Source organism: Podarcis pityusensis (assembly GCF_964106645.2).
Source record: "Podarcis pityusensis genome assembly, chromosome: 17".
Lineage (NCBI taxonomy): Eukaryota > Metazoa > Chordata > Lepidosauria > Squamata > Lacertidae > Podarcis > Podarcis pityusensis.
In genome coordinates, this window is record NC_138042.1 from 22,488,072 (window position 1) to 22,560,160 (window position 72,089).

Consider the following 72,089-nt stretch of genomic DNA (forward strand, 5'->3'; position numbering starts at 1 on the left):
TCTGCTCTCCCTCTCCCTCTATGGTTTGAGGCAGTAATGTTCCTAAATACCACTTACTGGAAACAACAGGAGGGGAGGTTGTTCGTATGCTTGGCTCATGCTCAAGAGCTTCCCACAGAAATCCACACTCAACTCCGAGTATATTTCAGTAAGTCTCTGGGGAGGAAGAAAACATGGCAAGCTTGCTCAATAAACAGTGATGCTATGTGGTTGCTCTGTGAAAAGTGACGAGCAGAGAAAAGGACTAGTGTGAAAGTTCTCCCTCTCTGACATTTTGTCATTTTGCCACCATATGATGCAGCTCAAATTCTCTCGCCACCCACACTATAAATGCTTTTTATGTTGTGAATGTGTAACAAGCCTTGTTTCAGAATATATTAAGGCTATGCCATAGTTCTAAGAAACCCTTGATAGATTCTAACGGATTTAATATCCTAGTAGCTTAGCATGTATGAGCATATACTGCTTACATACTTTCCGGAGAGGGAAATGATGAAGGTGTATTTGGCGAAAGCTGTTGCTGCTCTTCTCTTCATTCTAGGAGATTTTTATATCTGCTTCTCTGGCAAGACTCCATTTTGAAGGTTTATTTTTCATTAAATCTCCGATTCTTGACAGAATAGCTTACTAGTAGAAAAAAACAAAACAAAAATATGTCCACAGAAGAGGCAACCTTGAAATGCCCTCTGCTTATAACAATATTGTCAGCAGTATTTTAAGTGGCTTCAGATTTCCTTGCAGGTGCCGAATAATTTTATATAAAAATCATACACTTTTAAACCATGTGTATATTGAATAATGTGAAACTTCTAGTGAGATCATTATTTCTATCCTGCTCTCTGAAAATGGCATAGCTGTCAAGAAAACTCGGAGGGGGGGGTGACATAGTAAAATAAATGTAGACATCATTTTGTTCGCATAATGCAAGGCATTTTTATAAGGATAAAAAGTTAGATTAAAGGTTAAACATGATTTTTTATTTTTTTTTGCCTCAACCACATATCTATGCAACTAGGTGTTGATAAAGACAGACGGCATGGAGACTTAAAGCTGCTAAAGTAAAACATGCAATATGAAGTGTAGGAGTTGAAAAGAATGTGTCTGGGCCAGATCAAAATGCCAAGATCAAAATGTATGGATCATGAAGTTGGAAGAAAAATTGCTATTTTTTGTGTGTCTCATTCTAGCAACACATACACAGCCTTTTTAACGGAAGTGTCCCCCTCCCCCCTCACCAGAATCTTAAAATCACTTATCAAAGTGGAGATGTTCATCTATGCTAAGGGAGTATTTTGACATGTTGCCCATTTAAAGTGAAATAAAAATTAAGACATGTGAGAACACACAATCGTTTCAATACATTATCAGTTAGTTTCCACCTCTGGGTTTGGGCTGAAAGTGGAAATGCAATCTGGTTTTTATTGAGGGAACTGCATGTGACAGTGAAATAACTTCGCTATAGATTTTTTAAAGTCTTCAGTATCAAGAGACGACTTGCTTAATCTACAAGCAAGACGTGAAACGGTTCATTGTTTGCCTAAGGTATGATTACAGTGGCATAGACCGCATGTTCTTCTCTGGTTATAGTGAAAGGAATGAGCTGAAATGGTCAAGGCAATTATTTTTGATGGGACAAGACTGTCTCACTCTCTTCTCAGTTTAGTCCCTAATATGCTATTGTTCATACCATCTTAGAACAAGGAAGCATGACAACATAATGGCACCCGGGACCATTTCGAAACACCATGTCTGCATTCCTTCTCGGAGGGGAATGACACAATTTAGCCTAATTCATTAATTGGATCAAATGGTGATACGAACTCTCCTAGCAGGTATCTCTCTCCTATGCAAAGCTATCATTACAAGTCCTCAAGTATTGTCAATTCTGCAATAGCCTGCTATTCACTTACAAATGGCCTAGTGGGGTGTTCGCAACATGATGCAGTGATAAATCGCAGAAGTGCCAATTAAAATGAAACACTTATTGTGTCAATCAGGTAGCAGCGGTGGAGTACCATCTTTTACACTGCTTTTAAATGTGAAAGAAAGTACAATAAATGCTTTATACTCGGATCTTTCTTTTCTCATTTCTGTCTCCTGGTATCGTAGGTGTGACTGTGAGTGGGAATACAATAGAGGTTTGGCTGTCGGTATTTTCATTTCATGCTTTCAAATCCCATTGACTTCAATAGCAGGTTAAGGCACCAGCGCTTCTTGTATGATTCCCAGGATATTTTTTTATATTTTTTTTAACAGACGACTTAAATAATAAAAAGAAAGTTCACTGAAACTTATGTATGGCACATATAAATAGAAACTTGTGAGCAATGAGTTCAAAAAAAGAACTGCCCCTACCTTTCACCTTTTCCTGGGGGGCTGAGGGCACACGTGCAATTTTAAGATCTAAAGCATATATTGAGAGATGTGGCTTGCATTTAGGATGGAAAGTAAAGAAGGAGGTGCACTAAGAGATGTGCCATGTGCTAGCATTGGCCTCTACGCACCAACATGCCCAGTCTGCCTTCCTGCAAACAGCAGAGAAATGATTTCTGCAGCCTTCCCTGGGCCCTTTCACCTCCCTTGCTCACAATACAACCAGGGCAGGAAAGAGGGTCTGGAGAGACAGGGGAATGCATTATACTTACCTCTGCTACAACACTGTTTTTGGAGCATGGCAGAAGCCAGTAAGAGGCTTTCTCTGGGTTAAACGGCCCACTGGCAAGCCTGGCAATCATAAAGTACAGGAGTGCAGGCTTGACCCTGCAAATTTGTGGGTGCTCAGGCACCCAGGGCCCCAGAAAGTTGGCACCTATGATAAGGTAGGAGACCAGGTAGTGCGTATCGCAAAGGGAAGAAGTTAGGATGCACATGCTAATTCTGGAAAGAGTGTCTAATGATGAACTGATCTCCCAATCTCCATTTATTAGGTAGAAGGGACTCTCCAAACCTACACAGTATGAGGTAGGCTACTAAGTATAGGGCAATTTCTGACATTCCATAATGGATGGGTGAATCAGTTTATTTCTGGACCGTGTCTTATTCATAATTGTTCACCCATAAATTTATTCCATCCCATTTCTGCATTATGCCATTTTTTAAAGAGCTGGAGTAAATTTGGATTTAAATACAGTGGTACCTCTAGATGCGAACGGGATCCGTTCTGGAGCCCGTTCGCATCTAGAAGCAAATGTAACCCGTGTCCACACGTCTGCGTGTGTGGGGGTCATGTTTTGGTGCTTCTGCGCATGCGCGTGATGTCATTTTGAGCGTCTGCACATGCGCAAACGGCGAAACCTGGAAGTAACGTGCTCCAGTTGCCGTAGAGTGCAACTGGAACACACTCATCCCGAAGCACATTCAGCCCGAGGAATGACTGTATATTTCTTCAAAAAATACACATTTCTAAGCAGATTTCCCCTCAAAATGTAAAATTCTAAACATATTTTGAATATATAAGAGCTGAGAACTGTGTCAGAAGTGTAAAAGCGATAGGTTCACTAGGTTTCAGGCCCACAGATTTATCCAGGAAGCGTGGATCCTAACAGTTCATAGTGGAATTTGAAGGGAGGGGGGGAACAAACAACTGAAGCATCTCTATTCCGTAATGCATGGTTTGGGAATTTGATCCAGCCATGAAACTTGCTACTGTTCTCATTTATTATGAATCGTGTTTTGCATAGCCTTATTTTCTTGCAAATACTAAATGAGTATTTCTTGTGTGTTTGTGAAGGGTGCTATAGAAATATATCAATTAATGAATATAACAGAAAATGGCAACCCTCTTTTCAGGTGGAACCTGCAATCAAATGAATGAGTTGTGCACCATCAGAATGAAAGGGAGCAGCTGTTTTGGATGATTTCCAGAAGTGGGAATGCCCAGCAGCTTTCATTTAAAAGCCAAAACAACAGTGAAATAATTCAAAGATTACTTTTTCCAAGACAGTCTTTATTGTGCAGCACTAAATTCTTTGTTCAAGAGGTACTGCTCACAGGTTTTTTATCTGATAATTTAGGCATTTCTCAGATACATGGTGCTTCTAATACTTCTCATCTCATGCCCTCCACTTTCTTTTGTTTCTCTACATACTCTCTCTTTTTGATTTCCTCCCAATTTTTATGTCTTAACCAATTAAAGTCCCTTTGTGCTTGCATGGGTAAAAAACCATTGGGGAAGAATGAAAGCAAGGCTAGCTGACTTTAGGTCTCCTGTGCTTTGAGAGAGACTCTAGGGACATCTAAGCGCAATGTGGAAATCCTCATTAACAGCCAAGGTTCTCAGCAGACCTTCCTCACCCTTACTCTTGAGAAGGCTTTTCATTTGCCCCCCTAAGAAACACCATAAAAATAACCTTTTGTGAATTGTTTCCAAACCCACTGGCTCTCAATCTAGGTCAGAGGTTCCTGCATTCACAGACAGCAAGGAAAAATATAACCACTAAATGCAGAGCTTCTTCACACTTCGTAAAATTATTATATCTTTATTTCCCCCCCCCCAACCTTATCTCACACAAATACAACTCCCTGGGGCACTGGATGCTTGAGCACCCACAAACTTCCCCATGAACAGGTTGGGTACCCACAAATTTTGGTGGCCCTAGGCCCCAGGCACCAACAGTTGTGGCATCAAGCTGGCATTCCTGGTTCACACACTCCTGTGACTCATGCTAAGGCTTTTGCACAACTCTTGTTCATTTCACACAGACTTCCTCAGGAGACGTCTCAAAGGATTGTGCTCTTGATCATTCTTATCTTATTAGAGGATTTGCCCTGGCCTTGATAAGGCTGCCTCTGGCCTGAACATAATTACAACCACCACTATCCTTGGTTCATTCAGAGATTGCTTTATTTCTCTGTCAACTTGGATATCACAGTATTGCTGTTGGTTAAACAATAGGGTGCCTGTTGTCTTTGTCCATGGAGTTTTCTTGGCAGGGATACTGGAGGGGCTTGCTCCAGGTGGATCACGTTTGGTCAAAACTCTCCACTATGGCCTGTCCATCTTGGGTGCCCTGCTCGGCATAGTTCATAGCTTCTCTGATTTATACAAGCCCCTTCACCACAGCAAGGCAGTGATTCCCAGTAGTGATGTATGGAAGTGAGAGCTGGACCATAAAGAAGGCTGATTGCCGAAGAATTGATGCTTTTGAATTATGATGCTGGAGGAGACACTTGAGAGTCCCATGGACTGCAAGAAGATCAAACCTATACATTCTGAAGGTAATCAGCCCTGAGTGCTCACTGGAAGGACAGATCCTGAAGCTGAGGCTCCAATACTTTGGCCACCTCATGAGAAGAGAAGACTTCCTGGAAAAGACCCTGATGTTGGGAAAGATGGAGGGCACAAGGAGAAGGGGGACGACAGAGGACGAGATGGTTGGATAGTGTTCTCGAAGCTACCAGTATGAGTTTGACCAAACTGCAGGAGGCAGTGGAAGACAGGAGTGCCTGGTGTGCTCTGGTCCATGGGGTCACGAAGAGTTGGACACGACTAAACAACAACAAAACAATAGGATCAAAGAAATGAAGGCATTGGGTTGTACCATCATCTTGTTGACTATTTTTCAACTGTCCTTAATCTTACCTTTGAATATATAGTAATACCAGAGTTTAAAGTGAGCCTAGGGTGCATTTTCTTAGGTAACTGGCTGTGAAAATAGAGTCACCCTTTCAGCTCTTGAAAGAAGTGAGTTACCGTGGACTCAAGAGATCATGCAAACCCATCAACAATTCAACATGAGAAGAAATGAGAAAAAGCAAAACCAAGGGTGATGCTACGATCCACTCACACTCCACTGTGCTTTGCACTGGACGTGATAAGTCAGCCTTTCCCAGCCAAGTGCCCTTTGGATTTTCTTGAACTACAATAGCCTTGGTTACACTGGCAGGAGCTGTGAAAGGCTATGATAGGTAGACTAAGATAGGTAGACTCAGAGACAAAGGGCTCTTCCAGACTTCCTTTTGTGCCATGTTTCTAGGCACAGGTCTGAGCTTTAAAGCTCCATGTCTGAGCAGATTGGGGTTTATTTTGCCCTGGGACTTTCCCTGGGATAAGCCATGTTTTAATGCTGAATAGGAGCAAATGGCAATCAAATTTCCCATGAATTTCCATTTGCTCTAATTCAGTGGTAAAATGCGGGTTTTTCCAGGAAAAGCTCTGGGACAAAATAAAACAAAATAAAACGCTTGGAGCACAGAGCTTTAAAACACATACCTAGAATCATAGAATCGTAGACTTGGATGATACACCAAGGGTCATCTAGTCCAACCCTCTGTAATGCAGGAATCTCAGCTAAGGCACCCATGACAGATGACCACCCAACCTCCGCTTAAACCTGTGCTTGCAAAGGGCAAAAACCGAAGGAAGTCTAGATGAGCCCTAACTGGGTCACGCTGAACATTTAGTTAAGAACATGTAGTTAAGAACCGAAGGACTCTTCACGTGCCCCCTTGGTTTTTACGCATTGATCACACATATTAGCAGAAGTAACTGGGCAGAACAAAGTGATGCCTGAACTGTGAATTTGTTTGCTTTTACACCTCACTGTTAATATTACAAGGAATCAAGCAGCTAAATCCCAGCGCACCACATTGAAAATACCCCTTAATGTTATTTTAATGAAGATCCTTGTATGAGTAAATTATTTCAGAGTCGCTGAGCAGTTATTATCTTCTTCAGTTTTTAGTGATCCCCCACAGGGTAAATGTTCTCTTATATTATGTTTCAGCCCAGCGTTTTTGCAATGCTGTTGTGGGGCTTTTATAGTTATAAATGATTTTCATTGACTTGAACAATAAGAGACTAGCTGAGTAAAGCAGCAGGACTTGGGCTTGGCAGCTCACTGCAGCCACCCATGGGGGGACTTTTAATTTATTAAATGTCTGAGATGCTTGTTATGCAATGGTGATAGTGCGGAGGCTTTGGCTTTTGTTTTAACTAGCAACTAGCAATGCCTCCTTGAGCTTTATCTCACTTTGCCTGTTTGCCTTTGAATAGTGCCAAAAAAAAAAAAAAAAGTGCACTGGGCAAAAATATTTCAACAGCAAACGGATGCTCCTTCTATTGTTTTTAGGGTGCTTCCAGACTGATACTATTTTCAGGTCAGATCCAGTCACATAATGGCAAGTTCAGGTTGCACAATTAAAGTGGACTTGCAGCTCCTGTGCAAGTCCTACTTCCCTCCAAAATTTTATTTTAAATTTTGTGATAAGGAAAGCGATGGGACAATGCATTGGGAAGTGTGGGGTAACATTTGCTTGACACAGTGGCATTTAATGTCCCCACAAACAAATCAGAATGAATGCCCCCAAAACTGGTTATCTGAAAGTGAGCTTAGTATGCAAAGGATCTGACGATTTCCTGCTGATCACCCTTGCCACAAACTGAGATATAAATCACTGATGGTGTCAGATATAGTTAAATGGAGCAGTAGCTGTGATCTGTTTTCAACCAGTATTGCCATGAATGGGTTGAAATTTGAAGCCAGGCTTCCTTGGTCCAAATCTGTTGTTCTGTTCCAGGGTTTCCCAGTCTGATTTTGCACTACAGTTCCCATCACCCCTGGTCACTGGTCCTGCTAGCTAGGGATGGTGGGAGTTGTAGTCCATAAACAGCTAGAGACCCAAGTTTGGGAAACCCTGTTCCCTACTGGGAAAACCATAGCTTTAACTATACAGACCTTTGTCGGCAAGGTGATGTCTCTGCTTTTTAAGATGCTGTCTAGGTTTGTCATCACTTTTCTCCCAAGAAGCAGGCGTCTTTTAATTTCATGACTGCTATCACCATCTACATACATACATACATACATAGTAGATTTATTTACAGAATCAAGTGATAACAAAGAGTTCCCATTTATAGAATCATAGAATCATAGAATCATAGAGTTGGAAGAGACCACAAGGGCCATCGAGTCCAACCCCCTGCCAAGCAGGAAACACCATAAGAGCACTCCTGACATATGGTTGTCAAGCCTCTGCTTAAAGACCTCCAAAGAAGGAGACTCCACCACACTCCTTGGCAGCAAATTCCACTGTCGAACAGCTCTTACTGTCAGGAAGTTCTTCCTAATGTTTAGGTGGAATCTTCTTTCTTGTAGTTTGGATCCATTGCTCTGTGCCCGCTTCTCTGGAGCAGCAGAAAACAACCTTTCTCCCTCCTCCATGTGACATCCTTTTATATATTTGAACATGGCTATCATATCACCCCTTAACCTCCTCTTCTGCAGGCTAAACATGCCCAGCTCCCTTAGCCATTCCTCATAAGGCATCGTTTCTCATAAGGCATCGTTTCCAGGCCTTTGACCATTTTGGTTGCCCTCCTCTGGACACGTTCCAGTTTGTCAGTGTCCTTCTTGAACTGTGGTGCCCAGAACTGGACACAGTACTCCAGGTGAGGTCTGACCAGAGCAGAATACAGTGGCACTATTACTTCCCTTGATCTAGATGCTATACTCCTATTGATGCAGCCCAGAATTGCATTGGCTTTTTTAGCTGCCGCGTCACACTGTTGGCTCATGTCAAGTTTGTGGTCAACCAAGACTCCTAGATCCTTTTCACATGTACTGCTCTCAAGCCAGGTGTCACCCATCTTGTATTTGTGCCTCTCATTTTTTTTGCCCAAGTGCAATACTTTACATTTCTCCCTGTTAAAATTCATCTTGTTTGTTTTGGCCCAGTTATCTAATCTGTCAAAGTCGTTTTGAAGTGTGATCCTGTCCTCTGGGGTGTTAGCCACCCCTCCCAGTTTGGTGTCATCTGCAAATTTGATCAGAATGCCCTTGAGTCCATCATCCAAGTTGTTGATAAAGATGTTGAATAAGACCGGGCCCAAGACAGAACCCTGTGGCACCCCACTAGTCACTCTTCTCCAGGATGAAGAGGAACCATTGATGAGACCCTTTGGGTTCGGTCAGTCAGCCAGTTACAAATCCACTGAGTGGTAGCATAGTCAAGACCGCATTTTACCAGCTTCTTTACAAGAATATCATGGGGCACCTTGTCAAATGCCTTGCTGAAATCAAGGTAGGCTACATCCACTGCATTCCCTTCATCTACCAGGCTTGTAATTCTGTCAAAAAATGAGATCAGGTTAGTCTGACATGACTTATTTTTCAGAAATACATGCTGACTATTGGTGATCACAGCATTCCTTTCTAGGTGCTCACAGACTGTTTGCTTAATGATCTGCTCCAGAATCTTCCCTGGTATTGATGTCAGACTGACTGGGCGGTAATTATTTGGGTCCTCTCTTTTCCCCTTTTTGAAAATAGGGACAACATTTGCCCTCCTCCAGTCTGCCGGGACTTCGCCTGTTCTCCAGGAATTCTCAAAGATGACTGCCAGTGGTTCTGAGATCACATCTGCCAGTTCTTTTAATACTCTTGGATGCAGTTCATCTGGCCCTTGAGACTTGAATACATCTAAACTAGCCAAGTATTCTTGTACTATCTCCTTAGTTATTCTGGGCTGTGTTTCCTTTGCTGAATCATTTGCTTCAAATTCTTCAGGTCGGGCATTGTTTTCTTTATCGGAGAAGACTGAGGCAAAGAAGGCATTGAGGAGTTCAGCCCTTTCTGTGTCCCCTGTTTGCATTTCACCATCTTCTCCTCTGAGTGACCCCACTGTTTCTTTGTTCTTCCTTTTGCTACGAACATACCCATAAAAGCCTTTTTTGTTGCTTTTAACCTCTCTAGCAAGCCTGAGTTCATTCTGTGCTTTAGCACAGAAATTTTGTTGCACATTAGTAAATGAAAGCAACTGCCTACAGCATCCAGCTTTTATCTTTGGGGTAAGTATTTTACTTTTGAGTACATAAAAAAGAGGGGAAGAGGCATCGGTGTGTGAATACATGAAGACTGATTAACTTTTATCGACACTGGTGATCTCACCAATTTGCTCCTTGCTACTTGCTAATGAGGAGTTCATGTGATGTGTCACAGCCTATGATTATGGTAATAAGTACTAATCTAATTATATGCCCCCAATTGACTTTGTATCATACTACCTCAAAGGCAGCCATCTAAAGATACTGAGGGATACTTCCATCAATCTCAAGAGACTAAACCTCAACTACTAATACATTCAGCATGAAGCAGAGTTAAGTACATAGATTTACTCTACCATGAGACAAGCTAAGTTCAATATTTCTTTTTTAAAAAAAGTGTTTTATCAATTAGGCATATATTTCCAAAAGGCATTCTAATTATAAAAATCCATGTTTCAGTTATTCCAGCCAACCGTGCCTAAATGAACCTACTTTAAGTCTGATTTCACTAGCTGGATTAATTTCAGACACTCTGTCTCCTTTCTTTGGTTTCCTTTATTGATTTCTGGAAGGAAAAAAAGGGAGAGAGAGAATGATATTTGATTAGAATGAAAGCGTATACCCCAGCCAATTTTGATATTTTCATTTGCGAGTAGTTTCATGTAATGCCCTGCTCCTTTGATCTAATAATGAAAATGTGTCACTATATTCTCATTACAAAAGCAAAGTAAGGCAATCCAAGACTCTTGGGGACAGTTGGACTGCAATGCGTGAATTTAAAATCATTAAGCTATACTCTTGGTGGTTGGTAAGAAGTGTGCTGTACACCTTCCCTAGCCCTTGAGCTATACAAGGACAGAGGATTTAAAGACAATAGAAACAAAAGACATTCAATTCATTGCATAACCAAATATTAAAAGTTAGATTTTTCTGTAATTGTGCTTTCTCTCTTGCTCTGTCACCCACACCCTTTACTGCACGTGATACTGCACTAGCTTCCCATCAGGGTTGCACATTTTCTTATGTTGATCACTTCTCCTACCTGGGCAGTTATCTTTCCACAGGGGCTGATATGGATGCCAAAATCCAGCATCACCTAAGTTCTGCGAGTGCGACTTTCTCCCGATTGAAGTGCAGAGTGTTTGAGGATCAGGACATTTGCAGGGAAACCAAAATGCTTGTTTACTGTATGCTTGTGAAAAATGGACCACTCCTTGAAAGATTCCATCAACGGTGTCTCAAAAAAAAATTACATATCAGTTGAGAAGATGGGCAAATGTATTGGAAGAAGCAAAAGATAACCAGTGTTGAAGTGATGATTCTTTAACATCAACTTTGTTGGATTGGTCATGTTGTTCGGATGTTTGATTATCGTCCTTCAAAGCAACTACTTTACTCCCAACTTAATAATGGAAAGTGCAATGTTGGTGGACAACAAAAGAGGTTTACAGACACTCTCAAGGCAATTTTTTAAAAATGTAGTATAAACATTGAAACTGGGAAACACTGGCCTGCGAGTACTCCACTTGGAGAACAGCCTTTACCAAAGGTGTCATGGACTTTGAAGATGCTCAAACTCAGAATGAAAGGGAGAAATGTGCTAAGTGGAAGGCATGCTTGGCAAACCCTGACCGTGATCAACTCCCACCTATGTCCCCACTGTGGAAGGATGTGTGGATCCAGAATTGGCCTCCACTGCCACTTACGGACTCACAGTTAAAACCGTGTTTATGGAAGACAATTATACTCAGCTATGAGTGATCGCCAAAGAAGACATTTTCTTAAATGAGTATATGGCCCAAAGAGCAGAGGTGAAACACACATTCCATTTGGTCGTTACATATATCTCATACTTGTTTTTAAACATATGTGTTGGAAGGTTGCACAGGAAATCCTTATAGTGTTAGGAAGTCTGACCATTGGCTCACAAAGGCCACAATTATTTACACTGACTGACAACAGCTGTCCAGGGTTTTAGAGAGGAATGTAGTCACAGCTCAGGACATTAAGGATTGCCTCTCCCCGTATGAAGCAACCCGAACCCTGAGGCCCTTCTCTATGTTCCCCATCCCAGAAAGGTTTGGAGGGTGGCAACAAGAGAATGGGTCTTTTCTGTGGTGGCTCACTGATTATGGAATGCTCTCCCCAGAGAGACTCGCCTGGTGCCATCATTACATGTCTTTAGGCATCAGGCAAAAAACATTCCTCTTTACCCAGGCCTAAGGCTATTCAATAATCTGTGAAGGTGTGGGGGAGTGGACTGCTATTATGATGATTATTTTACTATTAGGGCTGTCTGTCAGTGCAATTTTCATGTTTTGATTATTGATATTATTTAAAGTGTTTTTAATGTTGTACACCGCCTTGGGATTTTCTGATAAAGGACAGTATATAAAATTAATTTAAAATTAATTGAAACGACAAGAACAATAGAATCATAGAACTATAGAATTAGAGCTACAGGAATATGCAGCTGTCCTATACGGGGATGGAACCTGCAACCTGGGTGTTCTCAGCACCATATTCTAATCAAATGAGCTATCTAGGCCAGCCCTTCCCTAGTCTTACCTCACAATGCCAGGGATAGCACAATTGACTTTTCCATGCATGCAAAGCCCCTGTTCTATCAGTGAGCAACAAGCTTCTCCCAATGAGATCAGAGCTTGCCTCTCTTAGATTTGATATTATACTCATTTCTATGGGATGTATAGTAATATTGATATTTGGAGGTTTGCAAACTGCAAAGAAGGAAACTATAGGTGCTGTACTGCCAAAGCTCTATTAAAATGACCCATATGCCTTTTTTATTTTCATCTGGGCACAGTCATCTCTATATCTAAGCAGTCAGATCAGATGAGAAATGCAAAGTTACAAGTTTTGTTTTTCTGTTTTATTTTTTTGTTCTTATAAACATGCAGACAACACAGACCCGAATTATAACATTGTTGGCATTTCTGAAAGCAGAATTGAGAGCCAAGACCTTTGGAAGTTTTTCCTCTGTATTGGAATATAGCTTTATTCCATCAGTTGGATGACAGCTCTGTGTCATTTGTAAGTTTCAAAGGACCAAAAACTTCCAGTGACCCCCATCTAGAATGTTTTCACCTTGTGCTTTCAGTACTTATAATTGAAGGGGGTTGGGTATACATTTGGGAGAGGCAGGAAATCTTTTGGCAAATTACTGTAAATAATTTGTTATATTTTTATAAGGGGCAGTAACTAACCAGCATATTAAGTTCAGACCCCAATTTGGTACTTTGGAAAACTTCCCACCTCAGCCGTGAGCATTTCAGAGGCTGCCTGATTTGGAGGTCTGTTCCAGTCACTACTGGAAAATAAAAAAATGGCTATAACCTTTTCCTTTTGGCAGAAGTGGATGGAATATGCAGGCATTAGTGCCCCTCTGTAGTGTACAAACCTTGTCAACTACAGACAAATAGGCCTAGGTTCTTTGTGGTGGAAATCTTTCATTTATTAGAACAGGGACCACCTCTAGGTTTTTTTTAATTTTCGCAGAATTGGATGCAATTTGCAGGCATCATCGCCTAATTGGGGGGATTGAATCCTGCCAAATTTCAGATTTTCAACAGGGGTTTTCATGGAATGACATTTATTACTTTTGGAGTGGTAAAGAAGGGAATCTTTTAATCTCCACTTATTTTCTGTGAGTATTTGCTCTGAAAAATGCAGACATGTTACAGGAATCTACTTTGACCCGAAAGACAGCTGAAGAAGCAAAGGAAATAGTAGTTGCTGTAGAAGAGAAGATACCACCGATACACAGGCAACTTGAAGACCACAGGTCGATATTGTCTATGATTGAATTGAAGGAGAAACAAACGAATTTGAGGATCGGGCCATACCCAAACTTGAGAAAGACAATCTGACTGACTTTCTTATAATAATAATAATAATAATAATAATAATAATAATTTATTATTTATACCCCGCCCATCTGGCTGGGTTTCCCCAGCCACTCTGGGCGGCTTCCAAAAGAATATTAAAATACTATGATACATCAAACATTAAAAGCTTCCCTAAACAGGGCTGCCTTCAGATGTCTTCTAAAAGTCTGGTAGTTGTTGTTCTCTTTGACATCTGGTGGGAGGGCGTTCCACAGGGAGGGCGCCACTACCGAGAAGGCCCTCTGCCTGGTTCCCTGTAACTTGGCTTCTCGCAGTGAGGGAACCGCCAGAAGGCCCTCGGTGCTGGACCTCAGTGTCCGGGTAGAACGATGGAGGTGGAGACGCTCCTTCAGGTATACTGGACCGAGGCCGTTTAGGGCTTTAAAGGTCAGCACCAACACTTTGAATTGTGCTCGGAAACGTACTGGGAGCCAATGTAGGTCTTTCAAGACCGGTGTTATATGGTCTCGGCGGCTGTTCCCAGTCACCAGTCTGGCTGCTGCATTCTGGATTAGTTGTAGTTTCCGGGTCACCTTCAAAGGTAGCCCCACGTAGAGCGCATTGCAGTAGTCCAAGCGGGAGATAACCAGAGCATGCACCACTCTGGCAAGGCAGTCCGCGGGCAGATAGGGTCTCAACCTACGTACCAGATGGAGCTGGTACACAGCTGCCCTGGACACGGATTTAACCTGTGCCTCCATGGACAGCTGTGAGTCCAAAATGACTCCCAGGCTGCGCACCTGGTCCTTCAGGGGCACGGTTACCCCATTCAGGACCAGGGAATCCCCCACACCTGCCCGCCTCCTGTCCCCCAGAAACAGTACTTCTGTCTTGTCAGGATTCAACCTCAATCTGTTTGCCGCCATCCATCCTCCAACCGCCTCCAGACACTCACACAGGACCTTCACCACCTTCACTGGTTCTGATTTAAAGGAGAGGTAGAGCTGGGTGTCATCTGCATACTGATGAACACCCAGTCCAAACCCCCTGATGATCTCTCCCAGCGGCTTCATATAGATATTAAAAAGCATGGGGGAGAGGACAGAACCCTGAGGCACCCCACAAGTGAGAGCCCAAGGGTCTGAACACTCATCCCCCACCACCACTTTCTGAACACGGCCCAGGAGGAAGGAGCGGAACCACTGTATGACAGTGCCCCCAGCTCCCAGCCCCTCAAGACGGTCCAGAAGGATGTTATGGTCGATGGTATCAAACGCCGCTGAGAGATCCAGCAGAACTAGGAAACAGCTCTCACCTTTGTCCCTAGCCCGCCGGAGATCATCAACCAGTGCGACCAAGGCAGTTTCAGTCCCGTGATGAGGCCTGAATCCCGATTGGAAGGGATCCAAATGGTCCGCTTCTTCCAGGCGTGCCTGGAGTTGTTCAGCAACCACTCGCTCAATCACCTTGCCCAAGAATGGAAGATTTGAGACTGGGCGATAGTTGGCCATCGTGGCCGCATCTAAAGATGGTTTTTTAAGAAGCGGTTTAATAACCGCCTCTTTCAGCGGGTCTGGGAAGGCTCCCTCACGGAGGGAAGCATTCACCACCCCACGAAGCCCATCGCCCAGCCCTTCCCGGCTAGCTTTTATAAGCCAGGATGGGCAAGGATCAAGGAGACAGGTGGTTGGTTTCACTCGTCCAAGCAGCCTGTCCACATCCTCGGAGGTAACAGATTGGAATTGATCCCACACAATTTGACTAGACAGGACTCTAGCACTCCCCCGCCCCGGCCCTGCTCCCACGGTGGCGTCTACCTCTTCCCGAATCTGAGCGACTTTATCTGCAAAAAACTTTGCAAAATCATTGCAGGAGATCATGTGGCCCGTATTGGGCCCCGATGTAGCAGGTGGTTCCGCTAAATTGCGGACCACCTGAAAAAGTCTCCTGCTGCTGTTTTCTGCAGATGCAATAGAGGCGGCGAAGAAAGCCTTCTTCGCCGTCGCTACCGCCACTTGGTAGGCTCGACACTGAGCTCTAACCTGTGTCCGGTCAGCTTCAGAATGGGTCATCCGCCACCGGCGCTCTAGCCGTCTCAACGATTGTTTCATTGCCCTCAGATTCGTGGAAAACCACGGGGCCATCCGGGCTCCATGCAATCGGAGAGGGCGCTTCGGAGCCAAACAGTCAATAGCCCTGGTTAACTCCACATTCCAGCGGGCCACCAGGGAATCAGCTGAAAGGCCATCAACATGGGATAAAGCATCCCCTACCGCTCTCTGGAAACCATTTGGATCCATTAAGTGGCGGGGGCGGACCATCCGAATCGGTCCCACCTCCCTGCAGAGGGGAAGGGTCGCGGAGAAGTCAAGTTGCACCAGGAAGTGGTCTGACCATGGCACTTCTTTTGTTTCGCTTTTACTTAGTGTCAGAACACCAACATCCATGGAGGTAAACACCAGGTCCAAGGCATGTCCGTGGCTATGGGTTGGGCCAAACTTATTCAGGGACAGCCCCATGGAGGCCATGCTTTCCACGAAGTCCCGAGCGGCCCCTTGTAAGGTCGTGTCGGCATGGATGTTAAAATCCCCTAGGACAACCAAACTAGGTGTCTCCAGGAGAACATCCGCCACGACCTGAAGCAGCTCGGGCAGGGAATCCTTGGTGCAGCGGGGAGGTCGGTACACCAAAAGGAATCCTGTACTGCCCCTATTGCCCAACTTCCAGAACATGCACTCAGAGAACTGGGTCTTCCCAATAGGATGCCTGGTGCAAACTAATGACTTCCTAAAAATCACTGCAACCCCCCCTCCCCGCCCACAGGGCCTGGGTTGCTGTGCGTAAGAGAAACCTGGTGGACAAGCAGCGGCAAGAACAGGCCCACCTGCTTCATCCAACCAAGTCTCTGTTACACAAGCCAGGTCAAATCCTCCATCCATGATCACGTCATGGATGGCAGTGGTCTTATGAATCATTGACCTGGCATTGCACAGCAGCACCTTCAGGCTATGTGGGTATCCCTTGCTGATTCTAGTATCCGTCCGGACAGGACCAGACCCGGAGGCAGGGATAGTCCTCAGACAACGACTAAACCTGCCTCCTCTGTAATGACATGGTCTGGTCTTAGCGTAACTCCTCCTCCTACCCGTGATCACTGAGATCGGTTGTCCCAGCGCATCCCCCTCCGTGGAACATACCCCAGCCATTTTGTTGGCTGGGACCCACTCCCCGGCAGCCCTGACCCTTCCCCTTAAGAACAAAATAAGACCTTAAAACAATAAAAAACCCCAGAAAACAAAAAACAATACAAATGAAAAACTATAAAAATTACAAATCCATTAAAATCAAACAAATTCCCAACTAAACATCCATCCCACCCCCATCCCCGTCCCCGCATATACAAAAAAATGAAAGGAAAAGGAACATTTTAAAACAAACTCTGCGCCCCTCCGGATCCCCCTGGGTCGCAGCAGCAGTGACAACAACCGTCCCTGTGAGGCCTGTCAGGCCCCGCCCTGGGCCAGGTGGTGAGTGGCAGGAAGGAGCAGGGCCCTCAGACACCCACACAGGAGAGTCCTCCTGGGCAGCAGAATGCAGCAGTCCTTATGAGGCCTCAGGCCCCGCCCTGGGCCAGATGGTGAGTGGCAGGAAGGAGCAGGGCCCTCAGACACCCACACAGGAGAGTCCTCCTGGGCAGCAGAGCGCAGCAGTCCCTGTGAGTCCTTCAGGCCCCGTCCCGGGCCAGATGGTGAGTGGCAGGAAGGAGCAGGGCCCTCAGACACTCACACAGGAGAGTCCTCCTGGGCAGCAGAGCGCAGCAGTCCTTGTGAGGCCTCAGGCCCCGCCCCAGGCCAGATGGTGAGTGGCAGGAAGGAGCAGGGCCCTCAGACACTCACACAGGAGAGTCCTCCTGGGCAGCAGAACGCAGCAGTCCTTGTGAGGCCTCAGGCCCCGCCCCGGGCCAGATGGTGAGTGGCAGGAAGGAGCAGGGCCCTCAGACACTCACACAGGAGAGTCCTCCTGGGCAGCAGAACGCAGCAGTCCTTGTGAGGCCTCAGGCCCCGCCCCGGGCCAGATGGTGAGTGGCAGGAAGGAGCAGGGCCCTCAGACACTCACACAGGAGAGTCCTCCTGGGCAGCAGAGCGCAGCAGTCCCTGTGAGTCCTTCAGGCCCCGCCCCAGGCCAGATGGTGAGTGGCAGGAAGGAGCAGGGCCCTCAGACACCCACACAGGAGAGTCCTCCTGGGCAGCAGAGCGCAGCAGTCCCTGTGAGTCCTTCAGGCCCCGCCCCGGGCCAGATGGTGAGTGGCAGGAAGGAGCAGGGCCCTCAGACACTCACACAGGAGAGTCCTCCTGGGCAGCAGAACGCAGCAGTCCTTATGAGGCCTCAGGCCCCGCCCCAGGCCAGATGGTGAGTGGCAGGAAGGAGCAGGGCCCTCAGACACTCACACAGGAGAGTCCTCCTGGGCAGCAGAACGCAGCAGTCCTTGTGAGGCCTCAGGCCCCGCCCCGGGCCAGATGGTGAGTGGCAGGAAGGAGCAGGGCCCTCAGACACTCACACAGGAGAGTCCTCCTGGGCAGCAGAACGCAGCAGTCCTTATGAGGCCTCAGGCCCCGCCCCAGGCCAGATGGTGAGTGGCAGGAAGGAGCAGGGCCCTCAGACACTCACACAGGAGAGTCCTCCTGGGCAGCAGAGCGCAGCAGTCCTTGTGAGGCCTCAGGCCCCGTCCCGGGCCAGATGGTGAGTGGCAGGAAGGAGCAGGGCCCTCAGACACTCACAGAGGAGAGTCCTCCTGGGCAGCAGAGCGCAGCAGTCCCTGTGAGTCCTTCAGGCCCCGCCCTGGGCCAGATGGTGAGTGGCAGGAAGGAGCAGGGCCCTCAGACACTCACACAGGAGAGTCCTCCTGGGCAGCAGAGCGCAGCAGTCCTTGTGAGGCCTCAGGCCCCGCCCCGGGCCAGATGGTGAGTGGCAGGAAGGAGCAGGGCCCTCAGACACTCACACAGGAGAGTCCTTATGCAGAATTTGTAGACTTTTGGAACCTAGACTTGGAGAAGGAAGATTTTAAGATAGTGAGTGCTTTCAGGCTTGGAAGAGGAGGGCAGAAGAACAGGGTGAGAGACTGTTTGATCACCCTCTGAACAAAAGAGGAGAGAGACAAAATCTTGAGTCTGCACTTCCAGAAGACTTTGGAAATACATCAGTCAAAAGTGGAGATATTTAAAGACATTCCGAAATATCTTTTGGACCTTCGGTCCAATTATAGAGATTTGGTTGCCCTGTTGAGAAGCAACAGAATCATCTTTAGGTGGGAATTCCCCCAAGGCCTATCTTTCAGCTTTAAAGGAAGAAAGATAAAAATAAGATCAGTAGATGACAAAGAAAGATTTTTGAAAGACCACGAAGAAGACCTGCAGAAAGAATCTGGAGAAGAGTTAAGAGTACTAGAAAGAGGAATTTTGGATATAGCAAAACTACCTTCTGGATTAAAAGACTGCCTAGAGAAGGTGATACCACCGACAGAGCAGGAACAGGCACTTGGTGCAGTTGGAGGAGAAGTAAAGTAACTACATCATGGCTCTGCAACTATTAAGCTGGAATTGTAATGGTCTCAATTCCCCTCAGAAAAGGAAAACAGTGTTTCATTTATTAAAAAAGGAACAATTGGACTTGATTTGTTTACAGGAAACACATGTGACAAGGCTACATAGAAAAGTATTCATCAATAAAACACTGGGCCAGGAGTTTATTTCATTGGATAAAGTTAAAAAAAGAGGAGTTGTGATTTATGCAAAGGAGAGACTACTACCGAAATTTATCTTTAAAGATGACCAAGGAAGATTTGTGGCAATTGAAATTCAAATACAAGGAGAGAAATTCTTAATAGTAGGAGTTTACGCACCAAATGAGGGGAAATCTGAATTCTTTAAAAAGTTGCATGAGACCTTGATGGACTATTTGGACTATAATGTGATTTTGATGGGAGATATGAATGGAGTGGTATCTACACATATGGATAAAGCACTAAGACAGGTAGTCACTAAGGATGGCCGACTACCGAAAACCTTTTTTGAGATGACAGACAACTTGGACTTAGTTGATATTTGGAGAACAAAGAATCCCTTGGCTAGAGAGGGAACCTTCTTCTCTGAAGCCAAATTGACATGGACAAGAATTGACCAAATATGGGTAACTAGAGGAATGGCACCAAAGACAAGAAAAGTGGAAATTTGCACAAAAACCTGCTCCGACCACAATGCTGTGAAGATGGAGATGAAACTAACACCAACTGGTTCCTTCAGATGGAGGATGAATGACACCTTATTTAGAGATGAAGAAGTGATTAAGAAGGCCCAAAAAACCTTGAGAGACTATTTCGAGACAAATATGAACACCAATGTTGAAAAAAGAGTAATTTGGGACGCAAGCAAAGCTGTTATGAGAGGGTTCTTGATACAACAGAATGCAATAAAGAAGAGACTCCAAAATGAGAAGAAGGATAAAATATTGGAGAAAATAAAGGAAAGTGAAAAGAAATTGAGAGCAAAACCAAAGTCACAAGAGATTTTGAGAGAAATAAAGTTATATCAAGTACAATACATGAAGATGATGAATCAGGAGATAGAATGGAAAATTAAATAAATGAGACAAAAGACATTCGAGTCGGCAAATAAATGTGGGAAATTGTTGGCTTGGCAAACGAAAAAAAGACAAAAACTAAATACTGTTATAAATTTAGAAGTGGAAGGAAAGAACATACAGAACCCAGTTGAGATTAGAAACTGTTTCCAGAGGTATTTTAAACAACTATATAAACAAGGGCCACAGAAAGAAATTGATGTAGACCGATTTTTGAAAATAAATGGATTACAAAAAATCTCTCAAGAAAATAAATTAATGCTGAACTATAAAATAACTGAACAGGAGGTAGAAGGTGCCATTTAGAATATGCAATTAGGTAAATCTCCAGGACCGGATGGACTGACTTCTAGATACTACAGATCTTTAAAAGAATGGTTAGTACAACCTTTAAAGGAAGTCTGTAACGAAATAATGGATGGGAAAAGGGCACCAGAGTCGTGGAAAGAAGCGTACATTACACTTGTACTGAAAACAGAGACTGAAAAGACGCAGCTTAAGAACTATCGCCCCATATCACTGCTCAATGTGGATTATAAAATCTTTGCAGACATTTTGGCTAAAAGACTAAAAAAAGTGCTAGTGGAAGAGATCCATAAAGATCAAGCAGGCTTTCTCCCGGGTAGACACTTGTCTGATAATATGAGAAACATAATCAATATTTTAGAAAAATTACAAGTGAATATAAATACCAAGTCAGTTTTGATATTTGTGGACGCGGAGAAAGCTTTTGACAACATTTCTTGGAGTTTCATGAAGAAGAACTTACAAGGGATGGGGGTAGGCCAAGGCTTTGGAAACGGTATAAGTGCAATTTATTCAGAACAAAAGGCCAAATTAATTGTAAATAATGTGGTGACGGAGAAATTTAAGATAGAAAAAGGGACACAACAAGGTTGCCCAATCTCCCCATTGCTTTTTATATCGGTCCTGGAGGTCCTCCTGAATATGAATAGAAGGGACCAATTGGTTAAAGGTATACAAGTCGGAGCTAAACAGTACAAATTGAGAGCATTTGCAGATGACTTAGTATTGACATTACAGGAGCCAGAATCTAGTACCAAAAGGGTTTTGGAACTGATTCAAGAATTTGGTCAGGTTGCAGGATTTAAACTGAATAAGTTAAAAACAAAGGTTTTAGAGAAAAAATTAACAGTGATTGAGAGAGAGAGGTTTCAGAATGAGACAGGTTTAACAGTGGTTAAGAAAGTGAAATACCTGGGGATTAACATGACAGCTAAAAATGGGAATCTATTTAAAGACAATTATGAAAAATGCTGGACCGAAGTGAAAAAAGATTTAGAAATTTGGTCAAACTTGAAGCTTTCACTGCTAGGCCGTATTGCTGCGATAAAAATGAATGTATTGCCTAGAATGTTGTTTTTGTTTCAAACATTGCAAATTTTGGATAAAATGGATTGTTTCAAGAAGTGGCAGAGAGAAATTTCTAGATTTGTCTGGCAGGGCAAGAAGCCTAGAATAAAATTCAAAATACTAACGGACGCAAAGGAAAGAGGTGGATTTGCCCTGCCAGACTTTAAACTTTATTATAAATCAGCAGCTTTTTGCTGGCTGAAAGAATGGCTGCTTCTTGAAAACACAGACATTTTGGACTTAGAAGGTTTTAATAATGTATTTGGATGGCATGTATACTTGTGGTATGATAAGGTCAAAGCACATAAAGCATTTAAAAATCATATTGTCAGGAAAGCATTGTTTAATGTCTGGATAAGATATAAGGACCTACTTGAAAATAAAACCCCAAGGTGGCTGTCACCGATGGAAGCGAAGGCTCAGAAAAAGCTCAATATGGAGGCCAAACGGCCGAAATATTGGGAAATTCTGGAACAAGAGGGAGATAGATTGAAACTGCAGAGTTTTGAAAAAGTAAAAAATAAAGTGCAATATTGGCTTCATTACTATCAGATAATGGAGGCATACAATTTGGACAAGAAAATTGGCTTCCAGGTGGAAAAATCAAAATTAGAAACAGAACTGTTAGAACCCAAAGCCAAGATTTTATCAAAGATGTATAACTTGCTGTTGAAATGGAATACTCAGGATGAAACAGTGAAATCTGCTATGATTAAATGGGCACAAGATGTTGGACATAACATAATGATGGCTGACTGGGAACAGTTATGGACCACAGGTATGAAGTTTACGGCATGTAATGCCTTAAGAGAGAATATTATGAAAATGATCTACAGGTGGTACATGACACCAGTCAAGCTTGCAAAAATCTATCATTTGCCCGATAATAAATGTTGGAAATGTAAAGAGACTGAAGGTACATTCTTTCACCTTTGGTGGACATGCCCAAGGATTAAGGCTTTCTGGGAGATGATCTATAACGAAATGAAAAAGGTATATAAATATACGTTCCTGAAGAAACCAGAGGCCTTTCTCCTGGGCATGGTCGGCCAATGGGTGCCAAAGAAGGACAGAACTTTCTTTATGTATGCCACAACAGCAGCAAGAATACTTATTGCAAAGTACTGGAAGACACAAGAACTACCCACTCTGGAAGAATGGCAGATGAAGGTGATGGACTACATGGAACTGGCGGAAATGACTGGCAGAATCCGAGACCAGGGAGAAGAGTCGGTGGAAGAAGATTGGAAGAAATTTAAAGACTATTTACAGAAATATTGCAAAATTAATGAATGTTAGAATGATGTCAGAATGAAGTTAAGTGGTTTTAGCAGCAATGTTATAAAGGTGTATGTAAAAATGGATTGTTAACAGGTGAGAATCCAAAGTTATAATATATTAAGTTAAAGGATTGAGATAAAAACAAAGAGGGAAAGAAATTGCTGAATTAACTAACTGAATTGGAATACAAAAAAGGGAGGTGTGAGGTCAGGGAAACAAGGAAATGAAATGTAAGGTATGGAAAGATTGATTTGTTTTTAAGTGTCTCTTATTTTTTTTGGTATTTTGTAATTTTTTATTTTTTCCCCTCTAATTTTTTTTCTTTCTTTTTTTCTTGTCTATGTAACCTTTTTTTGAAACTTTAATAAATATCATTTTTTAAAAAAGAAAAAAGAAAAATGCAGACATGAAAGATTTACATATAATTAAAAACACCTGTCAAACTATGGACAAAGAAGCTAACGGTTATTGTGCTAGGGACTTTAGAATTTGATTTTGGGAGGGATTTGTTGTTGTTTAGTCGTTTAGTCGTGTCCGACTCTTCGTGACCCCATGGACCAGAGCAAGCCAGGTACTTCTGTTTTCCACTGCCTCCCGCAGTTTGGTCAAACTCATGCTGGTAGCTCCAACCATCTCGTCCTCTGTCGTCCCCTTCTCCTTGTGCCCTCCATCTTTCCCAACATCAGGGTCTTTTCCAGGGAGTCTTCTCTTTTCATGAGGTGGCCAAAGTATTGGAGCCTCAGCTTCACGATCTGTCCTTCCAGTGAGCACTCAGGGCTGATTTCCTTCAGAATGTATAGGTTTGATCTTCTTGCAGTCCATGGGACTCTCAAGAGTCTCCTCCAGCACCATAATTCAAAAGCATCAATTCTTCAGCGATCAGCCTTCTTTATGGTCCAGCTCTCACTTCCATACATCACTACTGGGAAAACCATAGCTTTTACTATACGGACCTTTGTTGGCAAGGTGATGTCTCTACTTTGGGAGGGATAACTATTTGCTATTGTGGACAACCATTTTATTTTGTTATGAAAATACTACATATCATAGAGGTAACCATAAGAAAAATAACCTGATGGATGCAGAGTCTGGGTAGTTATGATGAAGGCAAACTGTTATTACAGGCTTGTGTTCTGCTCAATTGGCACCAAAAGTCACAGAAACTCAATGCAAAGTCGATGTGACAGGAGTAAATATGTGAGGCTGTGGCATGGAGGCAGAAAGGCGTGGAAGTCTGCCATTTTCTAAGCAAGTGCCACTAGCAGATCTAGCAAAGAGCACAAAACAGACCTCCCAGGCATCCTTTCTATTGTGCATTCCTGATTCATGAAAGTATTGCATACCCTCCAAGTGTCCCTGTTTTCCAGAAGAGTTTGGATTTATCACTACCCGAAGGATTCTCAAAGCTGCTTACATTCTCCTTTCCCTTCCTCCCCCACAACAAACACTCTGTGAGGTGAATGGGGCTGAGAGACTTCAGAGAAGTGTGACTGGCCCAAGGTCACCCAGCAGCTGCATGTGGAGGAGCGGGCAAGCGAACCCGGTTCCCCAGATGACGAGTCTACCGCTCTTAACCACTACACCACACAGGCACAGTTCCAGAATTATGAAAGCCATCCTGGCGTCTGATTTGATCTCGGAATGTCCAAATTTCCCCCTCCAATGCCACTACAGTGGTACCTTGGTTCTCAAATTTAATCTGTGCTGGAAGTCCATTCCAAAACCAAAGCGTTCCAAAACCAAAGCGCACTTTCCCATAGAAAGTAATGCAAAACGGATTTATCCATTCCAGACTTTTAAAAACAACCCCTAAAACAGCAATTTAACATGAATTTTACTATCTAATGAGACCATTGATCCACAAAATGAAAGCAATAATCAATGTACTGTACTATAAAAAAATAAGACAGTATTGTAGATGATAAAAAATTAAATTATTTTTTCCCTTACCTGCACTGATGATAGTCATTGTTTGGATGGGGGGCTTTTATCCATTTCCACAGTCACACAATCAATCAATCAATCAATCAATCAGACAGTCAGTAGCTGAACTGGGTTCCACACAATCACAAAAACAAATTAACTGAAAAAGCCTTAAAAAACAAAAACGCAAAATAAATAGCAAAAAACAAAAGCGCCAAACTGAATCCATTCCAGAAGTCCATTTGACTTCTGAAATGTTCAAAAACCAAGGCACAGCTTCTGACTGGTGCAAGTGCCCTGGAAATAATAGCCAATAGCCACATCGGACGTTCAGCTTCCGAAAAACATTCAAAAATCGGAACACTTACTTCTGGCTTTTCAGAGTCTGAGAACCAATGCGTTTGAGAACCAAGGTACCACTGTATTGCTGACCTTGGGGAGGAAGATGAGCTAGCATTTGTCCTTTCCTGATGGTCCTCTGTGCTTCAGGAGAGGCTGTTCAGGAGGCACCCGGGGCTCTGGTACAGAGGAGAGAAAATATCTATTGGCAGGAATGATCTTCCGTCTGCATAATTCTATGTACAGTACATGAAAGTGAAGACTCTTGCATGCCTTTTCCTTCTTCCATTCCCCCCACTCCACCCCTCGTGCTTCCTGGTTATTCTTTGAAAAGACAAAGGAAATGATATGGTCCTTTGTATACTATTTGTAAAGCAAGCTTCAATTAGTGTTTATTTTAAATCAAATGTATTAGTCTGTGAGCTCTAGGAGGCCAAACTAATGCTGTGTTCTTTTTATTTTATTTTATTTGTTCACTTAAATAGCTAAGCAATTTTCTAACGTGGCTCACTTCGTAGATAGTTTTATTCAGCATGGCTGACCTTCTCTTTGTTAACTTGGCTTTTTCTTACATAAGTGTTTTGCATCAGACATTTTTCATGCAAAACAAAACAAGTGATTGTGGCACATCCATCCACTTCAAATATATTATGTTTGCCATTCCACAACAGAGAAAATGGAACAACAATCACATATGTTGTTGTTGTTGTTTAGTCGTTTAGTCGTGTCCAACTCTTCGTGACCCCATGGACCAGAGCACGCCAGGCCCTTCTGTCTTCCACTGTCTTCACCTATACTCATAGAAAACTCTGTTTTTTTGGCCCCAGTTCATGTGTAGCTCAAAAGTACCATCCACATGCATGATGGATGCATTGGCAGGTTTGGAGGAACACCAAGTGAAAAAAAGGAAACCCAAATTAAGCCAGTGAGGACTGAGCATGCTCAGATGGCACAGGACACTTGCTGCGTCTTGGAGGATGGGCAAGGACAGAAAACTGAAAGCAGGGTTTACTAGAAGAGGACATGGATGGGTGGCTGAAACTCTGAGCAATATGAAGACATAGGTTGACCCTAACTATGCACAAAAGGAGAACCCCAAGACAAAAGGTGCTCTACCTTCTAAAGTTTTAAATTTGGTGCAAAAATGGCAAAAAACAACACCATCCCACAGTCCTCAGAGACACATCAAAAATACATAACATTTTAGAAGGGGTTACAGTAAGTCAGCGGGACGCAGGTGGCGCTGTGGGTTAAACCACAGAGCCTAGGACCTGCTGTTCAGAAGGTTGGCGGTTCGAATCCCTGCAACAGGGTGAGCTCCCATTGCTCGGTCCCTGCTCCTGCCAACCTAGCAGTTCGAAAGCACGTCAAAGTGCAAGTAGATAAATAGGTACTGCTCCGGCGGGAAGGTAAACAGCGTTTCCGTGTGCTGCTCTGGTTTGCCAGAAGCGGCTTAGTCATGCTGGCCACATGACCCGGAAGCTGTACGCCAGCTCCCTTGGCCAATAAAGCGAGATGAGCGCCGCAACCCCAGAGTTGACCCAGAGGGGTCCATTTACATTTACCTTTACAGTAAGTCAGACAAGTCAATATTACAATATGTCAATCAAGTCCTTGTGAATTGTAGGATTTGCACATTTTCCAGACAAAGTTCACATAAAGCATTGACATTCTGAGTAGCGCAGGATACATCCCTATAACAGCAAGGATAATCAACAGGACTGGTGAGTTGTATTAATCAGTCAGTCTGAGTAAACAGGGCAATGCCACTGGTAAATCATCACCATCAAAGGACCGTTGTTCAACAGGGAAACTTCCTGGGGGCTTCCCCTGGTGATCAGCAGCCTGCGGGACTGCAAGCTTAGGGGCTTATGGCAGGCAAAGGGGTTTCCAATAATGCATCGTTTCCAAAGTTCAACAAGAATAAAATATTTTCAAGTTATACCCTACAAAGTTGCATTCAGGAACACAAGATTTCCCTTGTTAAACAAGCTTAATACAATGTTTCTGCTTTTTATCGCAACCGAAAGATTCCCACTGTGCTGCTTGCTACATTGGCACAGCAGGGAGTTCTTTTACAGCAGAGCAGCAGTATTTGCCTGCTGCTTACAAAGGCAGCCACTGGGGGTGCTGTGGCGCCAGCAGTAGCAAGAACATAAGAGGAACTTGCTGGGATCAGGTCAATGGCCCTTGTAGTCTAGTATGCTGCTCTCACAGTGGCCAGCCAGATGCCCATTGTGGTAAACCCGCAGTCAGGATTCAAGCACAAGAACATCCCCTCTCCTCCTGTGGCTTCTAGCAAGTGGTACTCAAAAACATTGCTGCCTCCACAGAGCCTTGGATAGCTTGTCCTCCATGCAGCATTCTGCAAGTCCGCTCCACTTCTCTGTGGGGAGGAGTTGCGGTGGACCGCGTGGCCACCCACTCTCCTCTGGGGGTGGGGGACGAAGTCCTGCATTGCCTGGGGGATCCCAGCCATGTCATCATCCAGACAGCCAATCCGGCGGCTAGTGGGGGCGTGGCAGGGACCATTTAAACTCAGGCACAAGCCAGAGGGCTTCCTCTTGGCTCGCTTCTTCTAACTCCCACCCTCACTCCCTAATTTTCAGGTTTTCTTTTTCATTGGCCTTGCTATGGACCTTGGTTGGTCGCCGTTGAGGGGCCTGGTAGGAATTATTCCACTTGGCAAAATTTTGCCTACCTCGTAGCAATTGTCACAACTTTGTAAGGTTTGGTGGTTAGGCATTGGTTGACCTTATGATGGGAGAGGGGAGGTGTGGACATCTTATGGACATCTTATGGAATAACCATTAAAGACAGAACCCTCTTTTTGACTGTGACCAAACAAGTGGATTTAATCCACCAAGAAAATCCTTATTTTTCTTAGGAGCTCTAATGTTGTTGATGGTCATACAGAATGCTTTACCCATTTTAGTCTACTTCCATGACTTCTAGGATTAGAGTGCTATCATTATTGCAGCATCAGCCAACTGAAATGTGAGATGTAAGTAACTAATCAATCCTATGTCAGCCATAGGAAGGTCATGAGTGTGACCCAGTTTGTATCCCAATGACTGGGACTGAGGCAAAAAAAGTAGCAGAACTGGGGTGGTATATCGTTGTCACTGATACAAATATATTGCATACCCTCCAACATTTCTCCGATGAAAATAGGAATGTCCTATTCAACAACACCAACAACATTTATACCCTGCCCATCTGACTGGGATGCTTCAGCCAACAAATATAAAAACATAATAAAACATTAAACATTTAAAAAAAAAAACTTCTCTATGCAGGGCTGCCTCCGGATTTCTTCTAAAGGTAGTATGGTTATTTATCTCCTTGGCTTGGGGGTGACATAACTCCCTATGCTCTGACATTTCTCTGATGAAAATAATAAATAATAATATAATAATAAATTTTTATTTATACCCCACCCTTCCTGGTTCAGAAAACTGGGCTTAGGGCAGCTAACAACAAATTTAGAACACCTAATTGATACAACAAAAAACAGCATAAAATACAGTATAAAACATGAATAACAATAAATTCAGAATTCAAAAATCAATTTAGGGGGGAAATCCATCCAATAAACATTAGATGATCACCAGGGCTAGCTGGCTAAATTAGTCCTATTTGGGCCAGCGAGGAGACCAGGGGAGAATTAGCTGTGGGATCCTAGAGCGGGTAATCTTCATAAAAAGGGGAGGGGGAGGGAAGTAAAGGGAATAAAAGATCAGGCTAAGTTCAAATGCCTGGCGTGCTCTGGTCCATGGGGTCACGAAGAGTCGGACACGACTAAACGACTAAACAACAACAAGTTCAAATTGAAAGCCAGGCAGAATAGCTCTGTCTTACTGGCCCTGCAGAAGGAAGTTAAATAGGGATGTCCTAAGGAAAAGTGGGACATTCCTGGATCAAATCAGAAACCAGGAAGGCTTCTGTAAATCTGGGACTGTCCCTGGAAAATAGGGACACTTGGAGGATCTGTTTATTCTTGGTCCTCAATGCAGTGTATAGTGAATGCATATAACATTATCTCAGAGAGATCTAAAAGGCAGTCTTTCAGCAGTACTTAATGTGACATGGGAAGCCCACTGAAAGTCTGCTACCTTCCAAAATGCATCTGGTCATTGAGGAGGGTTCCTTTAGGGAGCAGATGTTTCAAGCATGTTTGGAAGTATATCTGAATGCAAATGGAACAATAATGATTTACATATGCTCCGTACGTGATAATTACGGTTTATCTTCCGTCTGACCTCAACCCACTTAGCTGTTTGTACGATTACAGCTTTGCATAACTGCCCCAGTACGAAAAGCCCATAGCCATTATATTACATTAACCACTATACTGTAATTATATTATATTATAATAATTACATTATCCATTATATGACAATAATAGACCTTGCTATTTCTTGCTAGTGGTACAAGATAAAACCAGCCAAAGCTTGTGTAACTAATAGAAGCCTTTGATTCAACCATGTATTTAAGACACTAATCATGAATACTGTAGTCTCCTGTGCCCAATATCCTGAACCCTATCCAGTCTTATACATTGCCTTGCACTGGCACCAAAAGGCTTAAGTACTGCATGACCAGAACAGTTTGAGTATTATACTTTTTCAGGTTAAAAAAGCAGACACTCCAGAAAGTAATGCCAAGGCTGTATACACTAATGCCTGGCTAACCTGCCCAAGCAGACTGTTCAGATTTACCCAGAATTCTCTCTTAGGCGAAATGCACACCTTCCAACATTTCTCCGGTGAAAATAGGCACATCCTTTTCCATAATAATAACAGTAATGATTTTGTTATTTATATCCCACCCATCTGGCTGGGTTGCCCCAGCCACTCTGGGTGGCTTCTAACATATATAAAAACATAATAAAACATTAAACAGTAAGAAACTTCCCAATACAGGGCTGCCTTCAGATGTCTTCTAAAGGTTGTATAGTACTTATCTATTTGGCTCGGGGGTTGTATAACTCCATACCCTCCAACATTTCTCTGATGAAAATAGGGTTTGTCCTACCATACCCTCCAACATTTCTCGACTAAATAAGGACATCCAAAGGAAAAGCAGGACATTCCATTATCAAATCAGAAACCAGGACGGCTTCTGTAAATCCAGGACTGTCCCTGGAAAATAGGGACACTTGGATGGTCTGAAGAATGTGGTTATGGATAAGGTGTTAAAATAATTTTAGCTTGTGGGTTTCCCGTAGGCTTCTATGTGGCTGGCCAATGCGAGAACACTAGAAAAGGCACGTTTTCCCTCTGCTCTGGCAGGGCGCTTCTTGTGTTATGTATTTTCCAGGAGGTGCAGGACACAAAGAGATTGTAAACCCTTTCCCAATGAGTTTATGGTAACTGTGAATTAAGCTCTTAAAGAGCAGGTTGCTTTAGTGTATGGTTTTCCTGGATTATATTAGATATTCTAGGTGGGGTTTTTGAACTACAACTTTTCCTGAACCCTAGAAATGACGAAGGCTACAAACCACATGAATAGCGGAAGGAGCAGGGTGAAAGTTGATAAACCATCTTCTTCATTTATATAGGGGAAAGCCCGTCAAAACACACCCCCTTCTTTCTTAATTTCCTCTCTGACTTCCAGCTTTTCAATCTGCAAGAGCAAAGATAATGAATATATTTGATCAGCATTTTGCATTTCAGATTCAAATTGCAGGTAGATAAGATGAAGAGACTCTTTTACAAGCCCTTGCCAAAGTGTTCTAGATTGCAGGCGGCAGCATTCAGGTCAGCATCCCGCTTTCAAGTTTCAATTAACTTGAGATGCCCACTTACGTTGTGTGCTGGTCTCATGGCCCTGCTGCAAGGAAGCCTGAACCAGCAGCAATTGCCTGTGATTGATTAGTTCCTGAGAATTCAAAGCTACCATAGAAATCATAAAAGAGCTCCAGCTGAAAGAGTAGCTCCAAGGATGCTGTTTGGTTGTGAGCTAAAAAGGAAAATGATGCAATTCATAACATCGACATTGCTGCATTGCATCATTAAATTCGTGCATGGGTTTGGTTTTTTCCTTTCTTTCTTTCAAAAAATAAATAAATAAAGCTTCTTTCCCATTGTTTCTGTGCATGAAACGAGTTTGGTATAGTATAATTAATACACCGCAATTAATCAGAAACATAAAGTCCTTGCATATTAAAAATGTTGCGGAAAGTGTTTGGCATAGCAATTTGCTCTTTGCTTAGTAAAATGTCATTAGCAGGCATATGTAGCACCTAAACAATCTGAAGACTTAAAAGTCCCTTAGTACTCATAATGCTTCCAGATTAAAAAGTATATAACAACGTAAAGGGTTTGGCCTGAGTGGCATACTAAAAACAGCCAGTTCAAAGAGTGGGTTTTCATGAGAAAAGCTTGAGGCAAAAAAGAGAGAGAGAGAGAGAGAGAGAGAGAAACCACATTTGGACATGGCGCATTAGAGCACAGACTTCTGCCAGGGAAGACTGGGGCAGAAAGTGCCTATGCACCCAAAGATGCAATGTTCAATTTGGACCACAGGCCTGAAGGGAATTTCTGTAGCATCAGTGCAATAACCTGGTGGCACTGGCATTCCATATCTGATTTTTAGCCTGAGCTCCTTCACCAATATAGCAATATTCCACTGCTCACACCCTTAGGCCTAGAAGAGGTAACTGATGACCCCTGTTATTTCTTATAGCCGTAGGAATCTTTTATTTCTTTAGTTCAAAGATACAAATAGGTGTTAGGGGAGAGGCAATACCTCTGGTGAAGGGACGACACATCGTGCTCCTTCTAGGGTAGTTTGTCTTCCTTGGATCCTCACTCTGCACTCAGATCTCGCCTGTGGCTCCAATAAGCTGTCAGAATGTGGCCACACACAGGGAAATGGCTTCAACTGGCCAGTTAAACCAAGCAAGGGTAGCCGATGTGTCTTAAAACCTCAGTATGTTAGGGACTTGTTTAGACCCTGCATGCGAAGACAGACTCTGTCAGATTGAGCAGACAAGACCTGTAGTGGGTCCAACAGTAGAAAAGGTGGTTTCTGCACATGCATGAGGGGAAAATGGGTCTCGTGAACCTGGGAAGGTAGCCCAGGCTTCTGACCTCAAGCCTCTGCTGCCTTGCAGCTATACCCAATCTTGAGAAAGGATTCATGAATAAACCCTGAGGAATAGTCTCTATCTCTAATAACCTTGGAAAATGCATTGTGCTTTCTGCTTTGTGCTATGGGCCCTCTTTGGCCCGAGGACTTGCGCACCACCAGGGAATGATCCATGTTGCAGTTGGCACTGTGGTAGCTCTGTGTTACATGACACTTCAGTGCAGATCGCCTGGAGACAATCAAGTCCTGCTGGTGCCAGTGGCCTGACCTTGGATGTCTCCAGGACACTCTCCATTTTGCCTTGGTAGAGAAGAACATGTTCATGATGCAGAGGTTGTGGTTGGTATGAGCACAGCTAAAGCAGCCTTTGTCCGTCCTTGTTCATGCTGCCAATGCCTAAGTGCCCAATGCAGTTGTCCCATGTGTGATGATCGTCTCCATCTCTGACATGAAGTCTCCCAGCAGGAAGAGGTCTCACAGTTTGGGGCCATCGTGATGGCCTGGCCTAGCTCCTCATAGAACTGATCGTTGATCAGAGCACATGTTGTTGTTTAGTCGCTTAGTCATGTCCGACTCTTCGTGACCCCATGGACCAGAGCACACCAGGCACTCCTGTCTTCCACTGCCTCCTGAAGTTTGGTTAGACTCATGTTGGTAGCTTCGAGAACACTGTCCAACCATCTCATCCTCTGTCATCCCCTTCTCCTTGTGCCATCAATCTTTCCCAACATCAAGGTCTTTTCCAGGGAGTCTTCTCTTCTCGTGAGGTGGCCAAAGTACTGGAGACTAAGCTTCAGGGTCTGTCCTTCCAGTGAGCACTCAGGGCTGAGTTCCTTCAGAATGGATAGGTTTGATCTTCTTGCAGTCCATGAGACTTCTCAAGAGTCTCCTCCAGCACCATAATTCAAAAGCATCAATTCTTCAGCTATCAGCCTTCTTTATGGTCCAGCTCTCACTTCCAGAGCACATAATGGGAGCATAACTGGAGGTGGCTGAGAGACACAGAGAAAGCAAGCACTATGAGGCCATGGTCAGTGGTACTATTGCAGACCAAAGGGAATTTCTCATTTCTTGACTGTTTGACCCACTGTTGGTCTCATCTGCTCAATCCTCCGGAGCCCATCTTCACATGTAGGAGATGTCCTTCTTGGGTTACACACACACACACACACACACACACACACACAGGCATATTCAAAAACAGTGCTTAGTTTCTCTCTAGCAGATCCCCCTTTCTCTCTAGAAGGCATGTATAAATGAACAAGTGGGTTTACACAGAAGGGCTCCTGGTAGACATATGTGTAACAAATTAGGACCTGGTGTTGCCTAGACAAAGTTAAGTCTAAATAAATAAATAAATAAATGTCCAGTAGCACCTTTGTTGTTGTTGTTTAGTCATTTAGTCGTGTCCGACTCTTCATGACCCCATGGACCCCATGGAGTGCATGCCAGGCACTCCTGTCTTCCACTGCCTTCCGCAGTTTGATGAAACTCATGTTAGTAGCTTCGAGAACACTGTCCAACCATCTCGTCCTCTGTCGTCCCCTTCTCTTTGTGCCTTCAATCTTTCCCAACATCAGGGTCTTTTCCAGGGAGTTTCCTCTTCTCATGAGGTGGCCAAAGTACTGGAGCCTCAGCTTCAGGATCTGTCCTTCCACTGAGCACTCAGGGATACCAATCTGAAGAAGTGTGCATGCACATGAAAGCTTATACCCAGAACAAACTTGGTTGGTCTCTAAGGTGCTACTGGACTGTTAAGTTGTGGGTTGACATAGCAGACGACACAGCGATTTCTCCAAAGCAACTCTTTATTTTGTAAGCTGGAACAGAACTAAGCTGAGGAGCTCAGTCAGCCTGCTTATATAGAGCTCCAGAACAATGTAACTGTTGCCATTTTCTAAAACTATCCAATCACTGAACGTCACTTTTTGATCCTTCATTTGCATAACTATCTACAGTATCCCCCTGCTGGCCCAGGGTGAGAACTTCAGTACATAACATGGACAATTTTATTTTATTTTATTTTTTATTTTGACTGTGTCAGACCAACACGGCTACTACCTGAATTAAGTCTGAATACAATTACTTCAGCTGAAACCAACCACCTCGTTCTTCTTGATCCATGTAGTGCTCTGTATTCCAAAAGTTGACTGCCTGTTCTGGGTTGTGATGGAGGGACCACAAAGTACCTCCAGAAATGTATAACATTTTCCAAAGTGAGAAACAAGGAGGAGGACTTGATGCCATGCTGATGGCATTCTACTGAGTTTTTAAACAAATTACACCTTTTTTAAAATTTCCTTGGTTTGACTCATCCAAATGCTGTATCAGATCTTGTTAATGTCAGCATGTCACTTTGGATTCTGTGATATGAAATGGTAACACAATCAGGTATCATGCATCACACTGCTAGAACAGCTGGCAACAGGATTTTAAAATATCCTGGTGTAAAAATGCATTGAGTTCTACTCTCCCTTGCTGTAATTCTGTAATTATTAACTAGATGAACAGAAAGGGGAAAGATGAAAGGGGGGAGAGAGAGGGAGAGAGAGAGAGAGAGAGAGAGAGAGAGAGATTCACACAACCTACCTACTAGGCTGCAGTACTAAACTAAGATTCTCTTCATTCATACAGACACTTTCCTCACCATTGCTGGAGAAATGTTGTGATTTAAACAAACATGTGCTTGTCCCCAGTCATATGAGTGGTGTGTCGTCCCCCCCCCCCGAACAGCATTCTGCTCAGAGGGCTAATGTTGGAGGCAACCCAATATTTTTTTACAAAGTAGTAACCTAATTTTTATTTATTTGATTGCACAGTTTGAACTTGCACTGACATAATTAGTGGCCAGTCTAAATGAATAACTAGGCGATAGAACTTGGATACCTGAATTCCTCAACACTTAATACTCTCACCCTTTATCTTTGTGCCCACATCAAGCCTATTTTATTTTTAAATGGAGCAGTTGGGTGGCAAGTCAATTGTAAACCCGACTGCAATGTAATTTTCCTGCCTGGCTGGCCTAACTCTTGCCATTCTCTAACTTTTTGCAGCAACAACATTGACAACTGTGGCACTCGGCGCCCATATGCCACATCTTGAAATCTCCCAGCAGAAGCAGCATCTGGGTGTTTATGTGCAAGTGGATTTTTGACAGTCCAGCTGGCCTTTCTGACTGACATCTTCTTTCATCTCTGCCCATATCATTTTCTCAATTTATGATTGAGCTGGTTATATAGGTAACTATTTGCTGGAGGACATCCATTAACTGCTCATAAAAACAACATGCCAGACTTTTATATATCTTAACAGGCTAGTTTCCCCAAAATATATTTGCTATATCAACACACTGGTTGAATCAAAAGGCTATTTACTTTACAGCAGAGCAGAGCAAACACCAGGTTTTCAGAATCTGCTTCCTAACCCCAAACAGGAAGATCTACCAGTCAAGGGCAAAACCATGACCAGGGGCTGGAACTCACCCATAAGGAATACAGTGCCTCTGAGAATGTCAGAGAATTCTGACAAAAACAGAAACTGAAGCAGGAATTGACAATGTGCACTTTCTGGTTCCATGTGTGGAATGAAAATTGATCCAGTGATTACGATTGACATTTCTTGCTGTTGTGGCTTTTAGTCTGCAAACAACACATATTTGATTTCATTTTACCTCCATTTGCCTTGCGCCTAAATTAATGGGGTGGAATAACATAATGATAAGTCACATGATTTATGTAATTTATTATATAAAATATGCAAGTAAAATAATTTTGCCACAGTGAAGTGAATGAAGTAATTTTTTGGCAGAAGGTGAACTGCAGCAGAACAGAAACACTGTTGAGTACAAGGAACACAAGGCAAAAAGCAACGGCATCTTACATCCCTACTCTGAGTACATGATCAGCCCAGGAATTTGTTTTTAGTACCAGACCTGTAGGCTGGTCTCCTGGCATGCAAAACAGCAACAATAACACTATTCCTGGTCCCCTCTTTCCAAAGTTTATCTCATCATTCTAACTTAGAAGGGGAAGGGACTTTCTTGTTATTGTGAAAATGCTAAGATTCAGAATCCTTGCTGATCTACTGCAAATTACTTGTATATATGCCAACAGATTGCAATCTATTTTCTGCCCACTCCTTTTTTACAGTGTGAAAGTTGCCTCTATTTCTGTGTCACAATCAAATTCTTAGCATTCATATTAATGTGTGTGTGTGTGTGTGTACTTCATGACACACATTGCATTTTAATTAATGTGTATGGATTTAAAAGATGCATTCAGGAAATGTGAAAACTGCATGCATTACTCTGCCCACGACATCAGGTACCAACAGCAACAAAAAATATATATCCTATTTTATACTTTTTTCCCTGCAAATAAGTAGCAGACTTTCTATATATCAACTGCTTTTCAGGTAATGAGATAAGTGCTATGTATTTCCTTCCAGTATGGACTTAAACATGCTTAACTCTATGCTGCATAGGGTATAATCACATAGAAAGGTCTGTCACTCCTTGCCTTGCACTTCTATAGATATTTTAAGATGGAAATAAGACTCTGTCTCTCTTCTCAGAACTGGCAAATAATTGGTTAAGATTTCTATTTCTGTATTTCTGTGCTCTTAACATGGCTGAGATAAGCAGTCTTTAGGAGCTCACTAGACTCTGTTGTAATTAAAATACAGTATAATCAAGTAAGCATTTTCCCTTCTACGGCTATTAGTAAGTGAATAACTGGTCTCTTAACCATGCTAAAAACTCCAGAGGGCAATTCACATGGCCAAACACCATTACCTTCCACTAAGTATTGCTTTCTACAAATTTTGTTTGGGAGCGGTGGGGTGGGGGGGCAGTGCGTATTCAGGAATGCTGGGGGGGAGAAGCTTTTTTAATGGGTCAATTGCTAATTTGCTACTGAACCTCATTATTGTAAATTATGCACAGAATACTCTGCAGCTTCTTCTGTACTTTGTGACTACATGTGGCTGCTGAAACTGGGCAAAACCCACTAATCATTTATCCCTGACTGCTACCTAGCCGTTTAATATCAGGAAAAGAAATATCAGCTTACACGAAAGCATTGGATCTGAGGAAGATGCCTTCCAAAAATATTGGCATGAAAATCTATCAGCTTTATTAGCGTAGCTATTTAAGTAGCCAGCCTAGAACACTTTTAATGGTGCTGAGTCACATGAGCAAAAAATTAACACTGACTGTGTGGGGAGATAAATTTGTATTGCAGCTGCTGCACAATCCATCCGTCATCTGATTGCTCTGTTGAGGGCCAGCACAACTCTGTGAGCCACAAAGCCAAATGTCAGCTGCCGGAGAAGCACTGTAGCTTGTCAAACACATGACCCCTTGGAGTTTAGGCAGGGAACCAGAGCAGGAGGTTTATCAATTCCCTGCTGGGCCTTTTGAGGTTCCACCTGCTGAGAGTAATGGACTTAAGCACACTTAACTCTGTGAATAATTACAGCTAAGGGATGCCCACTAGATGAACAGCATCTCCCCATGTCCTGTTCTGTGTTACTGCAAGAAGTGTATGCTGTGCCAAAATCTATCCTCCAATTTCTTGCAAGTTTTGATCCTCTGTGAAAGAGTCTGCAGGTTGTTGTTTTTTGCTTCGATCTCAGGGCAATTTAGAATTTTGGTGGGTGTGGAATTTTGAACTTTCATTCTCATTGTGAGGTGGCCAAAAATAGCATTATTTTTCTGGGGAAAGAGGTGCCGGATCTCACCATGAAGACCTTGCTTGTTCTCTTATAATGCCAATGGCACCCCCTGTTTCCAGTAAACATTTCTTCTGCCTTCTGCAGGAGAGTGCCAGTGTGGTGTAGTGGTTAAGAGTGGTGGACTCGTAATCTGGGGAACCAGGTTCGCGTCTCCACTCCTCCACATGCAGCTGCTGGGTGAGCATGGGCTAGTCACACTTCTCTGAAGTCTCTCAACCCCACTCACCTCACAGACTGTTTGTTGTGGGGGAGGAAGGGAAAGGAGAATGTTAGCCGCTTTGAGACTCCTTTGGGTAGTGATAAAGCGGGATATCAAATCCAAACTCCTCCTCCTCCTCCTCCTCCTCCTCTTCTTCTTCTTCTTCTTCTTCTTCTTCTTCTTCTTCTTCTTCTTCTTCTTCTGCAAGCTCCTTAATTGTGAAGTCTTCATGATATAAAAAGACCCTATGGGAGGACATATCACATGATGCCTTCTCCTCAACTTCACCTGAAGTGTGGGCATCTGGGAAGGCTGCAGAGCAGTTAAATAGAGAAGTAGAAAGCTCTGAAGATATTAGCTCTGTTCAGGTGTCCAAACACACATAGGAGAAGAAAGTGAAGAAGGGACATTGGGCTGTTTGCACCAGGCCTACTTCAACACCCTCTTCAGCTCTATCCTGGAGTTTCAGTGTTCACAAGGGCTGCAAGAACAAAGAGGGATTTTTCTCATATTCACATGAATGCAAGCAGAATCTTTCCTATGATCAGGAGCCCAGTATAATCTGGGTCCTTGATTATGCAGAGGGCTCCTGTTCTCGGAGTCTGAATGCTCAGTGCTGTTACACCGAGTTCAGTGGCACTGAACTTAACGTACCTGGGATAATTGGGAACTGGAGTGAAGACAGAGTACTACACAGAACCTGTGGAACAAGCAATAGCTTGAAAGTTAATTGGATTCCGAATCTGGAGCAAGCACAGAATACATAACTTGAAGCAACCACCAGTTCTCCTAAAGTCCAGATTCCTGAAGTATTTAATGCTGAACTCCTATTCTTCACTTCTGCTTTGTGACGAGTGACTTATGGCGTAGTATAGACTTCAGACCAGACCTCCAAGGCACTCTTCAGATTGTCTTGGGATTTTCTCCGGTTTTGCAGAATAGAATGAGAAAAATCACTGTGGTCAAATTTTACACAGAGGACTTCATTTGCACCAGAGCCATCTCTGTGTTGGAAGAATGGTGCTGGGGCCAACCTTCTCTTTGTGCTTTGCCTGTAGCAACAACCACTGCCAGCACAGGCAGATAATGGCAGTGGCAGACGAAGTAAGGGCCACAAGAATGAACACAGGAGACTGGTATTGGGCTGAATTAGGCCAAAACTTTATTGATTACATGAAATAGCAGGTTTGGCTAAGGCATCAGGAATGTATCCAGCATCAGGGAGCCTGCCTGCTACATGACAGGAACTGTTGAGGTTAAACTTCTGCTGGGGAGCTGCCCCTGACATGGACTGGATGCCACAGGCCACCATTGGGACAGGTGTATTGGCCCATTAGTCCTCCAGTGGACTCCTGCACACAGTAACCCCTACTGGTCCCTTCTAACTGGGTACCTATGACTAAGGATCCAGCCCAGTGCCTTATTTGCCACTTGAGCTAGCCCTGGCAGGTGGTGATCAGCCAAGGGTGCAGCCTGCATCTGGCTGCCCCCTTAAATAGGCTATGGGCAGGCTGGTTGCAGCCCCCAAGCCCCTGCCTCTGGTTGGCTAAGCAGGCACTGGGACCCTGACATGGCTGGAGATGGGCAGCACCAGGTGACCCTCACCTTCCTCAGCCATGCCAGAATATGGCGGCCTGCCTGTTGCACCATGCGGCAATGGCCATCCACCCACAGTCCCAGGTGTGCAGATATTCTGCTGCCTATTGCCATAGATTTTCTCCACAGCTTTCTGTGTCATTCATCTCTTAGGACATCCACTCTATAATGGCCACTTACTGACTTGCCTATGGACCAACGTGGCACCTCCTCTTTTGCCCAGACATGCAGCGCCATTTTAGAATATTTCCCCATCTCCTCTGGCAACCACGGAGGCTCACGGGTTCCTGCCAATCCCGTCCTCCAAATGAGCCAATCCGTGGTGGCTCTAGGGTTGGGGGCATGGCCATCTTCTTAGCCCGGCCGACCACTCAGCATCCAGTTGGCCTGGAGCATTCCCCACCCTTCCCCTCCCTGTATTAATAGTTTATTACTGCTTTGACCCTTTCTTTTCAGCTAGCCGGGCTTTGCTGTGGTCTTTTGACAGTTGCCATACTTGGAGCCAGGAAGGATTCTTCCCTGCTCTGCAGGCTTTTGCCTTCCCCATAGAACTAGTCACAGCTTTGGTGGTTCAGGCCCCGGGTGGAATCCTACAGTCTTTCATCCAATCGGGGTGTGGTGAAGTGGTGACTCACCCACCCCCTGTCCCCTGCATTTATGTTAACAGGGTACCCCGTTAGAGGGGTCTGGAGGGAAGTCTCTGCCCAAAGAGCCAAGTGTGTAGGGCTAGCGGGCCATAGAGCTTCCCTCAGCATTTGGGGGCCATCTGCCTAAACCTGCATTTTGTGATGGACCCACACCCAAATAGACCCTGTCATGCCTCAGTTTCCCCAGCAGGGGAAGCTGAGAGGAATACACGCCCAATTCCTATGCCAAAGCTTCCTACATCTGAAAGTTGTGGCCATTTAAATCCCAGATAGTTGTTGTGTCCATTCATTTTATCACTCAGCAGTTAGGCGTGCAATGATCTCACTTACACATATGCTTGCTGTTTGAAGGAAACCGGAGACGAGAGCAATAAAACAACAACAGTAACCAATATTAATGTTACTTTAATGTTACGTTCTGCATGGTTTACATGATAGGATAACTTAAATGGATCAGGCTAACGTCCTTTGCATGGAGCAGACATCCAAATCACATGAGAGTGGTAGAAAGGCAGAACAAGATGTAGCTGTGCATTTTTGTGTGTGTGTGCAGATCGACAGCATTCTAATGTACGCCATTGATTGCTGCTTTTTCGCCAGTTAAAAATGTCAAATAAATGAAGTTTCCTGCCACGGTGCTACAGTTTATTTCATGGTTCCGTAGTTTCCTTCCATGTCGGCAGACACAAAGGATTTCTCCCCTGTTCTACATTAAGGTCAGATCAACTTCACCCTACAGATATAAGTGTGCACAGGACAGGAATACATATCTGGAAAGACAAAGGAGAGACACACAGCAGCTGTCCTTGCAGAGTTTCTTACGCTATGTTGAAGACTTGCTTCCTTTTCCCTTTGATAAACCCATAAACCATTAAGCATTAAGACAGAGTCGATGATTTATTCAGCTGCTACAGCAGTGCTTCACTCATATTTATTCCTCATTTTACAGTAATTCACATGTGGATAACATTGAGAGTTATAATCTGAACTACCCATTTTTCAGAACTCCCCCTCACCTCCCGGATTTATGAATATCTAATGTAAATGGAAGACCTTTCCATAAAATGTAATTTTTCCCTGCCAAAGCAGACACTCTCTTGTTGAAAACCTGATATAACAGTTCAAACATCAGCCTTTGCTTCAATCCATTTGTTTCCTTCATAATTTGGCAAGCTCCTCTGCAGAAAAAAATTAAAAGAGAGATCTATTAGTAGAGTTCTAGACCTTAGGAACTTGGAAATCTAGGAGATACTGATAAAGAATGCTGCAAAGTCAAGCATAGTTGTTCGCATCCACCTGCCTTGAGAGACAATGGAATACACCTCCGGGGGTGAAGCCAAACTGTTGCATTAGCAGCACCAAAGTGACTGCTTTGGGGAGCAAACCTGGGCAATGTATATGGAGGTCCTCGGTTGCCCAGATGACAAGACCCCCCACCCCAGTCTTGCTGATGTGGTCCAAAGGAAAGGAGAGCAATACATTTGGCACCAGCTTGGCTGCTGGAGTTGCTAGGAGGTGTACAAGGCGCCATCCAACCATATTTGGGACTTCATCCAGATTTGTGTAGGGTTTTCTAATCCTGAAGATATCCCACAAGGCAGGGGTGGCTTAGGATCAGAGTTTTTCTTCTTCAAGATGGGCTCCTTTCCCAGGTGGACAAGCCCCATCTGCCCCTCGCTTCCCTCTGCAGCGTGCAGAAATGGCCTTCTCTATTGTTGGGCCCACTATTGATGCTGTTTGCTCAATCCACCACAGCCTGTCTTAAGATGCAGGGAAAGTCCTTAACTTATCAAGGGTTAGAGACCTATTGGCTATCCTCAGCCACCTGTTTGAAGCTGTACCCTGTGTGTGGCCACTGTCTCATGCTTACAGCTTCTGGGAACCACAGGTGAGAGCTGAGTGTAGGGTGGGAACCAAAGGTGGACAAGCTATCACAGAAAGAGTGCAATGTGTTCCCCACTTTCCCTAACACCCCATACATCTATGAAGCACAGTAATGAAAGATTGAAACATGTGCTCGAACTCTTCATGCTTTTTTCTTACAAGTCTGAACATTGTCCCTTCCTCCTGCACACAAATCTTACAAAGTAGATGTCCTCTGCCATGTTTAACTGACAAAGGGTGCTTGCTACCTTATAGCAAGGTCTGCCAAGATGAGCACAGTTAGGATCCAGCTGGTCCCTAGGTTCCCAGGGCAGCCAAGCTCTGCTGGTATAATTCCCCATCCTTGACTCGGCCAGATATACTCTGACATATCCTCCACATCTCAGATGAGCTGGGACCAGCCAGGTGACCCAAGACTGGTAGATTTTAAACCAGCATAAGGTGTGAAAAGGAGACATTCTTGGGGGCACGGCAGAGGGCAGGACCAGAGCAGGGGGACATAGGCTAGACTGTAACCTTCTCAGCTCAGTCACGTAACTTATGAACCCAGTGTAAATTAAGCTGGCAAAAAAGGTGGTTGTCATGAAGTGATAGGACAACGGGAAGGAGGAAAAGGATCCTGGCAAAAGCTGTAGCTGTCAGAGCAAAGCAGCAACACACAGTGGAGTGGCAGACCAATCAACCAGAAGAGTCTCTGAGGTGTACTTGTCTGGAGGCAGAGTCAGCATTCAAAGTCAGGTCCAGTCCTAGGGTTGGGCAAACAGCAATCCATGTGGTCAGATAGTCCAGGGACCAGGGAATTTGACGATGAAGGGTCAAGACGAGCAGGAAGCAGCAAGGCAGGGCCAGGAACTACAGACTTTGTTTCCAGCATCTGACTGCTGCCGGAAGCTCTGCTTAAGAAGGTTGAAGCTAGCTGGTTCTCATCAGTGCCTTCTCCTCTGTGTCCTTGAAGGATGATCAGCTGCAGGTAGAGTCGCTCTGCCTTCTCCCTCTTCAGGTTGCTGTTCAGCAGGCGAAGTTGACTCCTGGCCCATGACAGTAGCTGTGACTGGCACACACCGGGGCAAGCTGGGGATGGAGAAGGAGATGTTGGTGTAGAAAGTATGGAGGATGGCAAAGGGATAGGGGTCACTGCACAGGAACAAGAGCAGCAGGACCCATCACTAGAGCCAGAGGGGCCCCTTTCTCCCCGAACATGGAGAGCTCTGAGGCGTAAGGAGCAGTGGGAGGTACGCTATAGGAGGCTGAGGCAAGGGCCCACAGCCCAGTTCACAAACTGGCCAGGTGGGGCTTGTTAGCTCTGGGAAGAAGTGTGTGATTCCTCAGGGCAGGGGAGGGCAGGGCAATAAACCTTCTCTGGCAATTAGGAGGATGACTAAAAATACATTCCCAAACCAAACTACAGACTGTGGGCAAGTGAGTGTGCATGTGTTTGCAGCAGGTTTGCAACAGGATAGTTTTTGCCCATGAGTGGGGTTATGTGAAGTGTTCATGGAGACATTTATCTTGGCCATGCCCACTGCTGACATGTAGTCTCAGGGGAATGTTCAAGATGGAATTGAGCCCCTGGGCCAGTTCTTGGCTTACATGGGCAGTGAATTCAATTGAAGGCTGTTAAAATAGGAATGAGAATCAAAATATAACTAAATGGTGATGTGTATACAGTCTATTTACATGACTATTTCATTTACATGTGGGTGTTTTTTAACATATATTCCCAAAACTGGTTCATGGTAACCATAGATAGATAAATAGTCATATAGTCACAAAGTTAATGTATTCTATTTTATTTTTCAAGGGAACTCGGTATGTGTGTTGTGTAAATACTCTGAGCTCCTGCATGACCTAGTTTTCCTTACAGTTCACTCATGCCACACAGCCAACAAAATCTTATTTTAGCTTTCTGCTTACATTTATATTTTTAGCATATTTCATTTTACGCATTTAGCATTATTATTTTTTAAAGCTGTAAGCTGTCCTGAGCCTATAGGATAGATAGCGTGTAACAGCTGGGTTGAAGCAAGCAAACACGCATATGCTCAAAGCACACTCACAAATTAATAACTCACTGCAGCTTTAAAGGAAGAGAAACCAAAGAGAGAGAGGATGATTTCATTAATTTCAGGAGTTATTACCAAATGCTGGATATTGAAAATGGGCATAATAGAATATGGAATTCTGCTTCCAATTGTCAGTGCTGCGCATTAAGTTGGGATGCAGAGGTCTCTGGTTCACTACAAATTTTGGAGCAAATCCACCCCCTTTACCCCTCTTGACCTAATGCACAGATTAGGACATAGATCTGTGATCAAAGCTGCCTAATTGTTGAACTGGTCCACTTAAGGGTCTGAATTCTAATGTGCAGTCCTTTCCTGGAGAAATTGCACATGGGGAAAAAATGGCTGCCCCCATATGCCTATGGAAGCAATCCTATTTCCGCCCATGTTCCATGCAATAAGGCCAGCAGAGATTTGAACAGGGCGGAGGGGAGGGGAAGAGGAAGCTATGAAGACAGCCATCTTTTTTCCATACAGTGTCCTCGTAAGGCTACCAGAGATATCTGAATGGCTGACACATCTTTTTCTCTGCACAATCCCCCCCCCGGGGGGGGGGGACAACTGCACATTATTGCATACAGTTGCTTCCCAGAAGAATTTTAAAGCAGCCTTTTCACCACACAGCCACATAGGAGTTATTAGTTGCTATAAGCAGCTGTAAAATATTAAGGAAAGAGAAAGGCAGCCATCAGACCACCTTATAAATCTTTTTCTTCTTCATGCTTTTTTAAAAAATGATTTCTCTGGATTTTCCACATGAATGGGATGAGATGGAGCCAGTCTGGTGCATGCAAAAGAGAATGTGGCTACACACACACACCTTATGCACCCATGGTCTGCACAACTACAAATGAACTGAAATAGGTTGACACATTCCTTGCTTTAACTCATATACTCTCCAGTCACACTATTTTCTCCTTTGTCGTTTGAGTTAAATAATTTTCCTAGAATCATAGAACTGGAGAGTTGCAGGGGACCCCACAGGTCATCTGGTCCGACCCCCTGCAATGGATGCAAGTAAAGCGCATTATTCTTAAGATGATTCACTGTGCAAGCATTGCACTTCTGTTTGTAATGCTGGACCTGGCCTTGGATATACTTTCTCACAGGAGATATTTCGATTCCATTGTGTTTTACCCCTTTATTCCCTTTGAAAGGGAAGTGACAGTCAAACCTGTGCTTGTATATGAAATGCCGGCAGTTGTCTTGAATATGCACACTTGGATATCTTCCACGAGCATTGAGATATTGTAGCTAGTATTTGGAAGCATGATTGCTCGATTGTGTTTTGCTTCTTTCTGGGACTCATTTTTAAAAATATAATAATAATAATAATAATAATAATAATAATAATAATAGGTGAGGGCACTGACCTGGTATTTCAATCTAAATTGTAGTACAGTGTACCTTGGGCTAAGAACTTAATTCATTCCAGAGGTCTGTTCTTAACCTGAAACTCTTCTTTACCTGAGGTACCACTTTAGCTAATGGGGCCTCCCACTGCTGCCGCGCCACCAGCACACAATTTCTGTTCTCATCCTGAAGCAAAGTTCTTAACCCGAGGTACTATTTCTGGGTTAGTGGAGTCTGTAACCTGAAGCGTCTGTAACCCGAGATACCACTGTATTGCACTTTAAAGAGTCTGATACCTCAGCAGTCAACCAAGATAATGCATTAAGAACCAACCACCAGATTTGCAAACAGAGGTCCTGGCTTTTTAGAGTCATCTACCCATGTACTCAAAGTGCAAGTAGATAAATAGGTACCGCTCTGGTGGGAAGGTAAATGGGGTTTCTGTGTGCTGCTCTGGTTCGCCAGAAGTGGCTTAGTCATGCTGACCACATGACCTGGAAGCTGTACGTCGGCTCCCTCGGCGAGTAAAGCGAGATGAGCACAGCAACCACAGAGTTGTCTGCGACTGGACCTAACAGTCAGGGGTCCCTTTACCTTTACCCATGTACTATCTGAAACCAAAGGGGTACATTGGTTGCCAAATTTGATTCCCCCCCCCCGCTCTCATACCCCATTATGGGATATTCTGCATGTACAGCAGATGTTCTACCACTGAACCATGGTTATGACACTACTGGGTTGCTCTGCAATATATTTCTCTGCACTTGAAATATGGTTATGCATCAAGGACTGTTGATCCTGAAATAGACTTTAGGACTTTGAATGATACTTGTTATTTCTGATGGAAAACCCTTCCAATTAGCTCCGACCTTACTAAGCGTGCTTAAACATTGTTACCTAGCAGTTTAGCACTGAATGACGATACCAAGCAGCACAAACATTTAAAAAGCAGAAATAGCTTCTTTGTAAATTCGTGACTTTGGTAAAACAAGCAATTTTTTTCTTCTTCTGAATCTAGGAATCTATTCCTGGAAACAAGTCAGGGTCTGTTTATTTAGGGGCACCAACAGTGTTTTCGGCATAATTTTTAAATACAGGTTTCAAACGATCACAGCTTATAAAACGACTGTGCACTGATAGTATTGGCAGAAAATATTGTAGCGCTTCACAGTTTATTAGTACAATGAACATATTCAAACAACTCGGCAGCACATAATCCTATCACCTCAGATAAAATGCAGATCGATCTTGCCAACTCTTTTCCGTGCACCAGGACTGGCCCATTATTGCATTGTGAAATCAATTTGTCATACCGTATAATTAAGACGAGATTTATTTTGGAAACATGCAATCTAAAGGAAGCCTTCTGTTTTTGCTGTTCCAGGCAAAAAACCCAGGAGGTTTATTGAGCCTGGATGTGCCGATGTGAAATATAGGAAGCTACCAACCTCTCTGCTCCACCATGCAGATAACATTATAAGTGATGTGGGTGTTCCATGTAGATATCTGATCATATGATGGCTCCTCACTCTGCCCTTGTAGAGAGGATGAAATGGGCATTTCACTGGAGCTGGGGTGATGAAGCTTTGGGCCTCCAGATGATGCTGAACTACATATCCCATCAACTCAAGATGGAATGGCTGAGAGTCAAGGCTGATGGAAGTTGTAGTCCAATAACATCTGGAAAGCCAAAGGTTCCACAGCCCTGATCTATAGGAAGCTGTCTTGTACCAAGTCAGATCACCAGTCCATCTAGCTCAGTATTATCTACTGCACTGACTGGCAATGGCTTGGCTTTCTTGGGTTTCAGAAAGAAGTCATTTCAAATATTACCTGGAGATGCGAGGGATTGAATCTGGGACCTTTTGCACACATGGCATGCACTACTACTGAGCTACAACACTTTCCCCTACAAACCAGGTGTACTGGGTGAAAAGTTGTGCATACTCAGGAGATAAATTGGTTTAACAAAATGAGACTGTGAAACGTACTGGATGACTTGGGACATTTCACAAGCTCTTGGCCTAAGCCAACTCACAGTGGTGCTGTGAGCATAAAATAGCAGTGTGCTTAACATGGGGGCATGTGTCAGCAGGGCGAAGCCATATGTGTTAGTCTAATGTTCATTTTTATGTGTAGCTCGATTCTTTGTAGAGGGTTGGATTCTTAGAGATAATTTGTTCAACACACGTGGAATTTTATACACATGTATTCGTGGGAAGCTCTATCATTCACTCTCCTGTACAGGAACATTCTATGGTGCCTTTGCACATATGTAGCAGGCAGCAGGTGGTTTTGAGGATATGTTCAAAACATGATTTATAGCATTTCCTATAAAATTGTGTGTAATCCATTTGCCTTGCTTTCTTCCCAGGTTAAGCATGTTGATAAGACATGGGTAATAGTGATGCTGATAAATCAATTATTCTGAATTACAGACACTGTGCTGAGATACACAACTAATAAATTCATCACTGGCATTCTTTCTTTTCCTGCAGTGTCCCTTTTGCTTTTGACTCCTGTAAGGCTACTGTTCTTGACCCTTGGTTCATGTTTCCCTTGAAAATGAGGGACAGCAGAGAATGTGGTGTGTTTATGATACATGGTTTATTTACACACACACACACAAATAAACACACAGCCTGAGCCTGCGAATGGTGAGCTCCTGGCATAACACTCCAAGAGAGTCTTGATTCTCCCATAGCTGTAGCTTTGGACCCAAATAGACACCAGCCATTGGCTCTGAGTCTCTATAGCTTACTGCAGTGGTTTCCAACCAGTGTGGCACCCTGGAGTGCCTTGAATGATGGTCTGGGTTGCCACAGGCAACACTGGCCTCTTTCCTTCTTTCCTTCACTCCATCCTCTGATGCCCTCTTGCGTCTCTGCCTCACAAAGGCTTGCATAGTTGTTTATTGTAGCAGGCCTAGCTATACGCTTCACAGGCGAATGCTGCCTCTGGGACGCACCTCTCTTTGGGGTGGTAGGGGGCAGCTCAGAGACCAGGGTCAGCACTAGTAGCTGCCCAGAGGACTTGCAAGGAGAGGGGAGAGGAGACGAGGCTGAGGGAACAAACCCCATGGAGTCTAGCACCCACAAACTTTCTCAGGCCAATGCTTTTCCCTGGCACATTAGTGACATCCACACACTCCACAACCTATTCCTTATCCTTGTTATTTTTATGTGGCTATTTAGATTCAGGTGAGCAGAGAAGCAGCATAAAGCTATTCCTATTGAAAATGGAAGAGAAAAACTCCACTACATTTCTTAAGGTCTTTTTTTTTTTTTGCTGTAGAGATGACCAACTGAGTGCATAAATTTATTTGAGTGATATGCTTATGTTTGCAACGTATTCATCTGTCTCTCCACCCACAAGCACATTTATCAGTCACTGAAGAAGAAGAAAAAACTCTACCCATACAAAGAATTCAATATAACAGAATAAAAGGCTATATTAGAGAAAGCATCTGCTACAATTATCTGCCTGGTTTAACAACACTAAGTGGTTTTCTCCTTTCTTTTCATCTAGGGTTTTGCCATTAGCAAATTCACATATTTGCCCCTGAGGTTTGCTGGTTTCAGTGCCTGTTGATTACCATAAACTTCAAATGCTGTTTTTGGGGGGTGGGGTGTAAGAATTGCCACTGCCCTGCAAAAAAACATACACGTTGGGGTATAATTTCAAATGTGTAATTTCCTAATTATTCTAAAATCTTTTTCTTTCTTTTTCTTTTGGTGGGCCCACCCCTGATTTAGTGCCTACATTCCTTGCACTATTATGTCGTTTAATACTGAGCTCAATTTTAAAGAATTTGCCTTGGGCAAATTAGCACTCAAGTGAAGAGAGGAATGATCTGTACCATGTCTCACACAGCACCGAACTGACAAGGAATAAATCTGTGTGTGGCATTAAAATGATTCACTTTGCAGTGCTTAAAAACTCCCACCCCACCCCACCCTGCCTTCACAATGGCTCCATTCAATTGCATCACAGATCAGGCAATACTCTCCCAAGGTTGTTTTCCTGGGGCTGCATCAGAGAGAAAAGGTGGAAGGAGCGCTTGCATTTAAGAGCCAGAAACAATCATTTGACTTTCCCACTGCTGTCATGCACAGTTTATGAGTAGAATAAGCCAGCCCCCTGTTGGCCCAAGGGCAACAAGAACATGAACAGCTCCCTTAGTTGCCACTGCTGGCATAAGGTTCTTTGAGTACCAGATGAACAAACAGTGAGTTTCAGATGCCCAGGAAAAAGGAATACCAGAAGGGGAAACACTCATGAAATACCGGAGAAACAAAGAGATGCCTAAGACTTGCTCCCAGCCTATATAAACCACTGGCTAACCACCGGATGATGAGAAATGCCAGCATTTGACATGCTGTTGGGTGGCTTTGTTTCTGCAAAGATTGACAGCTCCCTCTGCTGTTTCTCGTTGTAAGGCGCTGGCGAGAGCGGCTCACCCCTTTGTGCAATTTGCCTCCGCACCATGGTGGACTCTTGCAGTTCCTCAATTAACGGCCATCAAACTGGCGTGCTTTCAAACACACTAGCTGTTATTCAGCCGCCTGACGGCACCTTCAGGACGTCTGCTTGGAAGTCAGAGCCACTTCAAAACCAGGCATGATACTGTTATTAAAGCAAGACACGAGAATCACACCCTCCCTTTGAGGCGTTCTATTTCTGTGCTTGCCCGTCTGCTCTGTTTACAACGGAGACAGGCTTATGAAAGCAGCGCTGACTGGCAGTGGAGGAACTTATGTCTTTGGGAAATTATTTTAAAGCGCTGCTCAGACATTTGCAGAGCCGGATAAGTCTGCCAGTTGCTCATTTACTGGGTTTCACCTGCTCCATATTAAGACTCTACAATTAGGTTTAGATAATTATCATGACAGAACCAAGGTGTCTGTGGTGCGTTCTTGAAAACGCTTCATGGTAATGGCCTGTCTCCAGTTATTAGCGCTTGTGGTGTTGGACAGGGTGCAAAACACACCAAAAATAGGATGATAGAATCAGGAAATATGAACGGATGCATCTAGGACCTGGTTTACATGTTACAACTGCCTCACAGAAGGCATGTTAAATTGGTCCACTTGACAGCTGTCTCCATGGTGAGCTGTTTGTGTGCAGTGGCTCATCGCAAAGTACGGATGGGTTCTTCCTACCACCATAGAAAGCTTCTCCTGAAAAATGGCTTGCAAGTGTGTGTGGGGAAATCACACAGTACATGAAAGCCAGTGTCTGTGCATCAATGCCTCATAGAACCGGCCTACCAGTAGGCAGACAGTCAGGGGATGATGCCGCTGAATGGTGGAGAAGTGCTGGAGGACAGGGCTTTGTAGGTCATACAGCCTGCCCTACACCTTCAAGCAGGCATAGGCAAACTCGGCCCTCCAGATGTAATGGGACTACAACTCCCATCATCCCTGAGCACTGGTCCTGTTAGCTAGGGAACATGGGAGTTGTAGTCCCAAAACATCTGGAAGGCTGAGTTTGCATACGCCTGCTTCCCTGCTGCTCCCAGAAGAATGCTGTCCCATCACCACTGCTGAAATAAGACTCAGCTGCCTGACTGAGAAGCTTCTGTATTTGGCATAGGAGGCATCATCTCATCCTTCATCTCAGCAATGAAATGTCTTAGGCCAGCCATGCACACCATGCACACAATTGGCTTACAGGGTCAGCTTCCTATGAGCCATTCATTTGCATAGAGAGCAAGGCCGACCTAAGATGTTCAATAGCAGGACTTGAAGTAGCTTCCACACAGTGGCTGCAGTGTGTATTGTAGTCCTTGATGTCAAAGAGAATGGTCAAAGTTCACAACCCTATGAAGGTGAAGAAAAATATGCATTATACTGTGGTACCTCAGGTTACAAACACTTTGGATTACAAACTCCACTAACCCGGAAGTAGTACCTTGGGTTACAAACTTTGCCCCAGGATGAGAATGGAAATTGTGCTGCGGTGGCGTGGCGGCAGTGGGAGGCCCCATTAGCAAAAGTGTGTTTCAAGTTAAGAACAGTTTCAGATTAAGAACTGACCTTCAGAATGAATTAACTTCATTACTCGAGGTACCACTATACTGTATAGATCAATGGGCATTTATAGAGGCGAAAGTCTTCCAAGTTTAAAAAATAACATTCCAGGGATGGGGCAGAAACAGCTTAGCAGTGCATGGCATCTAATTCAAAAGCACAGATTTGGCTTGGGGATGTACCATGCAGCCCCAGGAAGACCACAGGCAAAAGGCTTAAGCCCCACTCGGATGCTTGACCCTCAGCAGACTCTGCAACCCTCAGACTGAGAACAGGGGCAGACTGGTAATATGGTGCCCTGTGCAAGGCCAAATTTGCCCCACTCCATGATGGCCAACCAGCTGCACTGATGCAATGGGAGGCTTACTCCCATATTCTCTTACTTTCTCACCCCTCTTCTCTTATCCTACCCTCTCCTCTCCCTTCTTCCTCTCCTTTTTTCCAAGCCTGATTTCCCCTCCCAGGCACATACACATACAAAAACAAAAATCTCACAAAGACAGTCGGAGGCATCTCTCAAGATCCCCTCCCACATTCCCCACATTCCTCCCCATTTTCTATCCCTCTTTTTCAAGCAAAAAGAAAAGAAACAAAGCTTCAGAAATACTCCTCTTCCTCCTCCTTTTCCTGCAAAAGAGAGGGAAAGCGATTTACTGCTCTTGTGCATTACATCTGAAAGAGGGATGGGGGGCAAGGAAGCTCTTGCCACACAGTCCTCCTGCTGGGTGAAGGAACTGAGCTCTGGTTCTTAGGGAGGAAGCTGCAATCCAAAGGAAGTGGGAAAGACAGTATGGAGAGATGGGGAAAAGAGAGGCATACTGCTCATAGCCTGGGAGGAGGCCCATCTTGGATTTCCTGGACCTTCTCCCTACCACTTCCCTTTTAAGACTATGAACTGAAAGGCGGAGGAAGTGAGACCCTCAAGTAAACTCGCTGTTCACCACTCCTCTCTCCTCCCTCAGCTTAACCCCATTGCGGGGGAACCTATCGTGCCTTCCTAAATACAGCACATAAGGAAGCTCATGTGATAGAGTCAGGGGTTGCAAATATAGTAGGAATGAGAACCTACAACGCTTGCAGTCAAGTTATTTGCTACTTGTTTCTCATTCTGGCATTGCAGCTCACAAGAATTCATCCTACAATACATAAGTTATATGTTGATCACAAGATCAATATGTTGCCAATCTGTGCTAATTGATCACTCGGAGGTGCAGGTAGACCGGCTGCTTTGACACAGTAGTTCAGCATCATAATTTTCTTCATGTATTGATATTTTGCCAGTGAAAAACATACTCATTCCCTTGCACTTTGCAAGGCCTGGTGGTAGTAAATTCTCATTAAAGTAATACCGGTACTCTTTCCTTTGAGCAACTGAACTACTGAGCAAAGTCGTATGCTAACTCCTTCTTGGTGCATGTTTCTATTAGGAGGCTGCCTTAGAGCACCATTTGGACCCAGTATATTTAGAAAGACTGTGCTGTATTTCATGGGAACTATATCAATACACATAATGTCAAGAACATGCATAAATTTTCAGGAAGGTGAAGCTTTCCTGTACCCTTGTAGTTCACTGGACTCGCAGGAATTATTTAGGGTAGAAGTTGGAATATAAATGTTGGAACAGGATTTTCTGTCCCTGTGAGTTTGCTTTCTCAGGCAGCAGTGAACCAGATGAGTTTCCATCTAGTACATCCTGAAATTATGTCACTTCTCCAGAGCTATTACCTCCTAGATCATTGTCCAAAGCCTCTCAGTGTGGCAGCTGAACTGCTATAGGTCACTCAAGCAGATTCTCATTAGGGATCCCCCCACCATCTTCTCTGCAATGTAACCTCAAGCATGGTGCCTCCAGATCCAATAACTCTATACTTCCATTTCCAGCAAAGGGCCTGCAATCAAATAACAGCGTATGACAGGAATGCATCTGCCAGCTCCACAGAGAATTGAGATGCTGCGCTGGCTCTCTAGTTGTGACCCACTTGAAAATAGCTTCACTATAACGACTAAATGTGAAGCATGTCAAAGATTTATCTACTAATCCTGGCGATAATTGCTATGGAAGGATATTTATGGGCTAGCTCTGCAGAGCAGCAGTTAACAAAGCCATTTATTTATTTGCCAACCGGAGCAGCTGTTTCCTGGGAAAAGTTTCTAGTTCTTGCCTGCCTTTTTTTTTTTTTATAACGCTGCATCAGAAACAGATTAGGTCTTGTGTTCTGTGTGCAATTCTCTCCCCCCCCCCCTTTCTGAAGACCGTGGGTGGTAAATGAAAAGCTTGAACCTCTGTTGTATGCAGTGTGAAACCATGTTACAGGCAGCTCTCGTTAAAGTAAATGCAAAATGGCTTTAATATATTAAAAGATCCCTGTTAACGCATGTGTCAGGGGTTCAGGGACAGAGGCACAGGGTAGGCAGGAGATGGAGAGCGATGGGGATGAATCCCAGGACAGCGAGGAAGAGGATGACAATGACTCAAGAGATTCCATGAGTCTTTCCAGCGAATCAGAGGATTCCCAGAAGGGGGCGCCGGTGGTCAAGGCCAGGGGAGCCCCAGGGGGGACTTGTCAGGAGCAGGGGGCCAGCGGGGGATCCCAAAGTGGCAGCTGGGCGTCAGGACCAGCCTCCCCGCCAGAGTGCAGCGAAGGGGGTGGAGGTTCCAGTGTATCAGGGGAGGCGGCTCCGGCAGTAGAGAAAGGAGGGAGGTCGGAGCAAGCCACCCTCCCGGAAGGGGAGGGGAGTAGTGAAGGGAGTAGCGTAGCTGTCAAAAGGAAAGTTAGAGGTTGGGGGCGCGCGCCAAGTTCAAATGTAGAGGCGCGCGGAAGTACAGGGAGCCCGGAGGAGGGGCCAGGTCCCAAAGCCCGCAGGAGGGGGCAAGAGCAGTCTGATTCCGCGTCGGAGGAATCCAGGAGGGGCGAAACCCCAGTGGGCAGAAAGACCCTGCGGAAAAGGAAAGAGAGAAAGAGGTGGAGCAGCGCAAGCCTCTTAAACTGGTGCAGGGCGGGGACAGATTCAGAAGGGACTTCAGCGGTCTAAGCCTAGCAGACGTAGGGCTGCGCGCCTCGGATCTGAAGCAAACAATGAACTGCAATAAACACTTTTGTATATAAGAAAAGAAAGGCGTTGGTCTTTTGTGAGCTGAGACTTGAGGCAGCCCTGACAGTAAGTCCCTTCTCAGAAAAACTGCAAAAATTTTTTTTTGCAAAGCTCACGAAGTTTGGCAGACATGACTACTGAGGAGCAGATAACGACCCTGCAAAACGCAGTCGCTGAACTCTCCGTTGCAGTACGGGTCTCTCAGAAGACAGTTGCCGAAGCAGAAGCGCGATGCCAGGATCTGCAAGCCAGGTGGGATCAGGCGTGCACACAGGGGTTCCCGGGGTCCAGATCAGAGGGAATCGCTCTCGGACGAAGGGGAGGCAATTTAGTAGCCCACTTCGATGGGAACCTGAAGCATTATCCCAATTTCAGAGCAGACGTCCTATACGCGCTGCATTTGCTTCGAAAAGACTTCAAAGATGAGGAGGAGAAAGTAGGCTTTATTGTGTCGCATTTGCATGGGGAAGCTAGAACCTGGTTACGCAATTTGTGGCGCGAAGATGGTCTTGCCCGCAGGGACTCTGACGAATTTATCAAAGCCATGGACGCTTGCTTCCAATCTACCGTTGACGTTGATGTGGCACGCCAGGAGATGCATGGATTGCGGCAGGGCAAGGCTACAGTGCGTCAGTACCATTCTCGCTTTTTTGCATTGCTGAATGTGCTGGGCTGGGAAAAAGACTCCCTGGCAGTGAGAGACTTGTTTTGGGAGGGGCTTCATGGCTCAGTAAAAGATGAGCTGGCTAGGGGAGACAGACCTCAAACCCTAGCAGACGTCGTCCAGAGGGCACTCACGATAGGGGTGCGCCATGAAGAACGCCCTTGGCACAGTGAGGAGGGGCGCCACGTCCGCCCACCAGCTAGAGCGCCTCCTTTTCTTCTTCCCAGGGACCTGGGACGTACAAATCCCTCGCCTATGCTGAAGGGAGGGGAGGAGCCAATGGAGCTGGGTCGTGCAAAGGCTCAGTCAGCTGCCGGAGCCTCAGCGTCCGGAGCAGTCAAGGCGAAGCCTCCTAGAGGGACCAGGAAGTGTTACATCTGTGACAGCCCACAGCACATGGCTAAAGAGTGTCCCCAGAGGCTCCAGAAGCACACTGCAGCCTTAGCAACAGTAACAGGGGAAGAGTTCCAAGGAGAACAGTTTCAGGGAAACGAGAATGCCTGGATGGAAGCAGAGATGCTGGGGCTCCACCAGGCAAGTCAGTGAAGCAGTCCCCAGCGCTTTTGCAGCCTACAGACCCCTTACCACCCAAGCCAGTGGTGCAGCTCACTGCTACTCTCCAGCTACCTAATGGACTCACCCTGGAAGTCCCCATTACGATTGACTCAGGGAGCAACGCAGACTTCGTGGGGATGCAGTTCATCAAGCAGCATCGCATAGCGCTACTACCAGCCACGCTGCCTCTGAACGTCGTCACGGTAGATGGCAGAAAGTTGCTGGGTGGGCAAGTGGTACAACAGACGCCACCCATGCTGCTGAAAATTGGGAATCATCGCGAGGTCATCAGTTTCAATGTCACCCAACTGTCAGACACGCCTATAGTGTTAGGCATGAGTTGGCTGGATAGACACAGCCCATCATTAGCGTGGTACCAGCGGCAGCTCACCTTTGGCTCGTCCTACTGCGCACAACATTGCATCCAGACAGGCCAGGAGGAGGAGGGCCAGGAGGAAGGGCAGCAGTTGCATCTAGGCATGGTGCAGGCAGTGCCCCACAAGTACAAGGGGTTTTTGGAGGTCTTCTGTGAAAAGGAAGCTGACCAATTACCACCCCACCGGCCCTACGACTGTGCAATTGACCTCTTACCAGGGGCGACGCTGCCGACTGCGAAGCTGTATTCCATGTCTGAAGATGAAATGCAGGAACTCCGGGAGTTCATAGATCACAATTTGAAGCGGGGATTCATCCGAGAATCCAAGGCCGTGGGGGGCAGTCCTGTGTTTTTCGTGAAGAAGAAGGACACGCCCCAAAAAAGGCTCATTGTGGACTATAGGGCCATCAACTCAATGACAAAGCCCAAGGCCTTCCCCATGCCCAAGATTGACGACCTGCTCGCGACGGTGAGGAAGGGGAGGATCTTCACCAAGTTGGATCTACGCGGAGCATACAATCTAATACGCATGAGGGAAGGTGACAAGTGGAAGACGGCCATGTTCACGCCGCTGGGCACCTATGAATACAGAGTTATGCCGTTTGGTCTCCAAAATGGCTCCCACTGTTTCCAAGCATTCATGCACCACGTGCTAGCAGGACTCCTCTACAAGAAGTGCGTATGCTTCCTCGACGACATTCTGATCTTCTCAGAATCGCAGGAGACTCACGAGAGAGACGTAAAGGAGGTCCTGCAGAGGCTACGGGAGCACAGGCTCTACGCCAAACTGGAGAAGTGCCAGTTCGACGTGACGGAGGTGGATTTCCTGGGCTACCGGCTGTCAGACAAGGGATTAGCCATGGACAGCACCAAAGTCCGCGCGGTGTTGGACTGGAATAGTCCGCGCAATCGGAAGGAGGTCCAGAGGTTCGTCGGTTTCGCCAACTTTTACCGCAAGTTCATCAGGGGTTTCGCGAAAGAGACGGCAGCTATCACGGACACCCTCAGTTCCAAGAAGAAAAAGTTCACCTGGACGGACCAGGCGGAGCAGTCCTTCAGGAGACTTAAGAGTCTCTTCGCGTCCGAAGACCAGCTGCTACACGTGAATCCCGGCAGGCCCATGCGGGTTGAGACTGACGCATCTGACAGAGCAGTGGGGGCCGTCCTCTTGCAGGAAGATCCGCAAGGGAACTGGAGGCCCTGCGCTTTCTATTCCCGGAAGCTCAGCAAGTCGGAACAGAACTACACCATCTGGGACAGGGAGTTGTTGGCCATCCACGCGGCTTTCAAGGCGTGGCGGCACTTCCTTATCGGAGCCAAGCACACCGTGCAGGTCCGCACGGACCACAAGAACCTAGAGTATTGGCGCACGGCGAAGCTCCAGAGCCAGAGGCACATGAGATGGGCGGAGTTCTTTGTGGATTTCGATTTCCGGATAGAGTATATCCCGGGAGACAACAATGTCATAGCGGATGCGCTCTCCAGGAAACCGCAGTATCTCGAGGAAGCGGCACCAGTGGCAGCCAGGCACATTTTCGCACCGCAAGCGTGGGCGTGCGCTTCCGCCGCCGTGGACCTGGACGCGGTACGACGCGCGCTGCAGACGGATCCGTTCGCACAATCCAAGATGGAGGAGGTGCGAAGAGGGACAGCAAAGGACGGCGAATTCCAGATACGCGACGGTCTGCTGACCCGCAAAGGTGCTCTCTACGTGCCCGGAGACGATCTCCGCGCGAACGTTTTACAGCAGTTACACGACGCACCCAGCGCGGGTCACTTCGGCAAAGAAAAGACGGCGGACTTAGTAGCCAGAGACTTTTGGTGGCCCCAGATGCGGGGAGAGGTCGCAGATTACGTCGCCAGGTGTGACATTTGTCAGAGGTCCAAGCCAGTGCACAAGAAGCCAGCGGGATTGCTGGAACCGCTGGAGACGCCACTACAGCCGTGGGAACGGGTGGCGCTGGACTTTGTTACTGATCTGCCCAGTTCGCGGGGCAAGACGGCGGTGCTTGTGGTTGTAGACCTGTTCACCAAGATGGCGCACTTCATTCCTTGCGCGAAGGTGGCAACAGCGGAACAGACCGCCAAGCTGTTCATAGACCACGTGTTCCGGGTGCACGGCTTACCGCGGTCCATCCTGTCCGACCGGGGTCGCCAATTCATTTCCAGTTTCTGGCAGAAGCTCCTGGGCATCCTGAATGTCAAGATCAACTTAGCGTCGGCGAGACACCCGCAAACCAACGGCCAAGCGGAGAGGGTCAACGCCATCATGCAGCAGTACCTGCGATGTTACGCCAATCAAAAACCTGCAACTTGGGTGGACTACTTACCGATGGCCGAGTTTGCCTACAACAACACGAAGCACGCGTCAACGGGGGTGACACCGTTCTTCGCCAACAATGGGCGACATCCCAGAACCTTCCCGGCGTTGGAGACAACGACGCAGGGGGAGTCGCAGGGAGCTGAGCATTTAGCAGCAGAATTGCAGGAGGTCCACGAGGAGCTACGACGGCACTTGGAACTAGCTAAACACGCCTACAAAGTGCAGGCAGACAGGCACAGGAGGGCAGGAGAAGACATCCAGGTGGGGGACTGGGTATGGTTAGCAGCCCAGGCGGTGCCGGCCAAGTCGTTAGCTAAGAAGAAGCTAGGACACAAACAGCTAGGGCCATACCAAGTTGACGGCAGGATCAATCCCGTAGCTTTTCGGTTGACCCTCCCAGAAGGTTCCCGAATGCACCCGGTCTTTCATAGGTCGGTGCTTACACCCTACAAGGCCCCACACAGATTTCAGGAGCCAGGGACGGCACCAGACCCACGTAGAGAATCACCAGGGGGGGGGGAGTCACCGAGGACCCCGACACTCAACGAGGTCACGGAAATTCTGGACTCGAGATGGGGGGAGGAGGGAGTGGAATACCTCCTCGCCAGGGAAGGTACCCCGGCCAGCGCCAACAGTTGGGTGCCAGATTATGCTCTGGAGGAACCTCTTCTTAAAGACGAGTTCCATGCACTCTTCCCACACAGGCCCATGCCAGAGGAGTATTTTGACGACTGGCTTTTTACGCCCACACTTTCAGGCAGCACCTTCCGGGGGTTCTCCTCCGCAGAGGAGACCACGCCGGAATCGAGCCCTCCAAGGGGATCGTGCTCGGGGGTGGACACGGACCGCTCTTATTGGTGGGACGATCAACCAGAAGTGGGGTGGCGAAGGGGGCCTTGGCAAGCAGCAGCGCCTGAAGTAACAGGGGGAGGGAAGGGTTTGGATGTGTTGGGGGAGGACCCCGGTTTCGAGCACGCATACACTGAACTGGAAGCAGAGGAGATCGACGTCGATGAACTGTATCCAGCGTCTACCCCCGCTACAACGGAGCTCCCGGAACCTGCGCCCGAGCAGCGGGAGGGGGGAAGGGGGGGCTTCGAGGGGGGGATGGATGTCAGGGGTTCAGGGACAGAGGCACAGGGTAGGCAGGAGATGGAGAGCGATGGGGATGAATCCCAGGACAGCGAGGAAGAGGATGACAATGACTCAAGAGATTCCATGAGTCTTTCCAGCGAATCAGAGGATTCCCAGAAGGGGGCGCCGGTGGTCAAGGCCAGGGGAGCCCCAGGGGGGACTTGTCAGGAGCAGGGGGCCAGCGGGGGATCCCAAAGTGGCAGCTGGGCGTCAGGACCAGCCTCCCCACCAGAGTGCAGCGAAGGGGGTGGAGGTTCCAGTGTATCAGGGGAGGCGGCTCCGGCAGTAGAGAAAGGAGGGAGGTCGGAGCAAGCCACCCTCCCGGAAGGGGAGGGGAGTAGTGAAGGGAGTAGCGTAGCTGTCAAAAGGAAAGTTAGAGGTTGGGGGCGCGCGCCAAGTTCAAATGTAGAGGCGCGCGGAAGTACAGGGAGCCCGGAGGAGGGGCCAGGTCCCAAAGCCCGCAGGAGGGGGCAAGAGCAGTCTGATTCCGCGTCGGAGGAATCCAGGAGGGGCGAAACCCCAGTGGGCAGAAAGACCCTGCGGAAAAGGAAAGAGAGAAAGAGGTGGAGCAGCGCAAGCCTCTTAAACTGGTGCAGGGCGGGGACAGATTCAGAAGGGACTTCAGCGGTCTAAGCCTAGCAGACGTAGGGCTGCGCGCCTCGGATCTGAAGCAAACAATGAACTGCAATAAACACTTTTGTATATAAGAAAAGAAAGGCGTTGGTCTTTTGTGAGCTGAGACTTGAGGCAGCCCTGACAGCATGCTTCTTTGAACACAAACCTATCTTCCTGCCTTCCTGCAGTGCTTAATCAATAATTTCTATTGGAAGAGCAACTTCTTCTTGCTGCTATTCTTTGGGCACAAGTACCCTATCTTCCCAACACCCTAGTTAGCTATCTAGGCCAAAGCCAGACAATAACGGTTTGGGTCACTTCCAGATGTCCTGCTTAATTATTTGTTTGTGGGGAGCTTAGGGTAAGGTTGTATCAAGCAAGTATTATATTATCCCACACTTCCCAGCTTATTTTCATGTCATTTCCCTTTGTTTTCCCACAAAGCAGTTGCTGCAGACCGCAGGAGGGGAGCGTGCTCAGAAACCCACAGGCATCTAAGTGGTAAAAGGTAAAAGGTAAAGGACCCCTGGATGGTTAAGTCCAGTCAAAGGCAACTATTGGGTTGCGGTGCTCATCTCGCTTTCAGGCCGAGGAAGCCGGCATTTGTCCACAGAGAGTCTTCCGGGCCATGTCGCTACTGGTGCATGGAGGACCGTGACAGAAACCAGAGCACACGGAAATCTCATTTACCTTCCCGCTGCAGTGGTACCTATTTATCTACTTGCACTGACATGCTTTCGAACTGCAAGGTTGGCAGGAGCTGGGACAGAGCAACGGGAGCTCACCCTGTTGCGGGGATTCAAACCGCCGACCTTCCAATCAGCAAGCCCAAGAGGCTCAGTGGTTTAGACCACAGCGCCACCCGCGTCTGTAAACAAGATAAAATAAGCACATCTGCAGTGCTTCTTGGATTCTTCCTGATGCATGAATGATCCCCCTTCAGAGCCGTTCCACCTCTGTCCAAGTAGCCCCCACCCAGCAGAGTGGCTGCCTGCCTGTAGACACATAATACTGGTGGTGTTAAATTCATTTTTCCTTCTCTACTACCCTCTGGATGTGACACATACGGTACTTAGTGCTATCAGAGTGAAGGATCCCTTTTGTGCATGACTGCCTGCTGGAAGCCACTCCCAATCCAATTGAAGTACGTAATATTGCTCTATTTTGACAGGGATGGTGGATCTGATTGCAAAACCTGGGAAGGAGGCTTCCTGGGATCATGGTCTCCCTCCTTCCCTCTGTCCCTCTCCCTCTCTCTTTCTCTACATTTTGAGTGAGATGGGTCCTGTGATTATGGCTTCTAGTTGAGCCAGCCAGTCTGTTTCTGACGTCCGCAGAATCCCGATCTGTCTGTCTCCTTGATATGAAAAGAAGAAGACGTGCATAGATCTCTGTCTCTTTTTCTCTCTTTCTGCCATGCATACCAATTTGTGCACCACATGACACAGCTCTGCGTAGCTCTTTTACTAATTGTTCTTTTCTCCAGGTTTCAGATGTAATAAATTATATGTTTCCCTTACACTCAAACCGACGGGAAGAAGTGCTGCTAGCTGCTTAGCCATTTATATCCATTACTCTGAGGCTCGGTCTGAGTGGGCCTTAACCATACCGCCTTATTTTGGCTGCTAGGGCAGTCTAAGGTTTTCCCCCACCTCCCACAGTGCTTCCTGCTGCCTCTCCCCCTGAATTGCTTTTGCCTGCTATTATTTGGGGATTACAAGGTACTTACCGTATCAGTGAATGCATCCTTGCCATAGCCAGGCAACCCCTCTTCAAATTTAGACTCTTCTACTCCAGACAATCTCACCCCCACCCCTTTATGCCTTTATCATATTATGTAGGCAAATTAGCTCAAGCTATCTGCTGATATTTAATAAGGCGCCGAGGAGCAATTTTTCAAGTACGTAGGGATCTCAATCCTTTTCTCCTCAGAAGTGTGTGCATAAAATACTTTATCAGCCCCTATTGTTTTTGCCCATCACCCCCTAGTTTATCATTATGGCAGTGTTAGTGTAATCCTTATTCCTATCCCACATTCTAACCCTCTCATCAAGCCTTAGGGTCAGGATAAGCAACCCATTAATCATGTTCTCACCAGAACCTGACAAATCCTCTTTAATTTGGATCTGCTTTTGTTATATTTGGTTTCCATTCGAAAATGAGGTTTGGTGGAAAGGATTGAGAGAGACAATTATACAAGCAGGTTTTTTTTTTTTGGGGGGGGGGGATATGGAATACCACCACCCAACAAATTTAGAGCTCTCTGTTATCATAATTGTGTTTGAAATCATGTTGCATTTGTGGATCCTTCTGCTTATGCGTGATGTTAAAATGAACAGGAGGTGATGGATAATTGGGGGGGGGGGAGGGGAGAGAGATGCCTGAATTCTCACTTAATATATTTTTTAACTGTTTCTATTGCACACTGTCAAAGAATTGCAACAACGATACAACCAATAATTGAAGTGTCATGTACACAACAAGAGCGATGGCTTGTGAGTGTAGTGACCCTCAAAGTACATGAGTTGGCACCTATGGTTATGGACAGATACTTTTATTATTTACAGCCAAAGACCACTGGTGAGGTGGTTTGAAGCTGCTACGTAACCAATAGGGGGAAATGGAATTCCTGCCCCCTCCCCCTGTTAAGTGTTGGGAAATGCCAGGGGAGGAGACAGATAAGACAGTCACCACGGCATAGGCTGCTGACAGCAGCAGGAACAACTGTCCCATCAGCAAACATTACTTCCTGTGGTACATCCTGCCTTCATCACTTGATCAGTCTATGCTTTTTCCAGCACTTACCGTATTGGCCTGAATATAAGCCTCCCTCTTTTCCCCCAAATTCTGATTGTGAAAAGTTAAAGTGCGGCTTATATTCATGACTTTACGGTATGTAGCCAGGAGCACTGGGCAAACAGAGCCAGAAGCGTGGCAAATCCCCGTCCTCTCCCCCAAGGCTGGGAAGGGAGAGAACAAGGAAGGGGAAAGGCCACTGGCAATGAAGTGGAGCTCTACCTCTCCCCCCACCCCAGTATGAAGCAAGGAGCAGCGAGGAATGGAGCGGCTTATATTCAGATATTCCCCCCCCCCCCAGTTTTAAAGGTGCGGCTTATATTCAGGTGCGGCTTATATTGGGGCCAATACGGTATATTTCAAGACCATTGATAAAGTGATGTGCAACATTGCAAGAAAGCACCCAAGCCTACAAAGCTTAGAATAGCAATTTTATAACCCATTGTTACTTAGTTTTCACCTGGTTCTGTCTTGCATTCAAAACAAAGCTCTGTGCTGCTGTTGTGAAGTCCGCACTACTAATACTGCCAGAGTTTGGATGACAAAGTTCACAGAGGAAGGGGATTCATAATTGTAAACTCAATGGTTCAGCTCTATTACTAGCCCATTACAATTCCAACGAAGTGCATGTCAGTCTACATCATTATACTGCTTAAGGCGGCTGATGATAACAGCTTTTTAAAAATGCCTTTGGTTCACTAGGCAATTTCTTCACTGACATAGTTTGTCTTTATTTGGTGGCTGATATGGAACTGCTTAATTTGTTTTTAGTTTTGTATCAATGCATTGATTGTGCGATTTGGTTTCATTTGAGGATTGTTGCCTGATTTTTTAGCTGCCTTCCCTTTCCTTGGAAAATTAGGTGGGGTATAATTGTTTAAAATAAAAACAAGAGAAGGGAATGCATTGGTCAAGCTACAAAGGATGAAATCATAATAGCAATGATATACTTTCTGCGTAAATGATCTGGTTACGCACAGTACTTAAGCATGTTCTCTGTGATACTTCAGGTTTTTGTGCGGGGCTTAGACTTGTGCAAAAATCTTAATGATCTGTCATTTTCATTTCCCTGTTGCTACCTTTGAGAATTCTTGGCTGCACACTGTACTTCTGAATCAAAGCTGAAAGTTCACATAAATGAGCAGAGAAATATGGATCCATTATGTCTCTGCGATTGATTAGTTCCTGATTTTGTCTCTCTCCCTTTCTCTCTCTCTCTCTTTAAAAACCCTGTTCTTCTGAGCTTTAAGAAGTTACTTAATAATCTACTTCCTTTATCTACTGCAGTTATCTCTGCCTTTTTAGCTCTCATTCCAGACACAGCAACTTTCAAGCATCTTTTCAGAACTATTGGCTCTTTTGACAGCAAGGAACAACCAAATCTTACAGAGAGATTTGAATGGAGATTAGACAGTCTTAAATTTGCATTAAGAGCTTAACCTGTTTTACATAATCAAATGTCTTTTATAAGTTAATTTTATGGGGAAGAAAATGATGTAGTCTTCTAACTTTCAGATGAACAAGGCTTCGTCTTCTTGCTAACAAAAATCAACATGCTTGTACTGGGGGCTGGGGCGAGGTATGTGACCCAAAGCTTCAAGAATAAAGGCCTACCCCTCTACATAACTTACTGAGAGGGACAGGAGAGGGGCTTGGCGTGTGGTGCATGGCAGCAGAGACAACATGATGCTCCCACCATCACAGAGCACACCAGGCCAAGCTCCCTGAGCCTCCACCTCCCCCCTCTCAGTGCCCTAGAGTGTTGGAAGGCCAGGGAAACCCCAATGCCCCATGTTCCCCACCTCTCCGGCCAGTACTCTGTTATGCCCACCTGCCAGCAAAGTAAGGGCAAGGAAGGTTATTGTTCCAAGGTGGAGTCCCACAACATTTGAATAACCACAGATTCACCTCTCCTGTTTTAATTCATGTCTAAATCCCCAATTAAAAACTGCAGAAGTGAACAATCTAGAAAGGTATCAGAACACAGGAAGCTACCTTATACCAAGTCAGACCAATGGTCCATCTATTGTACAGTTGTACTTTGGTTGGTCAAACGCACTGGAACTCGGACGTTTTGGCTCCCGAATGCCGCAAACCCAGAAGTAATTGTTAAGGTTTGTGAACGTTCTTTAGGAACCCGAACATCTGACGGGGCTTCCACGGCTTCTGATTGGCTGCAGGAGCTTCCTGGAGCCAACCAGAAGCCGGGGTTTGGTTTTCAAACATTTTGGAAGTTGAACAGGCTTCCAGAATGGATTCCGTTTGACTTCCAAGATACGACTGTATTGTGTATTATATAGTCTACACTGACTAGTAGCAATTCTCCAGGGTTTCCAACAGTGGACATGCCCAGTTCATCCTGTAAATACCAGGGCTTCAAGCTGGGTCGTTTTGCGGTAGGCCAGTGTTCTACCACATAATTATGGGTGGTAATATATGAATCAAAAGTTTTTATCCAGTACAATACATAAGGCTTCAAATATATGAGCGGGGACACAGGTGGGGAGGACCCTAATATTTCTTGGTGGACTAGATGGGTGACTGAAACCATTTGCCATCATGTAATTTTCACTGTTTCACTGTAAATTCTCCCTTCTGCCATTCTATATATGCTACCATTTCCTTATTGTGTTCCAGGACACCCTCCTCCTAATTTTTGCTGAATGCAGACGATATGAGATGGTTTCCTAAATCTTACATTTGTTGTTCCTGGTGATAGGCTTTTGATCTGATATTTCTTTCTTTATATCTTTGCCTTCACTTTGCACAAGATACTTAATTGCTTCATTTATCACTACTCTGTGTTATTTTTCTGTCATATTCAAGTCCTACAACATACTAGCTTTTTTGTCACATAGAAGCTCAGCCCTTTCATGCAAAAAAATGAATTTGACTAGGTTCATATATTGCTATCATTTTATAGAACAGCATTGCGAGCATTATTAACTGGTATCAAGTCATAAAGAAGCAATTCAGGAGCTAAACATTTTCTGAAAGGAGCTCATAAGCGTTCCTATTTTTTTAATGTTTTTTGCTGCCTCCCCCTACTGTTTTTGAAATCACAATATAACTAAAATCAGGGATTTAGAGATGAGGCTTGTAAATTTCATTGACCCACACACCTCCCCTCATAACTTGAGCCTAACTCAGTTCACGTGACCAATTCCCTGCATTAAAAATATTTTTTCATTTATTTCAGACATTAATTTCTAAGTCTATTTACACACAGGCATACATATCATGACTTCAGATCCTTTTTAATTTCCCCTTCTTGTCCCCCAGCGTCTTTGCGTTAGTTTTATTGTTCAGAACTCAGAATTCTCTCTTAGGCTGGGCTGGGAATTTCTCCTGTGTTTGTCTCTTGACTATTCACCATCAACTGAGGAGAAAAGATATTGCATAAAAAAATTATCAAAGGGGGATTTTTTTTTAAAAAAAAAAATTTGCACTAACTTTACTTTTGAAGTCAAGGAGAGGGTGTTTGTGAATGGCCTTTCTTTAATTCGGCAACCTGTCTCATCAGGCACATTTACTCTGCACCCTTCCAGGGTGCCCATGTAGAAATCACAGACCTTCCAAGTGTCCCTATATTCCAGTGGTGTCCTTGATTTAGAGAAGCTGTCCTGGTTTCTGGTTTGATCCCAGAATGTCCCAAATTTCCTTAGGATGTCCCTATTTTCATAGGAGAAATGTTGGAGGGTATGAAGTTATACGAACCCTGAGTGATCTGATTTTTAAATTTTTAAAAATGTTATTATGTTTCTATATATGCTGGAAGCTGTTCAGAGTGGCTGGGGCAAACCAGTAAGATATGTGGGGTATAAATAGTAAAATTATCATTATGGAATGGGACGTCACTATTTTCATCGGAAAAATGTTGGAGGGTTTGAAATCAAAGTCCAGAGGAAGATATATTGCAATAACATCTTCCATAAGGCCTTTTCAGATCAGGACATGTGTGAAGTAAAGGGCTGCTAGTTATGGCTGTATGAGGTCGTCCAGCTTTGCTTCAGGGTCTGATCCAGTGATTTGGATTAGGCCCTTATTCACTTACAGGAACACTTGCAGGAGAGCTCACCTTACACCCTGAATCCAAAGCAATAATTGCAAAACTGAAGATTTTGTCCTTCCACTGACTTGCATTGGGAAACCAAAATAGCTGTAACTTTTGGTTTTTCCCACAAAGGTGCATGAAACCTGCTGGTGTAGCAGCCCCCCAAATGGAGATCAAAACTGCCACATTCCAGACAGGTAGGCAGAGGGGTTTCTTTGAAATTTGCTTTCCCCCCAAAACACCTTTGTAACATATAATGGCCATGAGTTTTTAGTTTCATTCCATAGGTGCATGAAGCTTTGCAGATATAGCAGGCCTCCCCAACTTCTCAGAGGATTAAAGGTAAAGGTAAAGGGACCCCCGACCATTAGGTCCAGTCATGACCGACTTTGGGGTTACGGCACTCATCTCACTTTATTGGCCGAGGGAGCCGGCGTACAGCTTCCGGGTCATGTGGCCAGCATGAATAAGCTGCTTCTGGAAAACCAGAGCAGCGCACGGATATGCCATTTACCTTCCCACTGCAGTGGTACCTATTTATCTACTTGCACTTTGACATGCTTTCGAACTGCTAGGTTGGCAGGGGCAGGGACCGAGCAACGGGAGCTCACCCCGTTGCAGGGATTCGAACCGCTGACCTTCTGATCGGCAAGTCCTAGGCTCCGTGGTTTAACCCACAGCACCACCTGTGCCCCTAGTTCTCAGAGGATTACCCATGCCAAATTTCAGGCAGGTAGATCCAGGCTTGGGGTTCTCTGCTCTGTTTCCCCCCCCCCCCCCCAAAAAATAAATCCATCCCAAGGTGGCTGTAATTAGTAAAACGCTGTGGATGGCATTCAACCTTGCAGTCTTCCGATTGTTCTGCTTGTGCAAGCATTGTAGATTGTCACATGGAACAATCCCATCCCCTTCCCCACATGCTGCTCTGGGGGTTCTCTGGACCCCCTTCAGACCCAATCTCAGCAGGTGTGAGGGAATAAAAGACACCTTTGTGCAAGGAGGAGCCCTTGTGCAGGGCTTCCACTGACAAGGTTCATTAGGTGAATCTCAGCCATTGAAATAACTTACATGCTTAAGTGAGGTCCATACATTTTAATAGGTCTACTCTAAGTAAAACCTGGTGGAATACTGCCCCACCAGACACTGAGAATGGAATTTCTGCTATGTTCAGAAGCTGCATTCTACTCTCAATTTACTAAGTTTCAAAAAAGGAAAATGGGCAGATGAGGGTCTTTCTGAGCTTTCAAGAATTCTTAGGGAAAGCCTGCTGCCAAATTCAGATATACAAACCACAACTTAACGCATTCACTGTAAAGTAGATGCTGATTGAACCATTGCAACTGGAGCCAGACGCCAAAGTTCAAACCCTAGGTTTTGATTTCCTTTTTCTGTAACATTGGACATTCTTTTTTTGCTTGCTGCGGTTAATTGGAGCTTCTTGAAAGCTAAACAGCTTTTTCTTCTTCCTTAGAATATGCCTGATTATGACTCATTGTGGTCTGGCATTCACAGGCTGATCCATGGGAAGTCAGTAAATGAATGGTCACAGTGCCTAGCAGAAGTTTTGAAATCGGTTACTCTATCCAGAGGATGTCAATAGAGGTAAGCTGGTTGAAAATGGTACTTTGCAATGAATTGTAATAATATGACATTAATAAAATTATTTTAAGAAGAAAGGAAAATGGAACGTCAGTTACTTATTTTATGGGGAGTTAATCATGACTTACGTTGCAATCCTAGCCCCACTTAACAGGGAGTAAGCTCCACTGAATTCAGTAGACTTGCTTCTGAGTAGACATGGTAAGGATTACACTTTACTTTTTTTGGGCTTAATGCTTTAATCCATTAATATTAAGTGTTGTGTTCAAGTAGAATCACAATGTTGTACGGTAAAGGTAAAAGACTCCTGGATGGTTAAGTCTAGTCAAATTCAACAATGGGGTGTGGCACTCATCTCACTTTCAGGCTGAGGGAGCTGATGTTTGTCTTCAGACAGCTTTTCTGGGTCATGTGGCCATTTAGCCGTCTCCGACTCTTCGTGACCCCATGGACCAGAGCATGCCAGGCACTCCTGTCTTCCACTGCCTCCCGCAGTTTGGTCAAACTCATACTGGTAGCTTCGAGAACACTATCCAACCATCTCGTCCTCTGTCGTCCCCTTCTCCTTGTGCCCTCCATCTTTCCCAACATCAGGGTCTTTTCCAGCGAGTCTTCTCTTCTCGTGAGGTGGCCAAAGTATTGGAGTCTCAGCTTCAGGATCTGTCCTTCCAGTGAGCACTCAGGGCTGATTTCCTTCAGAATGGAGAGGTTTGATCTTCTTGCAGTCCATGACTCTCAAGAATCTCCTCCAGCAACATGGTGGTGCCCATTTATAATGAAAAAGTTACATTTTCCTAAGAACTTCCATTGTTATTTCTAGACATTTGTAATTCTTATGCACTGTCCCACAATAGAAGTTTCCTAGCTGGTTATGCACAAAACCCCTTTCACTATGGGTACATGTTATGCTTATGCAAATCTACCATCAGAAAAATATCTAGATCTAAGCTAAAATAAAAATAAAAATTGTTGGGTGATTGGACTTCTTATCTGTATGTTTCTGAGCTGACAAATGAGGCAACATCAGAGGAGAACCCACATAGGGAAAGGTTATCATGGTAATATGAAAGTGGTACTCTACTTCTTTAGGAAAAAGGAGAATTGTCTGCAGAGGGAGCAATTAAGGAAAATCCAAGTTGAAGATATTTACTTAATTAATATCTTATCAATTATTAAGAGCTCCCAGAGCTAGAACATATTTATTGATGTTATGATGATATGACTGAAATACTCACAAAAGTTAATATTTATTTTTGAATGACAAATTCCAGTGGAAAACTAAGGAGTGAACTAAAGTAGGGAGGATTTTTGTGAATCAACATAGCAAAAGCATCCTGCAGGTGCAAATCCCTAAAATTTAAAAGCAGAATGAAAATTGAAGAGTGGTGAAGTCCAGGTAGGGATTAAGCAGGGAAACTCAGAGAACAAAACATGTCAAGTGCAAAAGAAAAATGATCCAAACAATGATGCCGGAATAGAGCATGGAAGAGATGTTCAAATAGCAACCATAGGTTTTTTTCACTTGGCCTGAGAGGGTAGGGACCTGACTGATTCTAGCTACAAAAGCTGAGGCTGATGTATTGTTTAGGGGTGCTTGTCGCTGTTGCTGATATTATTTTTTGTAATCTTTACTTTTAGATCTTATGATTTATATGGAAATTATTCATTTCTGTTGTGTACTTTTTGACGGTGTTTATTGTTTGTGACTACTTTTGCCATGGTTGTAATTATGTAAATATTTTTATGTTGTAAGCCACCTTGAGCATAGCTTTAACCATGGGAACATGGCATAAAAATAAGATGATGATGATGAGCCATAGGTATGTTTCAGAAATAGTTAAGATGTGATGAGTCTCATGCAATGGTATGCATTTTCAGTGACATTTTATTGCACACTATGCCCTCAATATTTTTCTCCCCAAGAAGAAGATAACGTTTGAAAACCTGTCTACTTGTTTCTAACGCTATCTCGGGAATTAACACGAGAAATCTACATGCTAAATTACAAGATGTGGTGATTGAATTCACTGCCTGAAAAGTGGAAAGCAACACTAAAGGAAGGCTGGAATCACAGTGTTAATGAGATTCAAACAATACAGATATGATGGACTCCAGATAAAAGACAAATGTTGGTATCTCTGCATTTTAATCAGCCAGATCACAGTTTTTGATGAACATGCCTAAGGGAGTGTTCTGTGCTCTGCTTTCAGAGTGAGTGAAAGGAAACAAAATGAGCAGTTCTATATGGCACAGTTAGTGACAGATGATGCACTCTTTGGGATTAATGCTAGAAAAATGGGGATAATGATCTTTGCCCCTGCTTAATAAAGTGCTTGCAGCAAATTACCTGGGAAGTAGTACCAAGGTAAATTACTATCCCACTGAAATTGAAGGGCCCAAATGTATGTTTCCTATTTGAAAAGTGTGCTTTCTATTCCAAATACGTTGCCTGTGAAATCTAAGCTACAGTAATGAAAGCAAAATCTTTGCAAGACACAGTTGCTCCGATCCGTTGACCCATGTGCACTTGGTTGGTCAGGAAATCTCTTACCCAGGCTGCCTCATTCAGGCTGAAGGAGTAATCAGATCCATATCCATCAAAAGCTGCACAGGTATGTCTGCTTCCACCCTTGGAACGGTCTGGGAGCTGGTTTACAGCTTACATTCATCTCAGAAAAACAAATTCATGTGATGACTTCTTCCCGCTCCTGCCGCATTGGGTAGAACTTGTAAAAAATATATACCCTTCCATCTCACAGCATGAGATATCTCCGCGCTTCTCACATGGAAGTGGGATATTTTTAACAGCTTGATAGAAATCTCAGGCGGTATGTTTTGTTTTCTTAAGGTGGCAAACCTAGGCATGTTTATTTGGGCCTTGGATACCATGGCTTCTGCCATGTCTCCTGCTGCAGGGTCTGCGTTGAGCCAAAGATGAGACTGACCCAGAAGACTTGCAAACACCATTTTAGTAGCCATGATAACCTCAAAATTAATTGGTTGTTGTTGCGGCAATGAGCTCATCTAAGTTTATTCACACTTGCTTCGATACATGCTAATTGGCTTACTTTGATGCTATGCTTATCTCTCTCTCTCTCTCTCTCTCTCTCTCTCTCTCTCTCT